The 72,089-nt window shown below is 47.5% G+C and overlaps 2 protein-coding genes across 8 annotated transcripts in view; both read right to left on the bottom strand.

Moving 5' to 3' along the window:
• Window positions 1-33,487: 33,487 nt before the first annotated feature.
• Window positions 33,488-53,368, bottom strand: LOC119441410 (uncharacterized). The gene is made up of 5 exons (XM_037706035.2): window positions 53,225-53,368; window positions 49,406-49,473; window positions 44,174-44,272; window positions 42,197-42,343; window positions 33,488-34,667 (listed from the first exon to the last, which is right to left on the bottom strand). Exons 1-5 carry the CDS (start codon window positions 53,286-53,288, stop codon window positions 34,422-34,424), a joined length of 624 nt encoding a protein of 207 aa, XP_037561963.1. The 5' UTR covers window positions 53,289-53,368; the 3' UTR covers window positions 33,488-34,421.
• Window positions 53,369-70,656: 17,288 nt separating this feature from the next.
• LOC119441408 (elongation factor G, mitochondrial) overlaps window positions 70,657-72,089 on the bottom strand; it is a 139,031-nt gene continuing 137,598 nt past the window's right edge. For all 7 annotated transcript variants that reach the window (XM_037706033.2, XM_049661247.1, XM_049661244.1 and 4 more), the window contains exon 19: window positions 70,657-72,011. In XM_037706033.2, the coding sequence (XP_037561961.1) occupies window positions 71,817-72,011 (195 nt within the window). In that variant the 3' untranslated portion in view covers window positions 70,657-71,816. The remainder of the gene's footprint in view (window positions 72,012-72,089) is intronic.

The raw sequence follows: 72,089 nt of genomic DNA, 5'->3' as shown, positions 1-72,089 counted from the left end.
TAATAGTATGTCGCTCAGGAACATCACGATCTGTTTATGTGACACGCCGTGTCATACCGAACAATCACGTTTTCTTGAGCCAATTTATAAGATGCCGGGCAACAGTCGGTACTACAAGCCGACTGGAAGCTATGGCCGAATACCATGGCGCATATACGAGGCCTCACCACGGCGAAGCTAGGTGTCTGCGCAGGATAATATGCGCAGACTGTGCAGACTGTAATTCGCGCTTATGTGTTAAAGGCACAATAAGGACGTACTAAAAAATAGGCATTTTGCCAAGTTCCCGTCTCTAATTACGACACAGATACAAGATACCCCAAGAGTATCTCACAGAAGATTATCTAAGATGCATGTATCTTCAATACTTCCCAGCCCTGCCAGAGCACACGAAACACGACAGCCTCGTTAAGCAGATATATATGTTCAGTCATACGTATTTCTATGACACATACCCACTTATATAGTATAATATAATATATAAACGGAAAATGCTCACCACTGTAGGGAAACCTGGCTAGGTTAGAAACAAGATAACCAGAACTTGGCGAGCTAGTATACAATAATAAAAATGGAGGAAAACACCAGAACTGATACCAGAGAAACTAAGACTAAATATGGCAATGAAATACGTATTCATGCAGTAATTTAATGATTAAATCGCACAGAACTTAGACGAAAGTCGCGAATGACAGTGCAAACCTTCCCGTGGTTCAGCACCAAAGTCGATGCACCCAAGAATAGTTCTTTTTCGCAAATAAGAAAACCGTTGAGAAGCAATCAAATAATGCAAATGCAAATTAAACGAGAAGGGAAAAAATGTGGTTGATCCCTCTTATATAGGAATCGGTATAGAACACGAAAGTGAAACGTGTCTTCACAGAAGTAGTGTAATGTTTATTGCACATTGATATATAATGTCTATTGGTGTTTTGTGGCTAAAGCGCCCTTAGGCGTTGATGCACCCACGCTGACGCCTGGTGGCACGTCTCCTCCATCACGACTACCAACGTCGATGACCATGAGCAACCGTCGTGCATATGGAAGCTGCACTACGCTGCACACGCTAGCACAACGCGAAAGACGAAGCACGTAACTGACACACTAATACAACGCGCAAGACAAAGCACGTAACTGAATCGACACCGAGTCAAATCAGCGCGTACAGCGCGTCGTAATTGCAGCCTCCGCGATCAACTTCAGAAACATTTTCAGAGCTAATTGCAGAGGCCACGCTCCGCTGTGCTGAGTACGGTGAACGCCACCTAGTAGTGCTTCTGCGAGAACGCGTTGGTAGTGCTTCTTGATGCCAGCGTCCCTTCGAATGCTGGCATCGAGGCGTCGTAGTGTTGAGACCACCGAAGCGTTCACTGTCGGTGCGCGTTAGTGTCATAATGCAGTACTTCTCTTTTCTGCTCGTAGGCGGCGGCACCGCCCCCAGCAAGAGCGCGGGTACACGGAGGAGTGTTAGATATATAAAGCGCGTCTGTGTAGCTCTCTGCAAATGTGTTTGTGGCGCAATGGGTTAAACGCTCAGCGATCTATCGTCGCGGACCGAGAGGTCGTGGGTTCGATTTCCAAATTTTGCATGTTTGTGGAACTTTTTCTTCTGGTTTCTTTCTTTGTATTATGTTCGTGTATGTTCGTGTGACGTATTTCCGTGACGGAAATACGTCAGTGAAGTCTTGGTGGACCCCAGCATAAAACACTTTCGTGTTAAAAACGTCGCTGGCTTGCAGTGCCCCCAAGTATAGTTGTAGCACACGGAGGGGCAACATCTAAAGCCCCTACATAAAAAAGTAGCGTCACGCTTTGAAGAATGCCGCCGCCTCCTCGCACACCCTGTCCGAGGCCGACGCCGCGTTGGTATTGGCCTAATGGCATCACGTGGACCGCCGAGCTGCCGGACGCTGGCTGCGTTTGTTTACGATCACGCTCCGTCGCCATTTTCGCTTGATAAGCGTCTACCGACTGGCGAGGAGCGCACGTTGGTACCGCTGCTCTTCCTTGTTGTTTAAGTTTGAGAATGCGTTAAACTAAGTTTTGTGGCAAGTGCGACGTCGCTTCAAGGCATTTTCCATAACCATGGCTTGCTGCGCCTTTGGATGCCAAAATACTTCTAGCAAAGGCAAGCGACTCTTCTCGATACCGTCCGGTAAGCGCGACGGGTTAAGAAGACGTGGATTCATCGAATTGGCAGGAAGAACTTCAGACCAACACCCTCCACACGACTATGCGAGGCAAGTTGCGAGTACGTGTACTTTGGTGTATTTGGACGTGTATTCGGCGCGCTTAATCGTTTTGTACGCCTACAGGCTTGCATGCGCGGGCACGCGAGCCTTCGCGCGTGCTTAGAAGATTGGCAAGCACGCATGTTGACGGCTTTGTATCTTGTAATGCCATATCGAACCTTCGGTGCAGCGCTTGTTTGTGCCCTCTGCCAGCCTTTTTGCGTCATAGCTGATACGCGTCGCGAATTCACATGGTATGGACGGTGCGGATTATTTAGGTTACCGAGGGCTTGCTGGAGGCCAAGATGTTGACATTCGATCACAAACTTATTATTTACACCAATTCGCAAGAAGATCTTGCGACACGCGCTTGACAAATGTTACGTACCTAATTGTAGCGCACGCGATACATTCGGAGTCGTCATGGTGCGGCGTTGGCGCTCGTTTAGCTATTTAAAAGAAGTTTTCAAAGCAGGAATAAACGAAAACCTGCCGTCACTAAATTTATATAACCCTCCTTACAGAAATTCTATGCTGTACACGAAGTTACTCGAAGCTAGAAAGGAAACGCAAACGCTCAAACGCACCGCCTTGCAAAGCGCGCATTCACTCTGCGAAAGGTCGTCTGCTACGCTCGAGCGGTGTAGGCGGCGCCACGGTCGAGGAGAAAGCGCGAAAGAGAGGAGAATCGAGGAGGAGGGAAGGTGGAGGAGGAGAGTGTCGCAACTTTTTTATATAGGGGCTTTAGCAACATCGCACCGGCACTCGCCTTCGTTAGGTTTCTGCTTCAACGTACGAAGGGTGAAGAGTTCTGCTAGGCTTGGCTTCATGTTGGACGGCAAGTTACTGCGACCGTTGCGCGCCGTCTCCAAATGCTTTCAGTGCTTTTTTGGGGGTTCGTCTTTCAGGCGGCCGATCATCAGCGCCACGATGGCGTTCAAGGTCATCTGGGAGAAGCCGCCCCCTGACCGGCGCAACTGGTCCACACGCCAGCGGATTTCGTGATCCGTGTAGTCGACAGCTGCCGCTTCACCATTTGCACTATTTTGGAGATCTGGCGCTTCGCCTCGCTCTTCTAGAGGACCCTCCGAGGCTGGACCATATAAACACGACGTCCGAACATGTACCAGCAACCTGCTTCTTACGGCCGGGAAGTTCATGAAGCTTTTGCATCGGCGGCTGCTTTGCCGACCTGCTGAACTGCGTATCGACTGGGAACCCTGCACGGGGTACTGGACGTGGCCTTGCGCCAATGGGGAGCACGTGCTGCTTCACCTGGGGCTTGGGACGCGGGGGTGGAGACCTCTGACGCAGTGGTGGCCGTGGCGGCTCCGAGATGACTTAGGCGCGCGCCCCATTCGTGCCAGTAGGCCTCTGCTCGTCCATGGCGAGGCGGTTGTTCGCCACCTCCGCCACATTCCGCGGTGGTGCTTGCGGTGTTCCCTTGCGAAGCTTCTCGATCGTGACGCAAAGCTGCTGCGCCTCGAGGGCATGGCTGCCTTGGATAGTTCTCAGCCTCTCCTTGAGCTCCGCAATTTCCGCGTCACACTTAATCAGCTTCGACTGTAACTCAGTGAACCGGGCAGGGTCCCATCTAAGCGTCTGGGCTTGGGCATCGCAAGTTTTCTGCACCGCCTGCAGGGTTCGCGACTTACATCGAGGAAGTGAGGGCACCTGGGTCCAGCCATTCTTCATTCGGAGCTTTTCTTGCACTTTGTCGTCGCCATCCACGGTGGTCCCGTAATACCAGCTGCTCGGCGGGCTGGCACGCGCGGACCGAGATTCGTCGTCCCGAGCCACCGCGTACTGGTGTCCACTGGCATTTGTAGAAGCCAAGCATTACCCGGTACTTGCTCCCACGTGGACCACGGATGAGCAGTCGCATTCATCGTCTTGATCGTCGGGGTGCTGGTAGTAGATGAACGAGTATAAGTGCTCGTGAAACACTCGAAATCCTGGGTACGGGTCCAGGAAGGTAGTTAGCGTGTCGTATGCTTCGGCGATTTGCTGGGCCTTCGAAGGGCTCAGCGCTTTCAGCATGTCATCCTCCTGGGACGGGCCGTTCTCCTGCAGGAATTGTCGCAACTGCTTCACGATGTCCACCACAGTTGACTCGGTGAGAGCCTTCGGCTTTCGCTTTTCACGTACGATGAATTGTTCCTCTCCAATGAAACTGGTTTGATTTTCGAAAACCTCGGATGCGCTTGCTTCGTATTGCTTCCTTTCAGAAGGCTTGCTACTGTCCGATGATGACGTTGTTCTTGGTGTCGTAAAAAGCTCACCTTTCACATAGGGCTTGGAAGTAGCTGCTTCTCTCGCGTTTCTGGCAACATCGCACCGGCACTCGTCTTCGTTAGGTTTTTGCTTCAACGTCTGAAGGGCGAAGAGTTCTGGCGGGCTTGGCTTCATGTTGGATGGCAAGTTACTGGAAGCCCTGCTTGCCGAGCCGAACGACATCTTGGACTTCAACTTCTTCCTCCTGTGACGTTTTGGAGCAGTGGTAGTTGACATATCTTGAAGCTCGCCAGACACTCATGGCAAAGCTCTGGGAGCGCTGGTTCTGGCAGTCAGATTCCGATGAGACGCGGAACGATTTTACCGCGAGGAGAACGCGCAGCTCGCGCCAGGGCCGCGCATTGAAGAACCAGCCAGCGAGTCGCGTGTCCAGCCCGATGCTTGGACTGATTAGTGCTAAGCCGAAGCTGTCTTCTGGTCGTTGTTGTTGTTGCTGCCTCAAAACAAGGCTCGTACCCACGAGGGGGAATCTTGCCGAGAATGCTTTGTCGTGCTGCTGTCAAGTAGAGCGCATTTCTTGTCCGGCAAACGCCGCAAGGTTCTTTTATCCCTTTCGAAGCCTATAGATAAATTAACCGTTTTTGTTTGCTGTTCTTTGTCGTGTTTCTCGTTGAGCGGCTCCGGGCCCATGGATATTACCTGGAGTTGAATTCCTGGCTGTACCAAAAATATTTCACGATTGCACTGTCAGGGGTAAGGTTGGCATAAACGACAAAGCGCTAGTGGGGAGCATGCCGCAAAGATGAAAGAGGAAAATGAAGATAGTACATCTCTTGCCGCCCTCATAATGATATACAAAATGTACATGCGTCCAATATTGGAATTCGGCTGTGTATTATTCTCAGGAAGCCCTGCTTATAAAACTAAGCCTCTGGTCCTTTTGGAGCGTGAAGCCCTGCGCCTGTGCCTGGGACTCCCTAGGTTTGTAGCAAACAATGTTCTTTATCAGGAAGCATTGCCCTGCAGATTCCGCATCTTAACGATACAAACATTTCTAAAATTTTACAGTTTTCCAATTAGACGATCCGAGTATGTATTTATAAACGATCCAAACTCCTTCTTTCTAGCTCATTGGCCACGTTTTCACACCCCACAGATTATTTTTGTACAAAAACAATTAGACAGTTTAAATGTAAAAATTCGAGACGTTATTCCATCGTATGACTCAAATCAGAATTTAAAGATTGAATTCGATGAAATTTTCCCACAGAACCCTAAGTTTCATTCAGTCAGGTTATTAAATAATTTATTACAAGATTACCTTGCACACGTACACACAATTAACATAATTGCCACTGACGCTTCTGTGAACGACGATAAGGCGGGTGTGGGCATTTTCTCGATGTCACTTGGCTGGTCTTTCTCCTTGAGACTGCCAGATTTTACTCACGTATTTGAAGATGAGCTCTTAGCAATGATTCTTGCACTGCGTAAACTCCCTTTACATTAATCCAGCGCGGTAATTATAACAGATTCCCTTTCTGTATGCTCTGCGCTTACAGCTTCAACAAATTCGCCGGCTCTAAAGACGTTTCTAACATTAGTTCCCCCCCAGCTGAATCTTGTAAAATTATTATGGGTACCAGGACACTGCGGATTACATTTAAATGAAATGGCCGATTCATTAGCGCGAGCATCCCTGAATGGACCAATAATATCGGTCCTTCCAGTGGTGGCACAAATAACCGCGATCAGATATCGGAATTTTCCAATTCGTAGAGATATAATTGAAACAATAACATCATGGACTGAATTTCAACACCTAAAATTTCCGTGGAAAATACATTGGTGTCCATCAAGACAATCGGAAGTAATAATCACAAAATTACGCTGCCGTGTCCCACCATTAAACCTATATTTACACAGGGCTGGTCCGGCGATATCGCCGCTGTGTCCATTCTGTCTAGAAATAGAAACCATAGAACACTACTTTTTAATATGTCACCGGTATAAATTACAAAGAAAAAGACTTCTTGAAATTCCGCTCGCTAAATTAGGGGTAAATTTAACATCAGAAATAGTACTCTCTTTCGGTGCCTCGGTATTCGGCTTTAGCCACAGGGACGTGTTTGATGCCGTTTGTAATTTCATTCAATCAACTAAACGAATAAAATTTTAAATACATACTTTCACAACTAGAGATATAGCATGACATTTATATTATAAAAAGTGTAGTATAGGAAAATTATTCTGTCTGTTCTGATTACTAAATTGCACTGTAACAGTAGTTTCAAAAACCGTACCTAAAAGTTCAGGTGCCCAATTCTTGGCCAATCCCCCGGAGTGGGTACGAGCCATGTGCTGAGGATATCATCATCATCATCATCATCTTGCCGCCCGATTAATTCCTGGCCTATCACTCTCAGTGGGTATGAGCCATGATAGAGGTTCATCATCATCATCATCTGTGCGCGAGAAACAGAGAGAAAAGTGCAGAAACAAGGAGAAGAGTTTAGTGCAGCCTTCTGCAGTTCTTCCGACTCAGCCAGCACCTCTGGTTCACCCTTGCTGCAGTGCGAGTCGCACTTGCACGCATTTTCTACAAAGAGTCATTGCATCATGACTGTCTATCGAAGTGAGCCTTTTGAATGACTTGCATAATGCTGACGACCTTGCACTACAACGAGGCGGCGCTGGTTTTGGGCCGCCGTTGGGACACCGGTCGCCAGCAGCCTTACCACCTTCTTGCGTGTTTTGTGTTCTTTCTGTTCCTTCACTGAAATTCAACATGCAGACCTACGCTACTGCCATGCCGACATGTAAACAGTGCGTCTACGTGGACAGTTCTGGCCATAAAATACATGATATGCGCAACATAATTCAATACAGTGTCCAGTGTACCGACTACCCCTGAACTCGGCCACTTCCTCGACGTGCCGACTGTTTGCCCGTATTTCATACCAATTGTTAACATTTCAGTGCAGTAGCTTTAATATATACCAAGTCACTGTATTTAAATGAATGTGTACTACCATAGTCCCTCAATTTGTGATTTATTATTAGGCAAGATCCGAATTCTGGCATTCTACGATTGAAGTGGCACGTTCGCCTGACGATGCCGTTCAGGTGTTGTGTGCCGGGGGGCCGTTCCGGTTACAAAGGCACTACCGAAAAGGTATCGCTATTTTGCATGCCGAGTGTTCATGAGCACTTCGAGAATATTGGAAGCGAGCCATACCACGGCAAGGGACGATTCCAGCTTCGAGTCCAAGCATGTGCGTGTGTGCGCGAAGCACTTTGATCCATCATCCATCTCCGTACGGACGATTTCACGATAAACGGTGACGCCGTATCGTTGCCGAGGGACAAGCTCTGCCTCAGGCCTACTACCACTCCTCGTGTGTGTTTGTGTGTGTGTTTCATTTATATATTGCAAATAATATCGGCGCCTATTAGTACCTCCATGAGAACATAAGCACATATAAAAACTTTGTTCTGGTTTAAACAATAAAATATTTGTAACCATGATGGTAACCAGTAAGCATGATTGCACTGTCTGTGTGTTGATATATATAGACGGCAAATTATTCGCATAACCACTTAGTGAGTTCTTGCCTATGGATTTCGCATGCTGATAGCAACAGCTATTGACAATTCTAACATTTGCTTAAGGTTGCTACCTCAGCCCTGCGCGGCTTACAAAAGGGCCATGCCACAGAAGTAATTTTGTTTCCTGAAGCAAAGTAGGCTTCCAGCCGTGATAAATGGGACATTAGAAACTTAGTGCAACAGGGAAAAAAAAGATGTCAGTTTTCTGTGTCAATACAACCTTCAGATCGTGTTTGAGCTCTACACTACAGCACTGCTGAGTGAAAGCGAAAATTAAATGTTATTTCTCAAAAAAATTTTCGCGAGTTAGAACGGCTACATTTGGCTTCAGAGAAAGCTCACGATTCAAATACTATTAAGCGTCGCAATTCGCCAAGGAGGTATGGTATTGAGTGCATGACGGACCGTCAATCCTCGTTACTCTGCTTGTGCGATTAATAAGCGCAGGGCTGAGTCAGTCGGGCATAATAATCCGTTTAGGTTTTCGTAGGGTATATTGACAACGAAAATCGCGTTTGAAAACTTTGTCGCACATTTAGAATAATACGCACGAAAAATAGCAAAGCTTGCAATGCATGAAAATGACAATACTTCCCTTCAAACAAGCGTTTCATTCACGGCTGCGATCTGCCGACGTGCCTGTTCCGAACTAATTCTGACGTCATAGAACATTTTATGTTACGTGCGATTAGAATCTGTCACCATCGCCTGAACGGCTCGAGTGCAATTGGAATTCAGTAACAGCACACGACCTTGAGCTCAAGTTGTCGTTTACTGGCAATGCCACGCCGCTAATGTCTTATTCTTTGTACAGCGCATAAAAGTCGCTTAAAAGTATTTAGTCGAAGCCGTTTGGGCCAACTAACGACAGATTGCTCAGTAAGAAGAATTCTATGCGCGTCGTCTGCTGACGCACGGAGCCACCAGCTGACTTTGAGATTGTTTACTTTTTGTACGCGCCTTGATTTCGGTTAGAAAACACTCTCAGATGTTCAAGTTTGGATACTGTAACTGCTGCGACAAAATAGAATAAATAAAATCGGAGGGAAGCTGGGCTTTCGGCCGCAACGCGACCAGAGCAGAAAAAATACCGCCGCCGCCCGCGGCGGCTGCTCGGCTAGGTGGCCTTTCTTTTACTATGGCTCCCCTAGCAGCAGGCGCTGGCTCTATATCAAACTGAGGCGGGAGTTTCGTGACCAGAAAAAGCTATTAAGGGACTATGGTACTACGTAAGCACATGGCTCGTTATGCGTTTTTTTTTTTTTGCACTCGCAATCTAAAGCATTCGCCTTAATGAGTTGCGTCAGAGCCCCGTAAGCAATTATTGTCATGTCTTTTGGTGCCTAGAGATAATGGGCAACGCAGTGCTTAAAGTAGGGCAACTCCGGCGAATTTTTTACCATGTCAAGGTAATGGAATATTTAGGTTCCCGAGGCCCTCCGGTCACCCGTGTGATAGTAGAATTGTTCTTCAAGTTCGAAAATAATTTGAAATAAGCGCAGAAGCGAAACCGAAACCTGACCAAGAAGCCGAGCGAACTTCTGCGTGTGACGTCATGAGTGTTCCCCCCGGCGGGGAAGGCGCGCAAGGAATGCCGGTCTCGCCCGCGGGGCGAACGAAACCGGCGAAGAGCAGACGCTTAGGTAACTCGTTAGGTTTTTTTTTTTTTTTCTCAATGTTCGCATGTTTATTGAGTGTGTGTCCTTGAACTTTCTACATTTTTGGATTCGTGAGGTCAAGAGGAATACGCCGATACCCGACTTTTATGGGTGGGTGGACTTTTGTGCCTTTTACTGCCGTTTTTCTATGAACCCCGACGTGACTGTGTGTTGACCCTAACCGCGTTAGGGTTAGGCATCGCTCGCCCGCCTCTTCTTTTCAACGGACTTCGTGATGATGGACTGTGAGGTGGAGGGGGAGATCTTAACTCCTGAGGACTTTACTAAAGACTCCGGGTGGCAGCTCGTTGCCGCCAGACGTTCTTCAGCGAGAAGGAGAAAAGCGGCCGCCAACCAGATTGGCGGCCGCTTCGGTCGAAGTTCAGCCTAATGGTCGAAGTTCAGCCTAACGCCGGTTCCAACGCTTGGTGCCGCCCCTACCAACCACGCGGGCATTAAAAGCAAGATTATTCGAGGGGGCAGGATGCCTCCGCTGCTCAAGGAGGAGGCAAAGATCATCGTGCGGCCTAGGGGAGGTCTGTGTATCAGCAAGGTGGGACCTACTGCGGTTGCCGACGCCATATGGCAGGCTGCCGGACTCGATTCGGCGACACGGGACACCGACACGATGTGTCCCAACTTTCAACAAAATAAAATGGTGATCAGCACACCCAACAGGAACAACGCTGCACGCTATGTCGGTATCTCGGGCATCTCCGTCGCCGATCGACGCTTTGAGGTGAGCGCTTACGAGGCCGCCCCCGACTCCACGTGCAAGGGCGTCATCCGCGGCGTCTCCCTCAGCGACGGGCCTGCGGTGATCGACAAAAATCTCGACAATCCAAGAAACCCCACGGCGCTCGGCGCCAAAAGAATCAAGAACACCGGCATATGCACCGTGGTGGTCCTGTTCGACGGTTACAAGGTGCCCAATTTTGTCTCGTACGGCGGCATTATCGTCAAGTGCACTTTATTTCGCAAGCAAATGGACGTGTGTTACATCTGCGGAAGAATCGGGCACCACTTCGACGTCTGCCCTTCGCCCAACGAAGCCATCTGCAGGGGATGTGGAGAAGCAAACACCGATGCTCAGCATAGGTGCGATCCCAAATGCAAGCTCTGCGGAGGCGACCACCTTACGGCCGCCCAGGAGTGTAAGCGACGATTTCAGATGGCGTATCTCGTCAGGCGCAGACGGGGGGAACGCTCCCGCGCCCTCAACGACGCGAATCAAGCCCGGCAAGCATCGCCTCAACGCCGATCTGGCCGCAGCCGCTCCCGGTCCAGGGAGAGATCCAGGTCTCGTGGACGCACCAAGAGCCGCACCGTCTCCAGGACCAGGTCCAGGTCGGGATCCCGGGTCCGATCCAGATCTAGGTCCAGATCCGGTTCCAGGGGCCGCCAAGGTTCCAGAACCCAGCCATCAACCGGACCTCAGTCCGCCTCCACACGCTGCGGGAGGCAACCGACCCTCGTTTGAGCCGATCTGGTCCGTCCCAAGCCCGGCGCCAATACCGGGGCCGCTCCGGCACCTCGTAACCACCCACCCCCAGAGCAAGCTAGGGACGCGGAAGTCATTCGCTTACGCAAAGAGAACGACGACCTCAATAACACGATCAATAGGCTAGTTAACGAAATGGCGGAGATCAAGAAATTTGTTTCGAATGCGTCGGGTAACGATGCGGCAGTCAGGGCCTCCGAGACTCCAATACCAGCTCCGGTAGACGGTACTGCAACGTCCTCCAAACACAGGGCAGTCGTAAATCAAACAAGCGAATCGGGAGTGTTGTCCGCGGAAGTCAGCGAGATTAAGCAAACTCTCATTGCGCTGGCAGACAGCCTCAAACAGGTCGCCCCTAGCATTACTTTCCTCGCCGACAGCGTTCGCCAAATTCAGATTGCGCTCGGGGACCCCAAAAGGAGCCTCGGAGCTCTCGCAGATCGCATCGACACCATTGAAGCACGAATGGCATCACCCGCCACCGTCGTTCAACCGATACTGAGGGAAGCTAGACTTAAGTATCCCACCAGCGCTCCGACAGAAGGTCCCATTCTTTGCGCAGCCCTAACTGCCCCGTTAGGTGGTAGTCCGTCCGGTCAGCCCAATAATGAATATATCCAAAGAGAGTTTTCGAATTTGGCAATGGAACTGCAGGGGGTATTCTAACAAGAAAGCCCCGCTGCAGCAGTTTTTCAGGTCTTTGGCGATAAAACCTCAGGTCATTGCTCTTCAGGAAACATTAGTCTCCGCTGCATCGCCCCAGGGCTACAGGGTCGTGTCGGGTCGGCCTGGGGGGCGAGGCATTTGTACCTTGATCGATAAAAGGCTCACTCATCTCACCCACGACCTCAAGCTGGGGAGCGGTAGAATCGAATATGTCATGGTTGAGATCCTGCTCGACGCGCCGCAGCGGAATCAGCGCAGAAACAGTGTCTTCGTCCTCAATATCTATAGCAACCCCAGGGACTCGCGCCAACAGTTCAAGACCATCCTCAAGAAAGCGACCGACCTGGCCGGCCCACGACCCTTGGTCGTCGTCGGCGACTTCAACGCCCCGTACGGCCTCCGGAGTTACGTCTACGACACTACCAAGGGGCGCAACCTGTGGCAAGACGCCAACGAGATGGACCTCACTCTGGTCACGGACAAAGCTTTTCCCACGCGCATCGGCAACTCCGTCACCCGGGACACGACACCCGACCTCGCCTTCGTCAAGAACGTCGAGGACGTGGGCTGGGAGAACACCGCCATGGAGTTTGGCAGCGACCACTACATTCTCGAGACCCACTTCAAGGTGGCTCGGAGTAGGGTCAGGGAATTCACGTTCGTCGATTGGGACCATTTTCGCAAGATTCGGGAAGAACCCGAGACAGCCAGGGCACCCACCAGCCTCGAAGAATGTTGCGAATGCATCCACGACGACGCTTCCGCGGCCACCAAGAAAGTGGAAACTGATCTCGACGTCGAGCGAATGGACAGCAGAGTCGCCCATCTCATCGAGGCCAAAAACGCCCTGCTCCGTCGATGGAAGGGTCAAAGGCTCAATCGCAGACTCCAAAAGAAGATCTCGGAGCTCAACAAGGTCATCGATGACCACTGCAAAGCACTATGCCAGCAGCAGTGGGACGAGCTCTGCGAATCCATTGACGGACAGTTGCGCAATGGCAAGTCCTGGGGTATGCTGAAGCACCTTCTCGACGAAAGCGGCTCCGAGTCAAATCAGAAGCATACGTTGGCCCGGGCCCTTCACGAAGCCACCATGTCTCCCACGGTCGATGTACTCGCCCGGGCAGAAGTATACCTACCCGTCCGGCGCGACGGGGATCCGGCGACCCAACTCCCGGACTACCGAGGCCCTCCTCGCCCCGAGCTGGACGAAGTCTTCTCCGTTGCCGAGGTCAGGCAGGCCATCTTCGCGCTCAACCGCAAGTCTGCGCCGGGTCCGGACGGAGTCACCAACAGAATGTTGAGAAACCTCGCCGACCCGTCGATCGTGTTTCTCACCGAAAAGATCAACAAGTTCTAGAATAGCGGCGTGGTTCCTGCAGAATGGAAGTCGGCCTGCACGGTGCTCATTCCCAAGCCCGGCAAGGCCCCGAACATCGAGAACCTCAGGCCGATTTCTCTAACCTCCTGCGTTGGCAAGGTCATGGAGCGCGTCGTCCTCAACAGGCTCAACGGGTACCTCGAAGACAGCGACGTTTACACGTACAACATGATCGGCTTCCACGCCGGACTCTCGACGCAGGATGCAATGAAACTAATCAAGCATCAGATCGTGGACGGCCGTTCCAGGGACGTCAAGGCTCTTCTCGTTCTGGACCTCGAGAAGGCTTTCGACAACGTGATCCACGCCTTTATCGTCAAGACCACTTCGGACCTAGGTCTCGGTTCCAGATTCCACAGCTACGTCAGCTCTTTTCTAACGGACAAAAAGGCCAAGCTTCGCATTGGAGACTTCCGCTCCGAAGATGTGCCCCTCGGAGGACGGGACACTCCTCAGAGCGCCGTAATCTACCCCACACTATTTAACATCTGTATGATTAGTCTTTCCGAGATGTCCTCATGCGTTGAGGACGTCAAGCACACCATCTACGCCGACGACATTACCATCTGGTGCGCCGGGGGATGCGAGGGCATAGTCGAAGAAGCCATGCAGGAGCCGATCGACGTGATCGAGGAGTATCTCCGCCCCACCGGACTTCGGTGCTCCCCCGCCAAGTCGGAGCTTCTGCTTTACAGAAAAGAGAAGGGAGGAAGACCCAAAGATTGGAAGCCAGTCTCCGAAAGCAGCATCAGTCTTCACACTTGTGACGGAGGGGAGATACCCAGGGTCGACGTCATTCGGGTCCTGGGCATGTTTCTCGAATTCAACGGCGGGAACGGAACGGCTCTCCGCAAGATCATCGCAAAGACGGACAACGCTTTCCGCCTCGTACGCAGAATCGCAAACAGACACAGAGGCATGAAAGGAAGCCAATCTCCTCAGCCTTATCAACGCCTTCGTATTATGCCACTTCACGTACACGATTTCTATGCACAACAAGCTCAGAGCGGAGCGAGACAAGCTCAATGCTCTCATCCGCAAAGTAGTCAAAAGGGCTCTCGGGCTACCCATTAGGACTCATACTGAAGATCTCCTCAAGCTGGGGCTACACAACACCACCGAGGAGATTGCCTAAGCCCAAGAACATGCGGAACTCGCTCGCCTGACCACCACAGCGGCAGGTAAACGCATCCTCGAAGAGCTGGGTTACCCTCCTGTGGTATCATCGAGGGTCAGTACCCCGATCACTAGGTGCATACGAGACAAGTTCGAAGTGCCCCCGTGCCTCGAACCGTCCATCCCGTCCACAACGAGGGCAGACGCAAGGCGAGAGCAGTAGCAATTCTCAAACAGATCAGTCAACAAGGCATCAGAGCACGCTTCGTAGACGCCGCGGAGTACAGCGATGGAAAGACCTTTGCCGTCGTCGTGGTCGACTCCAGCGGCGAGCTTTCCAATAGCGCTTCAATTCGCACTTCAGACCCCGAAGTCGCCGATCTAGCCGCCCTCGCCCTGCTAGATGGTCGTGGGTGTGAGAGCTATAGCGATTCCAAAACGGCAGTTAGGGCTTTTCAGAAGGGTCGCATCGCCGAGCAAGCTGCTCGTCTTCTTAGCGTCTCTAATCCGGATGCTCTCACGCATCATTCGATTCACTGGTTTCCCGCTCACGCAGGGTTGGTCGAGGAGTGCTCCTCTGAACCTCAATGAGTCTGCTCACGAGGCTGCGCGCGACCTCACCGACCGCGCTTCCTCTGTAAGGAGAGCCGACAACCCTCCCCCTACGGCCACAGGGATGCTCCCGCTACTCACAATGAGGTAACAAAATTCTTCTACATCTCCAGAAGGGTCTTTCCAACCCCTCACCCCGAATTGAATAGGGCGCAAGCTGTTTCGCTTAGACTTTTACAGACCGGCACATATCCGTGTCTGGCCGTTCTGCACGAAGTTTACCTTGACGTATATCGCGACGACGCCTGCCCGTCCTGCGGGCGGACCTCCACTTTAGCACACATGCTCTGGGAGTGCGGGTCGAGATACCCCAAGTTCAGCAAGGATGAGTGGGACTCGCTTCTGCGTTGCCCCGCTCTAGACAAGCAAATACTGGTTGTCCGGCGTGCCCGCGAGCGGCCCGCCGGTGGGCTAGACCTGTCGGTCCCGACGTGGGACTAGCCGGGTGCGCGACGAGTTCGCGTCCTCGCCGGACCCCAAATAAATGTTCTTTCACTCACTCACTCAGATAACTCGTGACCGCGCCGAACTTTGGGGCAGGGACTCCGGAAGTATATCTGATGAGAGGGGGCGACGTCTGGCGGCTCATGTCATATCGGGTGGTTCACCTCTGTCTGTTTCTCTCTCCACACACACACACACACACACAAACACACAGACAAATATATATATATATATATATATATATATATATATATATATATATATCAACGACCACTGACGAAGCGCAGCTATGAGCAATGAAGGGTGCACTCTAATCGAATCTTCGGAGATTTATTAGTGATAAAGCACATATTGGACATACAATGAATGACAATTTTAAACAAACAGGTTAGCAAGACTTCCAAAGATAGAATACATGTTACCAACTACTGATAAATATATAATATACGTATATAAACCGTATTAAACACGATGCACACATTTAAAAACCCGCACTTTTCCTTCTTCGGGCCACACACAAGATTTTTTTTTTTTTGTATACTGGATGGTGCGTCATCATGTCAAACTAGACGCCGCCGTTCAGTTGTCCTATTAACCAACTACTTACAGTTACTCTTCATAACTTCTGGTATCGCTTCGGAAAAAATTCTCACATGACTGTGATCATTTGCTGTCTTTGCGAGCACAGATATATAGCTTAAATCTTGCTCGCCCTTATGTTTATGGCACCGTACGGCCACGGTGAAGATTGCCAACCTCCGGAGCAAGACATTTCACCAACCTAACAGGGGTAAGCCGCAAGTTTCGGTAGTCTCGCCACTCTTCAACGTGGCCCTCCTCAAACATCCCCGCCTCCTAGACACCGTTGCTTGGATATGCAACGTTCTATATGCAGATGATATCACACTGTGGACGAGAGGCGCGCGCACGGGCGAACTGGAGGACCGTCTTCAGGAGGCAGTCAACATCATCGAACGGTACCTCAACACCTGCGGCCTCCATTGTGCGCCGGATAAATCCGAGCTGTTAGTACTCGGGGCGCGCACCCGGGGCGGGCCCCCAAGCCACGATGCACTGGACCCACAAGTCCTCCAACAGGGAGCCCCGACACCGAAGGTCGACTCGCTTCGAATCCTCGGGCTCCATATACACAAAGATGGGTCAGCGGCTCCGCCATTCCGCAGGCTACAGAACACCGCGGCACAGCTTACTCGTCTCATAGGACGGGTGGCCAATCAACGCAATAGCCTCAAAGAGCACGACACCTTGCGAATGGTACAAGCCCTCCTTTACAGCCGCATTACACACGGAACTCCTTACCTCAACCTGAAGACAGCGGAGAAACAAAAGCTAAACCTTCTAATACGAAGGCCACGAAGGTCGCCCTAGGACTGCCGACAACCGCCTCCACAGACCGCTCGTTTCGCATCGGAGTTCGTACCTCCTGGGAAGAGCTCGCGAATGCACATCTCATCAACCAGATCGAAAAACTCAAGCTCCCAACCACAGGCCGAGCAGTCCTCAGACGCACAGGATACGCAACCAACCTAGAACGCGATGGCGAGCGTAAGGGTAAGGTCATGTGGAAGCTCCGAGACTGTCTACAAGTTCACGAGATCCCTCGGAACATGCATCCTGAACACCACCGAGGCAGGCGGCTCGCCAGGGTAAACCACATCAGACACAAGCACCGTAACGACCCGCAGGCGCGCTTCGTGGACGCAGCAAGGTATCCGGGCCGAAACGCCTTCGCCATCAGTGTCACAGACTACAGGACTGGTATTGGCGACAATTCTCTCCAAACGCGCGGACAAAGCTGAGAAGGCCGCTGTAGCCATCCGTACAAGCGAGAATGCCATAGTGGTTTTCAGCGACTCTCAAACAGCGGCACGCAACTACATGAAGGGCAGGATCTCAATCAAAGCTATCAACATACTGAAACGTGGCGACACTCTTCCCCTTTACATCTGCATCATGTGGTTCCGGGACATGAGGAACTCGAGGGTAATGAAGCGGCACACACCGCACCCCACGTAAGCGTCAACCGGGCACAACCGGGTGAGATTCTAGACATGTCCCATCCACCCACATCAGCGGAGGTAACAGAAACAATATCACTAACTTACCAAGCACAACTGCAGCACTGTCGACTTGGACGCAGGGTCCGCATCCAAAACTAACAAGAAACGAAGGTACCGACTACAGGCGACTCCACAGCAATACCTTCACCCACGGCACCTTATTGCATAGTGTCGAACCGACGCTATACAGCTACACCTACCCACATTGCAACGTGTCAGACATCCTGTCACACGTCCTACTGCAATGCAAGAACACCCGAGCAAGCATCAGAGCGACACAACCAGTAGCAGCACACGCAATCCCAAACCTCCTCACTGAAACATGGGAAACTGTGATCACCAAGCCGGACCTAGTCGACCAGCGCAAGCTCGTCGCTCGGGCCCAGCGGGCGGTCCAGGCCAGAGGGCTCCTGGAACAAGGGACCCTATACAACCGCGACTCACAAGTCACTGTTTCAAATAAAGGTTTACTCGTGCATTCATAACCTTATATGGTATATTCATTCTTTCTACAGTTAAGCAATTTTTGTATATAATTTTTTACCGTTCAATGCCTTGCCTGTACAAATCATTGCATGACCAATTGCAAGCGGCCGGGCATCTACAGCGTTCGGCTACCCCGCTTGTGATAAGTACTTCCACAAAGCCTTGTTTTCAGTATGAAGTGTGAAGAACGTGTAATTATTGAGCATACTAAGAGACGCCTCCACAATACCAAAGAAGCTACGGGGAGACCAAAGCTGAAACCCGGGCGGCCGGGAGAATATGCCGCGGTCCGCGATCAACTTCCTGGATGCCACGTTCGCCGCCGACGAGAATAATATTGTTATAAGCCACCTTCTTTAATTAATCCAGAAGACGACGATCGCCGGGAAGTTGCGCGTGTTCAGCCATCTTGAACATCTCTGTAAATAGTCTGTTTATATACCGTGCTTCTCTTTTTATCTATTTGACGCCCCGTCACACATTGGTGCACGGAGTTGCGGGGTATTGTCGCCAGGCGACGGAGCTCCGAAGCGGTCGGCGCGGCGGTGCGACCACCATGGCACACCAACCGGAATCTGCTTCTGCGCAGAGGACAACAATTGTGTTAGTCCCCCTTTGAGACCCTGGAGCGTTCAACAAGACCGATGGCATCGACGTTGAGGAGTGGCTGACGCAATACGAACGGGTGGGCGATCACAATCACTGGGACCTGACAGTCATGCTGGTCAATGTGGTATTTTATCTTAGTGGAACGGCGAATTTGTGGTATGACAATCATGAGACTGAGCTTGGAAGTTGGGATACATTTAAACAAAAGCTCGGTGACTTGTTCGGTAAGGCCTCCAGGCCTTACCAGTGGTTTCACTCGTCCAAGCCATCGAGCGAAACGAACTCGCGAATCTCGGGGGTTCATGTTGCTTGCTCCGTGGTCAGTCCTACGTCCGCTTCTGGGGCCCCGACATCGTTCCTTCAATATCCAAGGTTCGCTCCACGATCTCGAAACCCTGCCGATTGGCGATCTGAAGACGATCGGCCTATCTGCTTTAACTGCCGCCGCGTCGGGCACGTTGCTCGCTACTGTAACAACCGCTGCTCGTTCTCGCACCGTACTCCATCCCTTGGCCATGCTCGCCGCCTTGATCGCAGCCCTTTTGAGCCACTATCTGCGGCGCACCTGTACAATACTGACGCTGCCACGACATGGTCCAGCCGCTCGCCGTCACCTAGAGTTCACCAGTCACGTTCGCAACCGTTCCGAGCCGAGCACCCGTGGCTCCTTTACTCCGGTAAACTAGACGATGCCGCGCCTGGAGGCGTGTTTCTATTTGCGCCCAAGCCCAGTGCTCGACCGCTGGCGCCGCCATGCGCCGCTCGCGTACCATGTTTCTTAGGGTGCCTCGATAACGGCGGCGCTGGCATCGAGGCACCCTAATGTTTCTAGCCGCCACCGTTGGAACGGAGAACTCGCTGGGCTGGTGGTGACTAGGCACAACTGTGGCTGCTGTTAAGGGATCGATGGTATTCCTAAATAAACGCATCACTGTTTTGATGATCCAAATATAATCTCACTATCAGGGAGAGAGCAGTCTACCTGATTGGAGCAGTATTTTCTTTATTTGGGGTGTTGCTACGCTGCGCTCCGCAACACCACAACGGCCGCCGCATCGCGCCGGCGCCCGGCACCACGGCTTCTGCCGCGGCACCGGGGTTCAGCCGACCGGGCCGCGAAACAGAGAGGAAAAAAAGAAAAGCGTGATACGAAGAAAAAAATTACACCATCTTCCCGTAGGGGAACCCTGAGTAGTATACGAAGCAGCCATGGGGGCGACTCAAGGTAGTTTTATCAGCTGTATAAACTTGGACATGCAGCAGCAGCAACGCGCAGAACTGTTGTCGACGCCGTCGGCGTTTTGCCCGCGTTCGCACCGAACGCGCGCGGCGTTGGTGACTTGCCGGTGCCTCTGGGGCGCCTACCGTCGCGCCTCTAACCTAAGCTGCTTCGCATTATCGCGCGCGGAGCCGCAGGTGTTGCCAATCGTTACGCAATCCGGAGGAGAGCAGCGTCGGAGTAGGAGGAATGCCGAGAGGAGAGGAGATGAGACAAGGAGAGGAGGGGGAGGAGGACGCGCAGTAGGGGTGTGGGCGCACGGCGGATGGAGGGAGGGAGGGAGTGACATATCCCCGAGCATAAGATGATTCGCATCTAAAAAATAGTCCCTAGATTAAGCGAGATTCGAACCCGCGTACGCTTGGTCTCAAAGCAAGAGTCGTAACCAATAGGCGATAGAGCCACGCTTCCAACGCATGCATTCATGCGAACCATATAATTGCGTTCGAACGCCCTCGGCGAAAGAAACCATCTAGAAACATGGTACGCGCGAGCGGCGCATGGCGGCGCCAGCGGTCGAGCACTGGGCTTGGGCGCAAATAGAAACACGCCGCCCGCGTAACGCTGCATCCACGACTCCACCCCAAAACCCTCTAGTTACTCTGCCGCCTCGACGATGTATGTTGAAGGTTGACGTTGATGGCGTGACGACCTCGGCACTTGTCGACACAGGGGCTCATATTTCTGTCATGAGCTCTGGTCTTCGCCATCGCCAAAAGAAAAGGCGGCTCCATCCCAATATGTTTTCTTGACAGGCTAAACGCCGCCATCTAGGAGCGGTACCGGATCGTGAAAGTAACGAGCACCGACGGGGAGCGCTTCGGTAGTCACAGCGCAGCGGAGGCTCCAACGCGGTATAGCCTGGTGTTGGCACTTCGCGCACATGGTTTGTCCTTCGCGTCGGATTAGCCTGTGGCGCCTCGTCCCCTATGGAGTGCAGCTTCAACATGCAACAGCCTCACCGGTGGTGGGAGGGGAGAACAGGGGCGGGGCGGTCGGAACAGCTGTGAGTGTGGGGGCACGCCTCCAATGGTTAAGAACTTGTGGGGGCATGCCTCCACTTGTTAAGAACATGTGGGGGCAAGCCTCCCACTGGTTAAGAACTTGTGCAGGCGACTGCCCCCGATAGGTCGGCAGTGTGGGAGAACACTAACCATAACTTTTTCCAGGCCCCGCACTCACTCACGTTCACACTCACCTCCACTCACACTCACAGCGCTCACTCACACTCACTTCCACTCACATTCACTGGCGCTCACTCACACTCGCACTCACCTCCACTCACACTCACAGACACTCACTCGCACGCATCTCCACTCACACTCACAGGCACTCACTCGCACTCGCACTCACCTGCACTCACACTCACTGGCACTCACTCGCACTCTCCTGCACTCACACTCACTGGCATTCACCTGCACTCACAATCACTGGTACTCACCTGCACTCACACTCACTGGCACTCACTCGCACTCGCACTCGCACTCACCTGCACTCACACTCACTGGCACTCACTCGCACTCACCTGCACTCACACTCACTGGTACTCACTCGCACTCGCACTCACTTACACTCACATTCACTCGCACTCACCTCCACTCACACTCACTCGCACTCACCCCTTTGAAATGAGTGCGAGTGTGAGTGAGTGCACTCATGCGTCACTGTGCCGATCTATACCGCTCACAATTCGTGTATATTCATAACGAAGCTTGCAATTTAGCACCTGTTGCATCGGGAGTGCGCCAAGGCAGTGTTTTGGACCCAGGTTTATTTTTAATATACACAAAAGATTTGCCTTCCAGATTACATGGTAACATCCGTCTATTCGCTGACTATTGTATTTCCTACCGCGAAATTAATCACAGTGATAATTACCATATACAAAATTCTGCCTTTTCTTGGTGTCAGGAGTGGCAGATGACTCTAAATGCCGAAAAATCTGTAACGCTAGCAGTAAGAAAGAAACAGATGTCTGAGTTTACTTACATTACTAATGACACACCTGTCACTTGTGCATTTCAGCGTAAATATTTAGGTGTCACTTTAACATACGCTCTCCGATGGGAAAGTCATGTTAACAAAATAACCTCAAGTGGAAATCAATGTACATGCTGAGCACTAAACCGACTCTTCTTTCTGGGAAGACACCTTCGTCTTGCGCCCCCAGATAAAATCTGCTGGCCTACAAAATGCTTGTTCGAGCAGTGCTGGAGCACGCCAATATTGTTTGGTTTCCGTACACAAAATAACTCATTGCAAGAATGGAAGGGGTGCAGAGGAAGGCAATAAGGTTATGTTTTAATAAAATACAAATTAACGGATTCATTGACTAAATTATTAAAGAGAGCTGGTTTATTAACACTGCAAAGTAGAGCAAAACTAGCACGACTAAAGTTTTCGTTTCAATTTATTCATGGTGACATAAACATTGACGTCAGCCCCAAACTCTCTCTGTCCATTTCTCTGTCATTGACATTAGACGTGTGCATGCTTGCCGCCCATGATCGCTAAGCTCCCCTTCGGTCGGATTGAGCCAAGAGAGCGGGAAATAGAGGGAGAGATTGACTGTCCGTATACTTAGACTGTCCGTATTGACTGGGAAGTCTTAGGAGTGAGGATCAACGGCGAATATCTCAGCAACCTTCGGTTTGCAGATGACATTGTCCTATTCAGCAACAATGGAGACGAATTACAACAAATGATTGAGGACCTTAATCGAGAAAGTGTAAGAATTGGGTTGAAGATGAATATGCAGAAGACAAAGATAATGTTCAATAGCCTGGCAAGGGAACGAGAATTCAGGATCGCCAGTCAGCCTCTAGAGTCTGTAAAGGAGTACGTTTATCTAGGTCAATTACTCACAGGGGACCCTGATCACGAGAAAGAAATTTACAGAAGAATAAAATTGGGTTGGAGTGCATACGGCAGGCATTACCAATTCCTGACTGGGAGCTTACCACTGTCGTTGAAAAGAAAAGTGTACAATCATTGCATTCTACCGGTGCTAACATATGGGGCAGAAACTTGGAGGTTAACAAAGAAGCTCGAGAACAAGTTAAGGACCGCACAAAGAGCAATGGAACGAAAAATCTTAGGACTAACGTTAAGAGACAGGAAGAGAGCGGTGTGGATCAGAGAACAAACGGGGATAGCCGATATTCTAGTTGACATTAAGCGGAAGAAATGGAGCTGGGCAGGCCATGTAATGCGTAGGATGGATAACCGGTGGACCATTAGGGTTACAGAATGGATACCAAGAGAAGGGAAGCGCAGTCGAGGTCGGCAGAAAACCAGATGGGATGATGAAGTTAGGAAATTTGCAGGCGCAAGTTGGAATACGCTAGCGCAAGACAGGGGTAATTGGAGATCGCAGGGAGAGGCCTTCGTACTGCAGTGGACATAATATATAGGCTGATGATGATGATGATACTTAGTCAACTACTTAATGCCGAAACAAACACAAAAGGGAGAACAAAGCGGTATCTATCATTGCATCTTCGCTTTTTCTCCATGTATGCGAGCGTGCGTGGCAGTTACTCTGTGCTAACTTGGCTAGTCCCTCTTCCGCTCTGCCTGTTTATATGAGGAGCCTGTACGTGTACGTTTAAGAGGGAAGCAGGAAGAAAATGAGGAGCCATTCCACCCTCTGAAGGCGGATGACCAGCGAAGCTGCAGCAATTAAATCACACGGTAATACACGTCTTCACTCAGTGGAAGTCATGGCAAAATTTGCCGGTCATGATTTGGATATGTCTGCCGTCAGCGCTCCAGCCCATACACATTCCCTGGTGTATTAAAGAAAATGTCGCAGTTTCGCCCGAAAGGCGAAGCTTCAATTGCGATAGCAAATTAGTAGAGAGCTATACGAAGCAAGGATAGTAGTTTAATGGGCCGTAGAAACTTGTAAACATTCGCCTACTACCTACCTAAATAGGCAAGCACGGTGTCACGCGCGACCAGGTAAACATGAACGCATCTCGCTCGATGACCGCGGAAACTCGCTGTCAGAACGCTGGAGTAAGGAGGCGCAGCTATAGCCGCGAGCGAATTGACCTTCGTGCCGTCTTTCGCTTCAAAGCGAACTAAGCGTCGAAAACACGGCGCATACGAAGTTACCGGCTCTAGTTGAACATAGTTCACGTGGCTAATCGCTGTGAAGAGGAGGCGCGCGCGCCCTTTTTCCACGTCACAGATCGCTTTCGTGATACGACACTCACGCGGCCGCCGCCGGAGCAAGACGACCCCCCCCCCCCCCCCCCCCCCCCCCCCCCCAATGCCTGACGCCACGCTGCTCTTACACCGTGGCCTCACGCGCGACAGAAGGAGGGCGCTTCCGCCCCGCCTTTTCCCTCGCGCGCGCGAGATTGAGCAGCAAGTGTCGCCTGACCCTCGCAAGCTTGCACTGGCACACGCAGCGTACCGCCGACACGCTGCGACGATTTTAGCGTGTTTGGACTTTATACGGAACCTCACAACGACGTCCACAACCACGGCAGAAGTTCGCTTGGAGTGTCCATATAATTGCTATCGTAATATAATATATCCGCTCATCTCACTATACATTGTCGCACTCATGCCTGATCCTTGGATTATTACGACCTCAGTGAGTGGTTGCTATCTTGGCGTGCACAATCTGCTAGTGCGATAAGTCATCACCGCGAGTGAGCTTGTGCACACAACGTGCCTCCACTTTTCCGCAAGCAAGGTGAACCGATATCACCTCTGCTTATCGTTCAAGCATTCACCACGTTCACACTCACTTCCACTCACTCATGTTCACACTCACCTCTACACACCCAGAAGCACTCACCCCGTTCACACTCACAGCACTCAGTGACGTTCACACTCAGCTCCACTCACAAAGCACTCACCACGTTCACACTCACTTCCACTCACACTGGAAGCACATTGGCTGTCACCTCCACTCACACTCACTGGAACTCACCTCCACTCACTCACACTCACCCCCACTCACTAACACTCGCCGGCACTCACTCGCACTCACACTCACTAGCACTCACTGGCACTCACGCGCACTCGCACTCACTTCCACTCGCACTCACCTCCACTCACACTCACTGACACTCACTCGCACTCACCTCCACTCTCACTCACAGGCACTCGCTCGCACTCGCACTCACTGGCACTCACCTGCACTCACACTCACTGGCACTCACTCGCACTCACCTCCACTCACACTCACTGACACTCACTCGCACTCGCACTCACTTGCACTCGCACTCACTGGCACTCACTCGCACTCACCTCCAATCACACTCACAGGCACTCGCACTCACACTCACTGGCACTCACTCTCACTCACTTCCACTCACACTCACTGGCACTCACGCGCACTCGCACTCACCTCCACTCACGCTCACTTGCACTCACACTCACTTGCACTCACCTCCACTCACACTCACAGGCACTCGCTCGCACTCAACTCCACTCACACTCACAGGCACTCGCTCGCACTCGCACTCACCTACACTCACACTCACTGGCACTCACTCTCACTCGCACTCCCACTCCCTGGCACTCACCTCCACTCACACTCACAGGCACTCACCTGCACTCACACTCACTGGCACTCACTCGCACTCGCACTCACCTGCACTCACACTCACTGGCACTCACTCGCACTCACACTCAGCGGCACTCACTCGCACTCACGCCTTTGAAATGAGTGCGAGTGAGTGTGAGTGAGTGCACTCATGAGTGAGTGCGCCGACCTATGCTGCCCCCCCCCCCCCCCCCCCCCGGTTCCGGAGCCCCTGCCTTCGCGTGACATTGTAAGGTGGACCACCTCTCCGAGTCTGTCAAACAGTGACAGCTGATTCTGACGAATACAGTAGCCACGAATCGCCGTTCGCATTCGACCCAGCGCCCATGCGCAACATATCGCGCTGCTACATGAAGACCAAGCTTAGCCCTAACCACTGATTTTACACGGGCTGCTTGCTATTTTAGGTGTTTTACCCCTTTTCAGGGAAGCGCTTCGCGTGCTCACTTTAAGTTGTGGAGCACGACTTACTACAAAATGTACTGGCTACAAAATTGTAAACCGACCCCTTCGCTACGTACTCGGGAAAGAGGCTTCCGTGCCGGCTGCGAGTAGCACAATGGGGGGCATTTTTCAACAATTAGACGATGTCCATACAATGCCCGGCTCTGAACTGGCTTGGCGTCTACGGGCGACGGCGTTACATGCGCGTTGCGGGGGACGGGACGCATCGGCGTCCACGAGCGATGGCGTTCCTAGCGCGTTCCTCACGCTTCTATACGACGTTCCCAGACAAGAGTATTTGACCAACAGGGATATTGTGGAAGAGTCCACTTAGTGGACTGTCCACTTCGCCTGTCGCGATTGACTCCAGCTGCACAAGCGAGAAGGATCCAGCCAGTCTCCTTCTCGCTCGTGCACCTGGAGCCAATCGCGGCAACCGAAACGGACAGTCCACTTGGTGGACTCTTACAAAATACCCCCCCCCCCCCCAAATAAAAGACCCTATCAGCGGCTCTGTCAACAGACTCACGCGGAGTAGCCGGAGGGGCGAGGCAAAGAGCGCGCAGCAGCCGAGGCGGAGAGACGCAAAGCAGCAACGCTGACGGTCTAGCCTCGCTAGCCTCCCAGCATGGCTCAACTCTAGTCGGGCGCAGCTTCCAGCAGGCTTGTTGCGCTAGCCTCGCAGCCAGGCCCAACTCTACTCAGAGGGGAACGCGGCATAAAAGAAAGTCGACTGGCGCAAAAGAAGAGACAGATGGGGCTCAGCCGGCCGGGAGCGAGGAAGGGCCGTGCGCTCAGAAAGACGACGCTCGAGCCAATGCTCATTATCAGTTTTTTTTTTTCTACACGCGGACACGATCCTCGGGAAGCTAGCCCTTAACAGCTTCGCTGTAAAAGTACGAGTCCAATGCATAAAGTATAGAAAAGTAGTCGGAAAAATAAAGGGCACTAGAAAACTAGACGGTTGAGACGTCAGAATGTTCGAAGCAGAGCTGAAAAATTGCCTGGGATATATCCAGCGAAAATCTTCCGCAACAGGTGAAAAGAACGACAATGCGCACGTTGACATATCACGCGGTCTTCCTTCTATATACGTGCGCGCCGTTACAGTGTTGCCAGGTCGGACGAGGCGGCGTAGCCCAAAGCTAGAGAAATTGTAGCCCAAATGTAGCCAAACAAAAAAGAGCAAAAATTTCGTAGCCAAATATGGCCATTTTTAATTGCAGTTTTATCTGTGTAAAAATTTTCACATTGACTACGGCAATCCTTTTTTCTTTTTGCTTAACCCATCGCAACAAAATGTCTGTGCCGCCGTGGCGGTCGACCCTTGACCTCAACAACAGCGACATTATGTTTGCACACCGAACACTCTTTGGTTGGCTCCAGAAGCTCTCAAGTTCCAGCGAATCGCTGCATATGGCGAAATCGCAGTGATATTATTTTACGGCGATAGTACTAAGTGGTTATTTTTAGTTATTTGCAGTAATATGAACAACGAACTCTGCGTTTAGCTGTGGTGAACGCAAAATAATGTTCAACTTCATCGACCTCTCAAGTGACCTCTGCCTAAAGCGTAGAACAAGTTCAGCTGTCCAGCGGTCTGCGACGGCGACGCGCCCACGGCTTTTTTTTTTTTTTTAACCAAAACCGGTCTTTCGCGCTATGACATCTCGCGTTATTTGTCTCATCGTCCTATCTTGTTTTCTAGTTGCTTTTAACGCGACAGCGTTAAAGGTCCCGTGTCGCAGAAAATCCGGCGCCGGCGTCCGTGGCGGAGAAAATCATTCCTAACCACCCCGACCGCGCAGGCCCTCCGCGTGGCGCAAGGTGTTAGCGAACAAAAATTGAATTTCTCACAGTGAAATCCGTCAGAAAATTGGTGAAGTACGAATTAACCACAACCTACGGACATGGTGGCATCGGATTGTAATTTGAATGTATGAGAAAACCTAATTCTGTTACGAGGAAACACAACCGCAAACCCCTTTTCCAGCATTTCTACCATACCAACATCGGCGCGCTCGGGTAGGGTACTTGCGAAAATCATATCCAGATGGCGCTCGCATCTTTAGCAGGTCAAACTGGGACTTAGTTGTGCTTAGCCTGCCTAATGCGTTTTGAACACGCGCGCGCGTCGGGGCAATGCCAAACAATTAATAAAATATTAAAAAAGCGTCACAGGGCCTTCACATTTTAATATAAGACGACTTATATTGCCCCTGGAAAAACGTCTTCCCAGCAATGCATTTCAATTTAAAGTGAAGCCGACTTTAAGGGAATCGGTGTAAGCTTGGCCTTTGTAAGCTGGCTTTCCCACGGGCTGTTGCAGTAAAGCCTACTCAAAGAAAAATGCGATCCGAACGGGGATCGGATCGGGGATAACGCTATCGCGTTCCACTCTTAAAGGCGGAGCTTAAGCGTCCTCCAATTTTTTTTTCAATTAGCTGGGCCCGGGTTAGCTGGTACATGCTCTATATAGTGTCCATTTACATCAACCTGGCCGCCATCTTAGGTCTCTAGCACGGCAAGAACATGCATTTAAAAAATGTCGCCGTTTCGCCCGAAAGGCGAAGCATCGATTGCGATAGCAAATTAGTAGAGAGCTATTCGGAGTAGGGATAGTAGTTTTATCGGCTGCATAAACTTGGACACATTGGCTTACTAACTGAATTAACAATAGTGGTGTCAGCGCGCACAAGCAAACATGAATAAATCACACTGAATGACCGCAGCCAACGACTGTCAAAACGCTGGCAGCAAGCGCAGGTTCGCGCGGTCTATCGCTTCAACGGAAACTGAGCGGCAAATGCACAGCGCATACAAAGGTCAGAGCCGTGTGGTGATAAGAGACGGTGCGGACGACCGGCATCCCCGGGCAAAGCGCAAAGGAGAAGCTGCCCCCTCCCCCCCTCTTCCCGCGTTGTTGCTTTCGCGTGGGAGATTGAGTGGCAAGATACGCCTTTGGTGCCGGAGCACAGCGCAGCCCCGCCTCCCTCCCTCCCTCCCATACCCCCACGGTCTTTCGCGCGACGGTCACGTTTGCTTTCCGCCGAGCGTTCGCTCTCCGTGATAGTGCGCGGAGGTGGAGGGGCTTCGCCCTCCGTGATGGCGCGCGTCCCCCGCGCGCTTTCGTTCGACGATTTTATCGCCCTTGAAATCTATACGGAACCTCACGGCGACGGCAGAAATTCGGTAGAAGTGTCCATATAATTGCTATCACAATAAAACGTGACAGACAACAGATGCTACTGACTGTCTGAATCGGCATAAGCAAAGCTTTAGATGATTACTGCGCAAAACGGCACAACAGTATAAGAAGCGCGCAGTCGTTTTCGGCGACGAGCACGTCCCGAACGTAGCTCGCTCGAAATGGTAAAAGCCGCGACGGCGCACAAAGAGCAAAGGTAAATCACAAATTGATAACAGTGGTAATCCTGTGAAAACTGGTCAGTGTGAAAAAGCAAACTATGTTGATGTGCTAATAATAATTGCTGGGGGTCTACGTGCCAAAACTACGCTACGATTGGGAGACATAACGCAGTGGGGAACTCTGGATTAATTTTGACCATCTGAGGTTCTTTAACGTGCACCTAAATTAAAGTACACGGGTTTTCCTGCATTTCATCTCGATGGAAATGCGGCCGCCGTGGCCAGGAATCAAGCCCGCATCTTCGAGCCAGCAGCGTGACACCTCACCTGCTAAGCTAACACGGTGGGTGATGTTCAAATGACGTGGTGCACTGATGTCACTGTGGCAAACATGTTTCGATATTAGCACAATGAGTACCTGCATACTTGGCTCACTTCCCCAAGGTTCGATTCCACTCTCCGAGGAGGATCCGATCTTAAGTCCAACCTATCGAAATAAATCTCAAATGTAAGCACGAACACAAATTCATCTCGCAGGAAAAGGAAAATGGCAGTAAAGCTTAGCGTGAGAAACGTGGAGCAGCTCGAAAGCAGCTCGATATTTCACCCAGAAGCCATGGCCGTGAACACACTGGAGCGTGTTTTCTACCCGTGCTTTCCTTCTTTCACGTATGGGTGCCACGATTGCCCGACCCTATTTTGTTGCTCTCCCTTTCTGAGCATAGCCATGTTAGTACATCCTGTGGAGGTCTATGGCGTCCTCCCCTTCTGATTCGTGGGGGGTGCTGTCTTTTTGTCGCGTGCCGCGCTGGCGAGCAAGAACCCATTCGGGATGGGTCGTTGTCCTCCTTGCTTGACTCCTCCTGGAATGTTTGGGGGAGTTTGACAGTACGGTCCAGGCTCTGCTCGGTTCGTGAGCCCTCGAGCAAAAGCGTCCGCACTCTCGTTTCCCTCCAGGCCTGTGTGTTCCAGACACCAGATCAACCTGTATCCGTTTGTCAATCTCCCGCCTAGGAAATTTTTTACTTTTATCGGAAGGCGGCTGTTCAAAAAGAAATGGCACGCATCCTGCGAGTAGGAGATGATAATCGTGTGTGGTTCCCCCCTCCGCTTTTGCTCTTTGATAGTTTCAGGTTATTGCTGTTATGGTATTCGTGAAGTATATACATACTATGCATGACGCGCCGTCGTGTTAACAGCCGTGAGCAATGCGTTTTCTGGGTGCCTGTTTCAGAGAACGGTGAAATTAGTAGCAAACATTTTCATACAAAATGCGCGCCTAACTCTTCCTTTTACGCATTAATAAGGTGGCCACATTTGACTAGAACAATTCACCAGAGCGATAAGAACCATGATGAAAGCTTCGCTGTGCATTGTCATAACACGGATTGATAATGTCGACACCAAATATCAAGATTTTTTCTTCCATGTAGATGCGATGTCTCTCACAGCTAAGTACTAAGAGAATGTTAAAAGTTCAGCGGAGCATCATACATAACTTCGCGTGTTGAACTTGCAGACATTATTTTTACGCAAAATTTATGGACATACACGGCGGATATATCCATTGTAAAACCAGTAAACTCCTTGAACGCTACATAGCTTGCGATATCCAAGCCACAAATTTTCACGACTCACGCGGTTTTGAAGAAACTGCGGTTCAGGCATGACAGCAGAAAAAAGCCGAAACATCCTTCAACAAGTACGGCCGGAGCGAGCGGTATCCTGGCTGTGACGTCACTCGCGAGAGGGCGCCACTCCAACTTCTCGCCACTAATAGCTCCGTGTCGCCGCTGCAGCAAAACAAAAGCCCCGCTGTCTCCGCACCCAGCACCGCAAAGATGGGGCAGCCAAAGAATAGTGTCACTCCCGAAGAAGAGAAAGTGCAGCGCGAAAGCCGCCGCGCCGCTACTCGAGAGTGAGTGAGACGACTTCGGTCCGACCCCGAGTATCGCGCCGCCGAAACATAGGCGATTCGCAGAAGATCGAGAGTTATGAGCCCGCGAAACCAAGCAAAAACGTTTGAGCATCCAGAAGCGTCCAGATAGATACTTTAATGACCGAGTGTTCGTTGCTTCTTGGTCTGTCAATTCTTCCGGGGTGATCTTGCGCAAAATGTGTCAGAGTCTCAAAGCATAACCTCGCAAAAACTTGGCCGAACCGAGATAAAGCTAGGTGGGGTCGCTAGCTTCGCTGTTTGCCCAGTCTTTGCACCACTAGTGTGAAGCTGCCCCTAATTTTTATTGCAATAGCAATAATTATATGGACACTCAAAGAGGATTTCTGCCGTCGGCGCCGCCGTCGCCGTGAGGTTCCGTATGACATCAACGGTGATGAAATTGTCGCCGCGCGTAGGACGCTGTATGTGTGAGTGAAAGGGCACGAGGGACTAGCGTGTTTACGGGGAGCGAACGCACGGCGGAGAACAAACGCGCGTTCTGTGCCGTGCTCCCTGAAGGGCTGCAAAATTAAGCGTCTCTTTCCTCCTTTACAATCACCATATATATATATAGAGTCAACGCGACTTCTTCCGTCGCGCGAAAGGCCGTGGGGGGACGGGACGTTTAGCTGCGGCACCAAATGCGTATTTATACAAAAACGTTGCGACGCGAGAAGGTGGTAGAGACTTCCGACACTGCTCGACGAGTTTCCCGTTCTGATCTCGTCGAAAACCTCCGAGCCGCCCCAGAGGCCCTGGCAAAAGTCACCAACGCCACACGCGTTCGATGCGAACGCGGGCAAAACGCCGACGGCGTCCACAACAGTTCTGCGCGTTGCTGGTGCTGCTGCATGTCCAAGTTTATACAGCTGATAAAACTACTACCCTTACTCCGTATAGCTCTCTACTAAGTTGCTATCGCAATTGATGCTTCGCCTTTCGGGTGAAACTGCGACATTTTTTTAGCAATAAAAATAAGCAAGGGTATAACATGTTGCCCAATGGTGGCCGGTTTCCTAGAGTCAGCTTCGCCATAATTCATCCATGTTATGCGGTAAAGCACACAAACGCTGCGAAGCCTTTTTTTTTTTTAATGCGAAGCATTTCTTGGCGAACATTTGCTACTTTGACAGTATCTCTCTATCTATCCATCTATCTAGCCGCCTACGTCTTTGTGCTCTCATGGTCGTTTCGTTAACTTGGTATGTACCAAAATTGGCTTAGTATGACAAGAGTATATGACGAACATGATATGTCATGACATGAATATCATGACATGTGTGTCATGTAAGTCATGAAACAGCCGTCTAGATCTTGGTGCTCTCAAGGTCATTTGGTTAACTTGGTAGGTACCAAAATTGGCATAGTATGACAGGAGTGTATGACGAACATAATTGATAGGTCATGACCTAAATGTCATGACATGCATGTCATGTAGGTCATAACAATGACCCAGCGAAAAAGATTAACACTCAAAAACCACTGAAATGGGTTCGGACGTGGGTACTAAGAAAAGGAAACACTAAAGCATACTGGTAGAAGTCATAGTCATCAGCATGACTCAGCAAAAATGACAATGAGTCAGCGAAAAGAGATTAACGATCAAAAACCACTGAAATGGGTTGGGATGTAGGTAATAAGTGAAGGAAACACTAAATGATGATGGTAGAAATCATATTCATGAGCATGGCTCAGTAAAAATGACTGACTCAGCGAAAAAAGATTAACACTTAAAACCATTGGAATGGGTTCGGACGTGGGCACCAAGTGAAGGAAAAGGCTAAAGGTTGATGGTCGAAGTCATAGTCTGATTACTGCATGACTATCCTGCATGACTAGGGCTTTCGCCTTAAGGTCTCTTAGGTGTAGCTAAAGTGACTCCTGAGGACTCATGACATAAATGTCATGACATGCATGTCATGTAGGTCATGAAAGAGCCGCCTACGCCTTGGTGCCCTTATGGTCGTTTCGTTAACTTGGTAGGCTCCCCGCACACTGCTTCGCATAACATCGATTCCCACAGGGTGTGGGATCTGCCACCTTTTTCCGTATCCGATTGAACCGCGCAGTCAATTTTTGGACCAATTTTCTTGGGAAAAAAGGTGCACGTTAGAATCGGCTAAATACTGTAGTCACACATTGTGAGCTAAGGTTATTGCTTGAATGTCTTTCTAGAGCAGGCTGGAAATAGGCATTTTCAACGTGAGATGAAGTGTGCTGAATGCACTTATTGTCCTCTAAGCTCCACCGAGACAGACGCTGTCACTAAAGATTGTCGCTACTGGGTTTACTAGGGGTCCGGCATGTGTGTGGTGATTGGTCAAGTTCAAATTATCCCGCAAAGGCCAATTTTAGGATCGAAATAACTACAGTTTGGGCCGACAGAAATGCATTGGCACTAGCCGGGACTTCTGGTCCGGATTAAATTAACCAAAAAATTGCATTAACCGGAGGCAAATTAAGGGATGTCTACTGCAGAATCAACCTGTACCAGTTTCATTTGAAAGCCGACCAAGTTGTGGGGCTATTAAACATGGTTGCAGGGTGCTAAGATGGGCGCCTAAAAACCATGTTTAGTAAACCCCACCAACATGCCCAAGAAGTTCTATTGAGTTGTGGGGAGCAGTAGTGTTCTCAAACCCAGTCAAATCAAGCTTTCAGTACAGCAAACACCAGGCAGCATGGACTCTGGCCGGGACTTTCAGTGGGGATCGAACCAACGGAAAGATCAAATGAACCAGAGTTGAATTAATAAAATTCTACTGTGTTTTATTCTGCAGTTCCTGGTCCATCAAATGTCTATATAATGATACATAAGTAATTATGTAACATACCTCCCTGGGAAAACTTCGGTAAAAAATTATAAAAATAATAATTAGCAAAATTAAGCGTTTTTCATTCAATCACAAGAAGCAGCACTTATTTCTTTGTTGCCATCCCATTCATTGTGACCTTACTATGTGAGGGTTAATGAATAATAAGCAATAAGTAACACCTGACTGTTTCTCAATTATTTGTTCACATATCACTTGACTAATGCAAGTCACCGACAATTTTGTAACAATTACTTCGTTGCTTCCCCCTTCCATAATACTCTTCAAGGCACTCTATACCATAAATGATTTCAATGTGTGATGGCAAATGTTAAACACAAGCAACAGTTACAAGATCCCTTGTGTCACTGCATCGAAGCGTCTATGCATCTCCCCACTGTCCAGTGGCTTCTGAGAGACCTTCAGCTTCTCTGCACAGTGCCGGCACATTTTGAGTGCCTGGGTGCAAACAGGCAACACCCTCTGCTGGTACTGTGATGGTCTTGTTGCTAATTTCAGCTGCTTGCCGTGCCACCTCCTCAATGGTCCGCAGCTTGGCTTGTAGTTGTTCCCGCAATACATCTTGTCGGGCCAGCTCATCCTTAAGGGCCTGCTGTCGTGCAGTCTCCTGAATGTACACACATGGAGTTCATAGCAGTATTTGTTGAAAAAGAAATGCAACTGTACTTAAGACAACGAAAGCCTCAAAAGAACATTTTTTCACGAACTAAAGCAACAAAAAACTAAGCAAGTCAGTAAGAATTCTTAGTTTCAAAAAAATACAGTGGAATCTCGTGGATACGATCTTTACGGGAACCGGAAAATAAAATGTATCATCCAAAATCATATTATCCGAACATAATCGTATATAAGAAAAATAAATGGTGTATTAGAAAAAAAAAGTTTTATACGAGGTCTGTTAGAAAAGTATCCGACCTTTGGCCGAAGAAAAAAAACTGGAATAACTGGAGTGTTGCAAACCTAATCACCCTCAAAGTAGTCTCCTTGGGACTACACACACTTCTCCCAGCGGTGCTGCCACTGTTGGAAGCATTCCGAGAAGGCCTCTTTCAGAATGGAGTTTAGCTCAGCTGTCGTTGCAGCCATAATGTCCTCTTGTCTGAAATCGCGCTCCTTTCAATGGCCTCTTGATTTTGGGAAACAGCCAGAAGTCACAGGGGCCATATCAGGAGAGTACGGAGCCTGTTGAACTACAGGAGTCTGGTTTTTCGCCAAAAAAGTCTGAATCAAGTGCGAGGAATGTGCAAGAGCATTGTCGTGATGGATGCACCAATTTCCTGTTGACCACAACTCCGGTCTGTTGCGCCGCAGGACATCACGTAGGCGACAGAGGACATCCCTGTAGTACTCTTTGGTGATTGTTTGACCCTGTGCTGCGTACTCGTGATGTACCACACCGCGGAAGTCAAAGAAAGCAGTCAGCATCGCTTTGACGTTGCTGCGCACTTGGCAGGCCTTCTTTGGTCTTGGAGACGTGGAATGCTTCCATTGTGATGACTGGGGATTAGGTTTCCGGGTCGTACCCGTACACCCAAGACTCGTCACCAGTGATTATGGTGTTCGTGAAGTCAGGGTCACTGTTCGTGGAATCCAGCATGTCCTGTGAGACTTCAACACGAAGTTGCTTTTGCTCCACCGTGAGCAGCTTCGGCACGAATGTCACCGTAACTCTCTTCATGGGCAAATCTTGTCATAATGGAATGTGCAGAAAAAGTGCTGATGCCCACCTCTTCCCCAATTTCTCGGATAGTCACACGACGGTCCCGCATCACCACAGCGTTCACTTCGGCAATGACCTGGTCATTCCGGCATGTTGATGGTCGACCGGAGATTGGCTCGCTCTCCACCGATGTGCGGCCGTCTTTACACCGGTTGTACCACTCCTTAATCTGTGTGCTGCTCATAGCATCGTCACCGAAAGCCTTCTGAATCTTCCGAATGGTTTCCACTTTGCTGTCACCCAGTTTCTGGCAAAATTTGATGCAGTAGCGCTGCTCCAGTCGCTCCATCGATTTCCTTGCAATAAAAAAACCGTCGAGAGCACTGCGCACTACCTCACTCAAACGTTGCGTCCCAGTGACTGACGCTATCGGCAGGCGGGAAAAAATTCGCACATGCGCACGAAGGTTCAAGGTCGGCTGTTGCAAGCGCACTTGTTTCATATCCATCAGGTGTTCGCAAAAAAAAAAAGTATGGTCGGATACTTTTCTAACAGACCTTGTATTCCAAAAAACGTATAATGCAGAATCGTATCTACGAGATTCCACTGTATCGTCACAAAAGAACTTGATAGGATTATTGCTGGCGTGAATGAATTTGGGGAAAAGGATGGGGGTTACAATTCACACAGAAAATGCATAAACAAAACAGTATTCAGTTTCTAGATATTGCCATGACTTTCACGGACAATCACACGTCCTGGCATTACTCACACAGATAATTTAACCTTTGCTCAATTTTTTTTAAGCATTTAAAAGTTAGAAAAAATAGAGTAGCTGCGTCCTTCCTCAAGTCCTCCTTGAGTAAGTCATGTGCACAGAATGAACAACGGCAGAACAGAATGAATCAGCAAGGTCATGAGTTTAGTTAGAAGCATGTTTCTCAACACTGCTATGGCAACGATGACTGTGGGAAAAGGGTACTACATCACATCTTCTAGTTCATGCAAAGGTAGCAGCAAGCAAACAGGGTAAGGAGAACATGGTGTCACAGGTATACCTTACATTCACCCTCTGTCACACAGGCTTAAAAAATTAAGCAGTCAATCTGAGGTCAACATGTTTACAGTTGGCAGTAAGTTGGATGCAGAACATTTGAAGTGAATAAGAAAACTTTACAGGTGCTATGAAGGCATACAAACAGGTTTACAGTGTGCCATATCAGAGTAGTGTATAAAATTCCCTTTAGTTGCAATAAACGAGAAGAGTAATGGGATGCGAGAGACTCGATTTCTTGTTTATCGCAACCATCATCATCATCAGCCTATATTTTATGTCCACTGCAGGACGAAGGCCTTTCCCTGCGATCTCCAATTACCCCTGTCTTGCGCTAGCGTATTCCAACTTGCGCCTGCAAATTTCCTAACTTCATCATCCCATCTGCTTTTCTGCCGACCTCGACTGCGTTTCCCTTCTCTTGGTATCCATTCTGTAACCCTAATGGTCCACCGGTTATCCATCCTACGCCTTACATGGCCTGCCCAGCTCCATTTCTTCCGCTTAATGTCAATTAGAATATCAGCTATCCCCGTTTGTTCTCTGATCCACACCGCTCTCTTCCTGTCTCTTAACGCATCGCTATGCTTTCTGTGGCATCATTGTCACTATGTATCGCAGCCATACATAGTGACAATGATGCCACAGAAAGCATAGCAAGACGTTAATTGGTATGTTTAAATTAAATGCAAAAACAATAAAGTGAAGGGAAATAAAAGTGGGCGAAAAGAAAACTTCCCAAAGGTAAGGGCCATACGCACATCCTTCGCATTACACATGCAGTGCTTTTATCAATTAAGCTACCGCGATATTATCCAGGGCCGGTATTTTGTAGGGATGCCTTTCCGGTAATAATGCCTTTTCGCGCTTATCTCGCTTTGTCAGTGGTTAGTGCGACGGTCCGCTCGTGTTATCAACGAGATCAGCCGCCCGTGAGTGGTGGATGATAAGACTAGTACAGTATAGAATAAGTCATAAATCATCACTACAAAATCGCGGCCATGTGCTCGTTTTCTTCGGTGTTTGTGTACAACATTAGATCCGGGCAGACAGGTTGTAGACTGAAAAAGCTTCGGTGCAATACATCCATGTTATGCGGTAACGCAAACGAACGCCACCGATGGCAGTCTTGGTCTCGTATCCGATTCCACTGCGCAAGCAATTTTCTGACCATTTATTTAAAGGCGCGTGTTAATGTCGGGCAACTACAGTCGACTTCCATTAATTCAAACCCGACGGAACCAACAAAATTGATCGAACGACGTTCGAGACATTGCTTATGATGATAGTTTCTGCGTGCAGGCGAAAGACGGACACATCGGCTAGCCATATACAGCTTCGCAGTAAAAAAGAGGCAGGGCCCGAGACGTATGCGTCACGTGATACTCTGGCTTCAGCATATGGGAGAACGCCAGGAAGGAATCTCGCTTGCGGAGGCAAGACGGGGCAAGGGGAGAGAGTGTCTCTTGGCAGTGCACTCGCCTCCTGAAATCATGGGTTAGCGGCACTGAAATATTTCTGTCTCAACAATTAATGAATCAATTTGAAAAATTATGGTGGTAAAACGCTCCCTAGAGGGCACATAACAACTTCCAGCGTATAACGAAAATTTCCTATGTGTCCTGGTGAGTGGCCCTTTAACAGAGTAGAAGTCTAACACGCACCCGATCTTTTATCGAGAAAATTGGGCAAGGGTCTAAAATGTGTAGCACACTAACGGCCGGTTTTCCAAGTACAGTGACGCTGCACGGTTTTTAAAGTCAGCTTTGTTGCAATGGGCCTGTGTTGTGCGGTAAAGCATACGAACACAGCTCAGGTGCTTTTGGTCTCACGGCCGATGGCACCGCGCAAGCAATTTTCGACCCAATCTTCTTGAACAAAAAAAAAGAAAGAAAAGAAAGGTGTGCTTTAGAATCGGGTTAATAGCGTAATAAGACATTATGAGCTAGGGTTATTGCTTGAAAATCCTCCTACGGCAGACAGAACATAGGCGTTTTTGATGAAAGATGATGGGTGTTCAACGCATTCACTGTCCCTTAAGCTCTGCCGAGACAAACGCTGTCACTAAAGGTGTCGCTAATGGGGCCGCATAGGGGTCAGGTGCGTGCGTGCTGATTGGTCAAGTTTGAATTATCCAGCAAAGACCAATTTTAAGATCGAATTAACCAATCTTCAGGCCCATATAAATACATGGGCGTCGGCCGGGACCATCAGTTGGGATCGAATTAAATGAAAAATCGAAATAACCGGAGTCAATTAACGCAATTTTACTGCACCGTATTGAGAAATTGTGCACAACGGTTATTGCTTGAAAATCCTCTTGGCTTTGTTCACATTGGGAAAGCGAAAAGAGAGTGAAAACGCCAAAGCAGACGGAAATTCTTTTCGGAACATGTCGAAGATGGTCACATTTGTTTTGCCACAGCCACCACTGTTTTTGCCAAATCTACCTACTGTGCATACACTTGTCAGCGTGGTGGCGCCTGTCACCATGCCATTTTAAGCAATGCATTCATTCATTGATCCACTGGTCATCAAAAAGAGTGGTTGCATACCTATGATTGTGTGCAACTTCACCTGCACTAATTTTAACGATGTATATAAAAGACAAATAAATAGTTTTAGTCAACTTGGCTTGTTGCACATACAACATTCCTAACAGGAAAGTGCCAGGTGTGCAGTGGTACACAGAGAAAACACACATGCCATAATTGATGGCAATTATTGTTGTGTGGCAATATTATGCACTAAAGGGAGCAAAACTTTCAAGCGTGGCAATGACTGAAAGCCAGGTGTGCAGACACGTACACTACAAGGAACCAAAGGGCAACACAAATGCTGACTGTCAACTGAAAGAATGCACAGCCATGGAAAGAAAAGCAAAACACAAAAGTTAATCTCCTTTTTCCACTGCTGTGCATCCAAACGGTATGCGTATACATGAAGTTCTATGGGAGGGTAAACGGGAGTCAGAAAAGGCCGCGTTACAGCATACTACTATAAATGGTTACGTTAAAAGTGGTCTAAGCTGTATACAGTATAGACCACTTATAACGTAACCGTTTATAGTGCAGAACTGGCTACAACGCGGCTTTTTACGACTCCCCTTTACCCTCCCATAGAACTCCATGTATACGCATACAGCTTACAGTGCAGCCGCGTGAGACGAAATACCGGTTATAATGCGGTTTCCACGGGAAAATCTCGCCGACAAGTGCGGCAGCGAGCATGCTTCTCAACAAGGTGCGTGCTGCCGGCTGGCGTATGCATTATTCAATGCAATCAAACTCTGGTTAATTTGGACTTATGTGGCCACACATTGGTTAATTCGGCCTACTTTCGGAGCTCGGTGAGCGAGGAGCGCCGCAAATGTGCTACGTAAAACAGAAAGAACGGCACTAGCGTCCAACCGAAACGAAGCGGCGGAGTCCGCATCGCCACAGCCATAGTTGAAATCGTACGTGAATGACAGCAATTCCGGAACGCTTCGAGCCTATTTGTGTCTTTAAAGCCTGTATTCTTGCGTTTACCGCTGCACATAACACCACGTTGGCCACGGGCTTTCGTAACTGCGTAGTTGTCATCCACGATTGCATCGATAGCGGCCGCGGTTTTCTCCGCAGCGGTTGCAGTGAACAGTAGTTTCGTTTTTACTCGGTATGCGCGTCGGCCGCGTGCCTAAAAAACTGCGTAGTCGCCATCGATGATCGCATAGATAGCGACCGCGGTTTCGACTGGAGTTATTGCAGCGAATGGTAGTTAATTCGTCCAGACTTGGTGCGTGCGTCGGGCGCGTGCCTTCAGCACCGCAAAGTCGCCGTTCATAATTGCGCCGATAGCGGTCACGGTTTTTTCCGCAGCGGTTGCGGCAAACAGTTGTTTCGTTTTGACTCGGTTCAACGCTGTCAAACTTGAAAAGCACCAGCTACATCGGGATTATGTTTTCGCCAGCTCACTGGCGAAAACGTAATAACGATGTGCGCGCGATAGTACAAAGCACGTCTACATGCTTGGTCTACGTGTTTTGCATACGTGCAGGGCTTGAAAATCGTTGTTTTGGTTATAGTTCGGTACCGCTTATAGTGCAGATATTCGCGACTCCGGAGACTTATGTTATAAGCGGTCTACACTGTATATACACAGTAAAACCTCGCTAATTCGACCGTCGTTATTTCGTAAATTCAGCAGATAATAGATTATTGGACTCGTTTTTTGGTCCCGGCAGGCCGTATGCATTATTTAATGGCCATCAACCTCTCATTAATTCGGACGTATTTGTCCACACACTGGTTAATTCAGACAACCTTTGGAGCGCAACAAGTACGGGGCGCCGCGAAAGCAGAGCGGTTTCGTTTTGACTCAGTGCAGACGTCGGTCATGTGCCTTCAGAGTTGCGTGGTTGCCATTCCCAATCGCGTCGATAACAACCGCAATTTCATCTGTGGCAGCTGCAGCAAGCAGTAGTTTCATTTTGACTATGTGCGCACGTTGGACGCTTGTCTTCAGAACTGCATAGTCACCATGCATACATGATCACAGCAATAGCAACCGCAGTTTCGTCCACAGCAGTTTCGGCAAGCAGTAGTTTCATTTTGACTCATGCAATGTAAGAAACACAGCAAAAGCTGTCGAGGATGAAGAAAGATTCTATCGCGGCCCGCACCCTGGCATCAAACATGTGGCTACATTGTGATGGATCAACTATCAGTTGCCGGCCAGCTCATTGGGAAAAAAATAATCGGGATGCACGCGCGGTTGAAAAGCATGTCAACTCGGATGAAGATGCGGGTCTTGCGCCACAGCCAAATAGGCCTCACTGCGAAGGAAGTTGCGAGGCCTACGCTGCTGCGAGCGCTAATCAGTCACGAGATGAAGAGAATTGCCGCTTCTGCATAGATTTTATGCGAAATAGAATCAAGGGTTGCAAATTTATTTAGTAAATGAAGGCAGATTGGCGTAGCAAGCAATTATTTATTGTTTTCTTGATACTCTCGATAATTCCACATTTGGTTAATTTGGCTGTTTGTTTTTTGGTCCCGTGAAATACGAATTAACAAGGTTTTAATGTATGTATGTATGTAGCATCTTTTAAAAATTGCGTTTAAATTATGGGGTTTAGCATCCCTAGACTGCACAGTGCGTTATGAGGGATGCCGTAGTGAAGGCCTCCGGATTATTCCCACCACCTGGGGTCCTTCGATGTGCACCTAAGGCACGGTACACGAGCATTTTTGTATTCCGCCCTCATTAGAATACGGCCGAGATCGAACCCACGACCTCGTGCACAGCAGTGTCACGCAATAGCCACCGAGCCATCGCAGTGAATTTATGTCATTCATTCCTCCCTGTGCAGTAAATCAATTGCTAGACAGCACCTTGTTTGTGCAAGCAGTCTGGACAATGTGTGGTGGCACTGCCTTACCTGAGCAATGCGCCTGTGCAGTGACCTGAGCTGTGCCCTAAGGAAGGACACACTCGTTTTCCTCTCGTCGGGCAACTGCCGATGCGCATCATCCTCGGGGAGCAGCACGTGCGATGGCACGTGTGTGATGTTGCGCTTCATGAACTCCTGCACAAGCAATTCAGGAAACACTTGTGTGATGTCAATGTAAGAGCTCCAGACATGGCCACAGCAAAGGGTGATAGCGGGAAATTTCAGTTTAGTATTAGTGCATTACCGCAATAGTTGCCACCACGGGCATATCCCGCGGAGGGTACACAGCAGGAGCTTGTCACTAGATGACACACAAATGCAGTTCGCTCGGCGTTTGCACACCCTGTCAGACTTTTTACACCAACAGTGCTGCTCACAGATTTTTCCCAAACAGAATGCACATTAGCAAAAGAAAGCTTCACATGAAAGTGATTCTGTAGGAGATGAAAAAAAAATTTATTGCTTTTGGAATTGCAGTATCATTAAGCAAGCAGCCACAAGGTGAAGTGTGTAGGCACTCGCTCGTGAAAAAATTCACCGATGTGTATGCATGCTGCTCATTTCAGCTCACGTGTGCACTTGCTACTGCCATGCCCTCCCACTCCCTTTCTTTTCCCTTTTGCTCACACAGAGAATGGTAAAGATCCAAATATATTTGTTCATTTCAAGGACTAATTTATTTCCAGCTTGTCACGAACGCTTGCTAAGTCAGTTCCCTCTTACCATGGCTATCTTCAAAATGACTACGACTGATGTAAGTCAAGAAAGAAGAATTCAAATTTCACTAGCATCAGTTATTCAACTACCTCTTCCATATGCATAACAGGTGCTGCCCAATGTTGCCCAACTTGAGATAGCATCAAGCAAGTAGTACTCGCATTACTGACACCAGAATGACGCATGTGTGTCCCATTTTAAAGTAGATAGCATTTAACCCTTTCTGCGTGAATGATTTTTGCAAAAAATCTATGTTTTGCAGGAAATAGCACACATCGAGAAAAACAAGCAGCAAAACCATTCTTAAAAATGTAGGTCAGCAACGCTAATAGCATAATTTGTTGACTTTGCACCAAATACAGCGGAACCTCGTTGATACGATTCTGCGTAATACGTTTTTCGGGATGATACATTTTTTTCCCCCCGATAATATGATTTAGTTTATTATTACATTGGATGATACGATTTTCAGATGATACACTTCATTTTCCAGTTCCCGTGAAGATCGTATCAAGATTCCACTGTATAAATATGGCTCTCCCTTATACGTATTTCACAAATGTCCAAATGTCACATCACACTGAGGTTAGGCCCCTGGTGTGCATCTTTGGAGCCTGCTAACTAAGGCACATCACCTGCATTGGGTGGCCCAAAAATGGTCTTCAAATAACCTGTGGTCATATTTTGCACCACTATGATTGTGAACTGAGAAGTCTGAAGAACAACATGCTGCTTAGTTGTTGATTTGTTTGTAGTTCACGAGAAAAACCTTCCGATTTATTGCCAAAGCACGCCAGTGAGAAAGTTTTCTTTGTTTTCCCTATTCTTTGTCGTTCAGATGTACGTCATAATATTTTCGCTTGATTGAAAAAATTGTGGACCAGAAAGAGCTTAAAATTAAGTGAAGTGACGACTGCCATTAACAACGTGGAGAGCTTTGGTTCCAAGAAACTACCATAAACTTTCAACCCTAATCACTACTAGTGCTGTAAAATGAGAGAATGGTGTTGTACGACTGAAGGAGTCAATACAGAAATAGAAAGTGTCGCATACCTTGCCTGACTGAAAGCCTACATGAAAGCAGCTGAATGTCCCAATCCCCTCAAAAGATCAAAGCTGAAAAGAATACTATCACCAATGCTACATGCGCTACTTTCTTCATGACTTTAGATTTTATCAGTACCTTTTCTTTCAAATGCTTGCTACCTTATACAAGTGACTACATCACCTCATTCACATGGTACCCACCTCCAACTTGTCAGCATTCTTGTTAAATGCGGTGACCATTTCTGGAAAGATGGACTCCACACTTGCTTCCAGCTCATCGGGGGCAATGTGGCCGGAGGCCTGGAGAGCAAGAGAAACAATTTTGTGCATTAACCTGTGTGGGGAGCACACGCTGCCACCTTCTCCCGCGGGCGCTCGCCGTCGCTTGCGCACGGAGCCGGGCGGACACGGGAGAAATGCACTTTGCCCTCTCCCGGTTCTCGCTCACCTCTCGCGACGCGCGTGCCCGCGCGGGAAGAGGGAAAGTATCCGGCGGGCCAGGAGGACATTCCCCTCGCGAAAAGGTAAAAAGGTATAAAAGAGCGCGACCGAGAGACCCCCGGGGCTCTCTGACCTCGCTACACCTACCTCCCCATACGAATTTACCCGCTGCAACCCGTGAGTGACCTCGTTTGCGTGACTACTACACGCAATGAGGCAAGCCTATTTTATTACTTATTATACAGAGCAGACTTCCCTCTGCAAGTGTGTTTTATTGCCCACAGCAATAAACGTTGTTGAGTTGACTCGCTTGTTGCATTATTCGCCCAAACCCTACGTAGCTGCGATTATACGCGCTACGGGTTGGGGAAGGCCCCCACACCTGATGCTACGCTACAGTAGAGCACTGCACGGGCCTGATTTTTCGGCCCGAGCCTGGCCCGGGCCCGCTTTACGAGGCCCGAGCCCAGCCCGGGCCCGTAATACTAAGCCCGAGCCTGGCCCGGGCCCAGCCTGGGCCCGTGGTTCTAAGCCCGGGCCCGACCCGGGCTCGTGTTACTGAGCCCGGGCCTGGCCCGGGCCCCGGCGTTCATTACTAAGCTTAGCTAGGGCCCGCGTGTGTATGACCAGGCCCGGCCTGTAAGAAAAAAATTCTTTTTTTTTACTTACAGATTGTACCATATCTGTCAGCCTACCTTCTCGAGGTTTAATCAGCTGCAGTATATAAGCAATAAAAGGCCGAAATTTTTGTTTCTCCCATGGGAACATCAGTAATCCGGCCCATTGCCTGTGCTACTATTTTTTCTGGTGGTGAGCATGCACTTACCTTGATTTGTACGATATGGTTCTATGATGTCATTTAGCATGCAAATATACAGGGTGTTTCATTTTAGCAGAACCAAATTTTTAAAGATTGCCTGTGGCAGATAGCGCAGTTATAATCCTTGATGTAAACTACTCGATGAGGCGGCCATTACTTCCACGAGAAATCAAAGCGCCTAATTGAAGAATTAAGATAATTACGATAATTAACGCTTTAATTATTGATTTTATGGCACATCTTTCAATCTACGAATTATAGCCGCCGAGTTCGCAAGGCGATACGTATCCACTTGGAACGAATTCTCAGGACTAAACCAGTTTCGAGATAATAATTTTCAAAGTGTCCGACGAAATCAATCAAATCAATTTATTGTCCAGTTTACATGCTGGACGGTCATTTTGGACTAAAAGCTACATATGTAGCTTGACGTGATCCAAAAGACCAGGCAAGGCAATAGTACAGCAAACAGTGTGCACACATGCACAATATTCACATATTTCCAGCTATCGCTGGAATTCCTCATAGACGAAATAGCTATGAACGGAAAGACAAAGAATATTTGCGTCACGGCGAGTTAACCGAATTGGAAAAAGTTTTAACAGAATGCATTTTAAACAACACTACAATAACAATACTAGCTATACAAAACAACGCAACACCAGCTATACAACATAGCATGAGACTGAATTTTACAAGATCAACATTTGCTCAGAAAACGAAACAGGATTTACATCATCTACTCAGAACCATACAATAAGGCTGAATAATAATCACATCTGATACATTACAAGCGACCAAAGTGTCAGCTGAGTTCTCTCACTGAAATTACCGCCATTTTTGTATCTGTTCAAAGTGAATGGTAGGTAATGTATTAACGACTGATGCTTATAGAGAGTTCTGAAGTATGGAATTGACCATATCTGAGGATTTCTTGTGTTCGCATTAATGCGACGACTCTCTAAGGAGGCTAATTGTTTTATGTAGTTCCAAGCTAATTCTGACATGGATGGCGTAATGGTTGGTCAAAATGCCTAATTGAATATCTAACATAATTACGCAAATTACCTTTTTAATTAATTATTTTACGGCACATCTTTCAACCTATGAATTCTAGCCACCGAGTTCGCAAGGCGTATCCACTTGGAACGAATTCTCAGGACTGCACCAGTTTCGAGATATTAATTTTCAAAGTGTCCAACGAAATGCATGGGCGTTCCAGTTAACTTTTTGAGGAAAACGCTGTTGTATGTATTGAAGCATAAAAGTAACTGGCCTTAGCGCTAAAATAATGCCATAGTATCGACACTGGTAATAGTGCGATCGCAAAAGCGGTAACATGGAAATGGTTTGAGGAGTGGTTCTTTGTACAATTTATTTTTCCTTATGCAGAAACAATGTTCGTTTTTGCAGAAAAGAAAAAAAAATTAGCGCTGCTTGCACTGGCAGCACAATGCTAAAGAGACAGCGGAGATGATGGGCACCTAGCTAGTCTTGGCTTTTTGGCCAGGCTAAGCACTACCAAGTCATCCCCAGCATTTTCGGGAATTTATTGATTATTGATCGATTATCGACTAGCTATTGATTGGCTATCAATTGCCTATCGATAGGCAATTAGTCCCCACCATTCTTAGCTAAATTATCCAGGCTCAGCTTCACTAGTTCACAGGGGTATGTGCCATTGCGCTTGGACCCTTTCTGCACTGCTGCCAGGATCGGCCCAAATTTTTGGATTCAGCAGACACATTAGGCCCAGCTGAAACAGCTCCGCTGTTAAAAATGACAACTTCATCTGTTTTACTATTTTCTTTGATAAGATATAGTCATCTGATAAGATATACAGTCAAGAGAGTGGTGTGGATCTGAGAACAAACGGGGATAACCGATATTCTAGTTGACATTAAGCGGAAAAAATGGAGCTGGGCAGGCCATGTAATGCGTAGTATGGACAACTGATGGACCATTAGAGCTACAGCATGGATACCAAGAGAAGGGAAGTGCAGTCCAGGACAGCAGAAAACTAGGTGGGGTGATGAAGTTAGGAAATTCGCAGGCGCAAATTGGAATCAGCTAGCGCAAGACAGGGTTAATTGGAGATCGCAGGAAGAGGCCTTCGTCCTGCAGTGGACATAAATATAGGCTGATGATGATGATGACAGTCATTTTGCACGTGTCACTTCAGCTTGGCACAGAATGCATTGAACAATGCAATGCATAACGGTCGCGTGTGCTCGAAGGCCTACTTAGGCCCTTCAATGAGCGGGCCCCAGTGTGGCCCTGGCCCGTGGCTTCAAGCCCGAGCCCGGCCCGGGCCCGTGGCTTCAAGCCCGAGCCCGGCCCGGGCCCGCGGCCTCAAGCCCGAGCCCGGCCCGGGTCCGCGGCTTGGGCTTGAAACAGTAGCTGCACCGCAATTTAATATGAAAGAAAATGCAGTTTGGCCAATTTATTTTATTTTAAGCCCGGGCCCGGCCCGAGCCCGCCGGCAAATGCTTCGGATGGCTTGGCCCAGCCCGCGGGCCAGGCCGGGCCCGGGCTTTGGGGCCGGCCCGGGCCCGTGCAGTGCTCTACGCTACAGCACAAAACTTGCAGCTGCAGCACTCAGAAATCAGCAGGCACACTGCTTTTTACACTGGCACAACAGTACACATAACATCACCTTTTAACTGTGGGTCTGAAGGTCCCACCCAATGGCAATAAGAAACATGTACCTACATTGGCATGTCCTGCTGTGGAGGCAGGCTAACGAGACAGACAACATTCGCCTGAGCGACACATTTTAACGCAACAGCGTCAAAGGCCCCGTGTCACAGAAAATCCGGTGTTGGCACCGTTGTTTCTGAGCTAAAATTTCTGAATATATTTAGGTAAATGTATATGCCATGACTTGCTATATGACATGCAGTATATGCGGGTTATACTGCCACACCATATTCTGTCACTATAAGTGCTCATACCTCGTCTTACAGTCCTTGACAAAGTTATTCCTCGGAATTTCCACAAACAAATGTCATGAAAGAAAACACCTGACAGCACATGCCTTTTATGTTAAATCTTCTCAGGCTGAAATATTAAAAGTTTGAAACAATAACAGAAACCTGAAAATGATGTAATTTTTTTTGTCACAGCTGTGCACTACCTCCTGGATCGGCCCACGCAGGAGGCTGGGTTTCTCCTAGAAAGCTTGCCTTCATGCATAGCATTCGCCGCCAGCGTTTCTCGGTAAACATTACGGTTACATAAGCTGCAGTTGCCGGGAAGCGTGAGCAGTCAGGGATCTTTGAATACTGTCGCATTGCACTCTTAAAGGCAAAGCTTAAGCATTCTCCAAGTTTTTTTCTAAAAGAACAAAATTATTATTTAGACCTGCATGGAAGTTCACAGAGGCAAACATATTGGGCTGTTATTTTGCAACATGTGGTTACACATTTCACTGCATTCTGAGGAAAACGCAGCTCAGCTCATGTCACTGTAGGTCTGGTCCCTGTGTGTCGTTGCACATACAGTGCATGGTCTTGGGCCTGATCACAGTACCAAGACCTGGAACTGATTGACAGGCGAGACACATTTCTTTAATGGTTGGGTGCCACTACTGTTCTACCAGTATAGTACCATGCCTCCAAAGACATTTTATGTCCACTTAATCATTAGTAAGCAACAGTAAGCAATAAAACAGTAGCTGCACCGCAATTTAATATGAAAGAAAATGCAGTTTGGCCAATTTATTTTATTTTCCTACAGAACAACTTGCAAATGAACTCTTCATTTGTTTCAAACTTCAAGCAATTTGTGGTGATTATTGTGCTTTGCACTGTCATCTACTTGCCTCCTGGTTAGCTCAGATAGTGAGCGGACTGACTTAGGAAGGCAGCAGTGCCAGCTTCAGTCCCCAGAACAGGACATGTTTTCATTGAAATGAGAAGTTTACTTTTCACGTACACCAAAAGGAGTCTTTTTGTAGCATTCTGCTGCAGCCAGGTGAATTGTGACTTTCTCTTGTGCACGAAGTGCTGTCTTGTGCTACATTTCACTCGACTTCATAAGATTCGAATTTCCGATGACTTTTGATAACTACAGGAAGGAAAATTTATGCTCGCTAAATGTAGACAGCATGTGTCAACTGCACTTAGAAAAAATCAAGAGATTATTAAAGACCATAAGAGACAATCTCTCACCTTTTCCTCTAGTGCGGTCTTGAGGGCATCTAGGCACTTCTCGGTGTAGTCAAACCAGACATTATACACTAGGAAAAAAAAGGAAAGAAAAAGAGCTACACCTTCTGCTGATGCCAAGCGCATAAAACCACATGCTGAATTGGCCACTTAAGTCAGATACCACACCAGGTTGTTGGACAATATGATCAAGTGGGCAATACCCAAAATTACGATACATGCTGTAAATGCTCAAGATGAGAAATGCTGCATGTCTACTGGCAACAGATCTACTGGACGCTAGCCTTATCGGAAGACTTTTGTCTCACAGCGTAGCTGCCCAACATCGACTACACTTCAGCACCACTAAAATTGATGAAGAATAAAAAATAAGCACAGCACAAACTGAACTCCTGACTGCAGTATGATCGGACAGGTCAGGCATGCAAATATGATGAAGCATTAATTCACACAGTCGTTCACTATAAACTACCAGCAAGAGCAGGAGCTCTACAGCTCTTGCCTTTTAAGTAAGAAATTGACCTGTGTTGGGCCCCTCATTGAACGCCATGGTAGCAGGTATAGCCTTGCTGCCCCCCCTGCTCACTATTTCAAAACATTTTCCAGACACACAACTGAAATATAAAAACAAACTTTTAATAAGTAACAAAGAACTTGCAAAGAACAGCCCATGCAAACAGCACTCTCTTCGAGCAAGGGCTGCAGGCTGCTTTTAAATTGAACATAGGAAGTGTGCGCGCATATGTTTGTGCAATTTATCATGCAATGCAGTATGTCAAGATATCTGCCATAGCAACGAGGCAAGAATGTGGCCAAAAACCCTGCAACCCTTAGTTTGACCACTTAAGAAAACGGCTATCTGAGAACCACAGAATCACTCTGGCCTCTTTTTATTTATCTGGCCCTGTTTTTTTCTGCTCACTATAGGTGCCAGCACAAAATCAGCAGACCACACTGCCATATGGTATAGTACAAAGTCACACTGTTGCATGCGTAAGGCATTCCTCAAGATTGGAATCACTTATGCTTGTCAAATAATACAGGCATTTCATTCCATTTGCTGAAAACTTTGGAGAAGGGGGCGATGTAGTACAACACCATATGGCAGTGGCAATAGAAAGTTTTAGAATAGGGGCCCCAAAGAAATAGCGTCGACACCACTGCGTTTGGGTTTTGTGTCGGGCACGCTATTTCACCAATTTAGCGGGAGCCCCAATAGCGGCCTCAAAAGCATTGCGTCAACAAACATGGCGGCGCCTATCGAAGCCACGGCTCTCACCGAACATCAAACTAGGCTCAATTCGTGGTAACGCATGAAATTCGTGAGCTAGGAAAAGTGACTGCGTTTATCGCTTTCTCTCAACTAACGTGTGTAATGAAGATTGATCCATTAGATGCCGCTGATTCCGAATTTGATTGTCAATATCATGGCTCGTAGGCCTAACATGGATTAGCTTGGCTCATGAAGGCACGTAAAGTTGGTTACTCCAAATTAAGCGCAACAAATCACTTGCTGTTATTAGAATAACCTCTAAAATGTTATTAAAAGCAAAAGCGCGAAAGTCAAAATTACTCTTCTTATAAAATGGTATAGTTTATCTTAATATTTGTAACAGTTTCTCTTTGACACCGTAGTGGCGCTGCAAGTGCAAGACGCTATTTGCAAATGCAAAGCCCTATTCTAAAACTCTTCACTCCTGCATGCCCCAACGCTAGCACCCGCAAAGCTCTTTGGGGCCCCAAACTCTTGGGGCCCCTATTCTAAATCGCTCTAATGAATACAACACAACAGACATTGCGACACAAGCACTTGCAACTGATAATGTTGCAGCGAACCTTTTCCATACTATACGTTCATCCTTTTTTCTGTACTTCATTTGCCGTATTGGTAACTCTGCTGCTTTGCAATTTTGTGTGCTATATTCTAAACATCGTACGTTCACCCCCACTTTTCTATAATGTATTCATCACTCTGAGCATATTATAAATTTTCATGCATGTGTATGCATGAAACTAAGATATACTCAAAGTGGTAACGATGAACTTAGCGTCAGAAGTTGGTGGCTGTGCACGCTGGTGCCTCGCAGCTGGCATGCTTTTTGCATATTTGTAACAATGTCTCATTATTAATTATAGTTTGGTGTTGCACCTAGTGCACCAAAGGAGTTGGGAAGGATCACAGCTGCAATCTGAACTGGTCCACAGGTTCGGGGCTCGCCAAGGCCTCCATGTGCCAGCGGGTGTACCTCCCCTTCCAATTCAATCCGGCCTCGGCGGCCCAAACCCACAGGGTACCCTGGTTCCAGCTGTAATCCCCCTTGTGTGCCCTGGAGAACCTGTGCCGCCCGCCTTATAATCATCTCGGGTGCCTTCCTGTGGCCGCCATTTGCTGGTTACACATGCCCTCCTGGAGCACTACCCGTAAAAAATCCAATCCTTGTCCAGTGACAGGGACGGACAAAGGGGAGCGCAGTGCCATGGTATAACTTTGTAATAACATTGCTCAAGGTAAGTTGCTTTTTCGTGCACTTTCATATCGCCATTTACCTTATCACTCCTACATTCAAATAAAACCACAGGTAATTTCCTCTATGCTTTCCTTCGCATCATCTGAACGCATGAATTACCACACAGTAGACAATACAAAGAAGTAGAATAAATGGCCAAGACAACCGCTGCACTCAATTGCAACTATGTTCTATTTTAAAAAAGCAGTGTTAATGTACATACACACCACTATGTGACAATAAGCACCATGCAACAGTGAATGACACTATTTAACAAAAGAACAGGAACAAAACATTCTTGTTTGAAAGCAACCGTTACAATGTTTTTTACTGGCATTCCAAAAATGACAATTCGCACTCATTTAGCATGACAGATGGTTGGCTAATACACGTCTCTTCATTTTGCGATATGAAATGTCCCGATTTTTCTGATTCGCTGATTTATGGTTCGGAAGAATTGTAGTTTCCCTCAAAAGCAGCAAGCAACCCCATTGCTCGTTTATTTGAAAATGAATGTCGCTCTGTAGCGATCTTTTGTGTTCTGACAACCGTGTTCATACAGCGACATACTAACATGGCTGTCAAATATGACTGTTTTGTTGCTGTTATCTTATTAAATTGTGCCATTCACTGTTGCACGGTGGTGCGTACATTTATGTTTGCACTGCTTTCCTTAAATAACACATAGCTGCGAGTGCAGCGGTTGTCCGTTCATTCTGCTTCTTTGTGTCGTGTTTCTGTGCACTGCTTCACTTGTTAAGGTGAATTGTCCCCAGCTCGCTGAACTGTCGACATTGCTTTCCTTGGCATCATGTGGTTGTGTCTTAACAAAAAATCGAGCCTTTATTTTCCTTCTTCCCATTGATGCACGTGTATATGCAGGCGTGGTGGAAAGGTGATACAGCTTCAACGTTGGCTGCCGGCGTCGCCAGAACGCTAATTTTGCCCGAAAAATATGAACTAGAAGAGACAGGCGGACGACGACTTTGCCGGTTTTACGAACAAAAAAAAGGGGGGGGGGGGGGAGGGGGGGGAGTTATCACACAGATTTGCAGCCCGCTGGACGGGAACTAAGTATGAGATTAAACTTTGATAATCTCGGTAGGCAATCACTGCAAAAGCAACGACTTTATCGCATCGTGAGCAATCGCTCCACGCCTTCACATCGTAAGCTCCGACCCAGTACGATCACACACCTTTCGCGACACCACTGTCAAAGTAAACTAGGCAGTAAACTTCCGCTGGAAGTAGTACGACAGCGCCCGCCAACAAACTGCATCGGCTGCAGCGTTTTAAGCAAATGTCACCGCCTTACCACAGTCAACAATACTCTTCGGCGAGACGCCAAAATGCTGGACAGCGTAGCCGTCATCCGTCATGGTTCCGGTCGAAGGGAGCGCTAGTGTTCGTCCGAGCAGTACAACCGCTATTCAGATTTGATGGGCAACCAGCTAGAGCCTAGAGCCTATGCTAGAGTGACCCTAGCCTATGCTAGAGCCGTAAACCGAGCGGGCTGCTGCAAAAGACGCGCGCTGTACATTTATGGCTGGTTATGGCTTCAGCATGAATCTTGGCTTGGATCAGCAAGTGGTTTCGCACAATATTACAAGTTTTGAGTTTCGGTTTTGTGTGGTGCCGTGTTGCAATATCACGTAATATCCTAAGAGATACGGATTCATAGCTACTTCTGCGCTAAATTAGAGGACAAAAACATAAGAGATAATCAAGAAGCGAGTCTGATGAGCCTGTATCGAGTGGCGCTAAAATGACACATCTACATGATCATGAATTTCGAGGCATGTGCCTCGCGGATTAAAATATTAAGGTAAATGCGTATCAGCCATTTCAGCATTACGGGCATAAGTTATATGTTTACTGTGACTAGATCTACGACGTTTAGGGAGATTATGGTGCTCCAATGCCCGCGGACATAGGCGCCGACTTTACGGGGAGGGGATGCTGAAGCCTGCCCCCTCCCCCCCTTTCTCGGCAAAGTGTCATTACCGGAGTTCTGTTACCTAAAGCATTTGAAGTTTATTTTGAGTTGCCTCAACACTTTCACTTAAAATTTTATTGAGGCTGAAAGTTTACTGCATCAGTGTTGGCGCGGACGTGTACGGCTTTTCATTCATACTTTAGCTTTATTTCCGCAATCCGGACCATAGGAGGACAAGCGCATTCGAAGCACCAGCGGCGCTACCTCATCCGCATTTTTCCTCACTTTAACTTTTTTCGACTGTGAAACACCATAGGCGCCGACTACGGGGGAGTCCGGGGCTCGAGCCCCCTCCCCGCCCCTAAAATGTAATTACCGGAGTTCTGTTACCCACATAATTTGAGGATTCTTTTGCGTTGCTTCTACCTTTTCACTTTTGTTGTGGCTCACAGCTTACAGCATCATTGCTGGTGCGGACGTGCATGGCTTTTAATTTCTACTGTTGCTTAACTTCAGCAAATACTGACAATAGGAAGACAAGCGCATTAGAAGCACCAGCGGCGGCTACCTCATCCGTGTTTCCTCACTTTAACATTTTTTTTTTAAATTTCCCCTGAGAACACCGCGCACAGACACAATATATTTAAATATATACAAAGGACAAAGTTTATTATAATCTTAAGGAGAAGGAGGTAGCCAACTAAATGGATAGCCTATGCCTAGAGAATGAATATGTTGATGTATATTCACCTCACTTCAAATTACTTTTCGTGCTTTTCTGACACTGAAAAAAACCTGCAGACTTCAGTGACCCCTTCGGCAGTCTTCTATCAACGGTGTGTGAAAAGCACATGAGCGATATGTGTCTCAATATTGATTGATTCTCTTTCCAGTAGGCAATGCTAACGACTGGCGACAATTAAAAAAAAAAGCTCTTCTAATTATGTACAACATTTACGCATTAGGGATGGAAACATCGCCTCTTGCATGCAGAGGCCATAAATACGGGTGTTTCAGCAAACACTTTCAAAAATGTTTAAAAGGTTGCCTGTGACAGATAGCACAATTCTAGTTCATGAGCTGGTCTGCTCGAAGAGGCGGACCTTACTTACACAAAAAATTAAAATGCATAATCGACTAATTAAAAAAAATCACGAATTAGGTTTTTAACATATTAACTTATGGCCCGTGTTGCAATTTACAAATTCTAGCCGTGGAATTCGCAAGGTGGATGCACTAGGAACTAATTCTCAGGATGGCACCAGTTTCGAGAAATTAATTCCCGAACATTGCGGAGAAATGCATTGGCGTTCCAGTTACTTTTGCACTTACCCGCCGTGCTTGCTTAGTGGCTATGGTGTTTGACTGCTAAGCATGAGGTCACGGGATCAAATCACGGCCACGGCGGCTGCATTTCGATGGGGGCTAAATTCTAGAAAACCCATATGCTTAGATTTAGGTGCACGTTAAAGAACCCCAGGTGGTCCAAGTTATTCCAGAGTCCTCCACTACGGCGTGCCTCATAATCAGATCATGGTTGTGTCTGTCACATAAAACCCCATAATTTATATATCTATTCATACTTTTGTACTTCGGTGCATAAAACGACGTTTTGTTAAGAAAGTGATTGGCACGCCAATGCAATGCGTAAAGTTATAGAATTAATATCTCGACACTGGTGTCAGCCTGAGAATTAGTTCCACCCGCCGTGGTTGCTCAGTGGTTATGGTGTTGGGCTGCTGAGCACGAGGTCGCGGGATCGAATCCAGGCCACGGTGGCCGCATTTCGATGGGGGCGAAATGCGAAAACACCCATGTACTTAGATTTAGGTGCACATTAAAGAAGCCCACGGGGTTCAAATTTCCGGAGTCACCCACTACGGCGTGCCTCATAATCAGATCGTGGTTTTGGCACTGAAAAAAACCATAATTGAATTGAGAATTAGTTCCAAGTGGATCCGAACTCCACGGCTAGAATTTGTAAATTGCAACATGGGTCATAAGGTAATTAGCTAAAACTTAATTCGTTAAGTTTGTTAATTACGTCGATTATGCATTAAAAATTTTTTGTGCTAGTAATGTCCACCTCTTCGAGTAGACGAGCCCATGAACTAGGATTGTGCTATCTCTCACAGGCAACCTTTAAAAAAATTTTAAAGTGTTCGCTGAAACACCTTGTATATAGAATTCACTCAGTAACCGAAATGATGCCAAGCGGGATTCACTTGAAATAAAAATAAATAGAAGTTTAGAAGTCATGCGCAGCAGCGCTCATACTCAGACTCAAAGTACTAAAGAAAAAAAAAAAAAAAAAGAGCGCACTTTGGCTGGGAAGGTGAAGCAGTATTAGTGATAGCGAAGTAGAAGACAATTACACGAAGGAAGATTCTTACCATGCAAATCCGTGTAAGGATCGCACCCGTGTAAGGGCCGCACCCCCAACTTGACAGCCAGTATTAATTATGGGGTTTTACGTGCCAAAACCACGATCTGATTATGAGGCACAACAGCCAGTATTAAAAAAAACAAAAAAATACATCCTACCGAGAAGCGATCGCGTTCCGTGTGCTGATTCTGATCGAGCTTAACAGCGATTTGTCGCGCGCAGCATACTTTCGTGCGTCGCTACTGGATGTCGAGAGGAGGTGATCGCGGAGGTTTACGGCGGATTTCATACTCGTAGTTGGAAAAATGAGGTCAAATGGCCCAGTCCCATGAAAGGCCCGTCAAAATCGCAACAGAAACGTGTGGCCCTTACACGTTAGTTATAGTGGCCATATAAATTGTAGTAAACATTCACCTAAAATTAAAATAGCAAGCATGCACAGACCATATAAAACTGTAAATACCTCACTGGATGACCTCGAGCACTCGCTTTCACAACGCAAGCATTATGAAGAACGCCGGCAGCGGAGGCGAACGGTTCGTACAGCCGCGCGATTCACCACAACTCCGAAAATTGTATTCATCATCATTATCTATGACTTAGAGCTTGACTCCAACCAAATAAGAAAATTTACTAGCCCAACGTTTTGGAACCAATTCGGCTCCTTCTTCAGGGGGTATTCTTCGGAGGTGGCGGTGTGCCGCTTTTAAAAGGTCCGTCGTAACAAAGGAGAGGAAGGGGGAGAGAGCGTAAGGTGCGGAGACACTTGGCAGGGCACCTGTTCTAGACAGACAAAATAGGTGGTGGGGGTACCCCATCTTTTTTCATCAATTGATTAGTTTGCGAAGACCATTGCGTCCGCAGAGGAAAAGAAACACCGCGAAACACAGAAGAAAAAACTCTCTTCTTTAATCAAGCAAACCAAAAAACCAGGAGTGTTGGACAGGCACACAGTAACGAATTTATCATCGAGAAAACTCACAACAGAACAGACTTCAGTCCTGGCAAAAGGTCATAAATTCAACATCACCACAGATAACCTCCCCCTGTCCAAGATTGTCGCCGCCCTCGAGAGCGGCATCCAGCAGCTGGACCCTAAAGTGCGGGAACCGCTCAGAATAAAAGCAATAGGCATAATAAGGTGCAATAACAACCGCCGAAGAGAAAGAAACTTGTCGTCTGACGAAATAAGAGCACTGTGATTACTGAGGGAAGATGGAGACATTGTAATTCTACCAGCGGACAAGGGCAACTCAACCGTCGTGTTAAACATGCAGGACTACGAGGAAAAGGTGTCCACCCTCCTTAACAGCCAAGACTACGAAAAATTAAAAAAGGACCCCACCACAAGGACCCAATCAGTACTGAATAAGATGCTGGTCGAAATTTTCCGAAACCACCCAAATTCTCGAAATCTTTATCTAAAATTAATGTGCAGGAACGGGTCCGCACCAGCCTTTTACGGCTTGCCAAAACTCCATAAACCCGGAATCCCCTTACGGCCAATCGTAGACTTTTCATGCTCCCCACTTCGATCACTATCCACATACTTGCACCAGATTATATCACCACTGACTGGAAGGGCAGCATCCCACGTGCACAACCCCGAAAACTTCATCAAGCTCATATCAAATGTACGCCTCGAAGATGATGAATGCCTGGTCTCTTTTGATGTGATCTCTTTGTTCACCAGAGTACCCATTCAGTTAGCTATATCCACAACAAGGGATGCCCTGGAACGCGACGACACACTCGACGAGGGAACCCCCTTGAGTGTAGACGAGATCTGCCGCCTTCTCGAGCTATGCCTATCAAATACCTACTTCACCTTCCGAGGCAGCTACTACAAGCAGGTGAAAGGAACTTCCATGGGGGCCTCAATTTCCGTCACCATGGCTAACCTAACTATGGAAAATATCGAAGACAGAGCTCTGAGTACTTTTTCCCCGAAGCCAAAAGTTTTCCTCAGGTACATGGATGATTGCTTCTGTATCGTGAAGGAGTCGCAAGTCGAAAACCTGCAGAGCCATTTAAATTCCATAGACCCGGATATACAGTTCACGTCGGAGCGCGAACAAAACGGATCGTTACCATTCCTAGATGTACAAGTTACACGAACCAACGGCAATCTAAAATTCTTAGTCTACCTAAAACCAACCCACACAGGCCGCTACCTACACTTCTCATCCAACCATCCGGCAAACCACAAGGCATCGGTCATAAAGTCTTTATTGAAAAGAGTCGAAACTCATTGCACGTTGGAATCAGATCAAAAGAAAGAAAGGAGAACGGTTCTCAACGAACTCAAAAGGAACGGCTATACAACGGAATTCATTCGAAAAACAACCCGACAACAAAAAAGAAAAAACAAACTACAAGACCTCCAATCGTTGACTCCCCCTCGACCACAGAAACTAGTGTCCATCCCATATGTCAAAGGTACCAGCGAAGCTCTCAGCCGAATATTGAAAAAAGAAGGCCTCAAAGTCGCGCATAAACCGATGAACACTTTGAATATGCTCATTCCTAAACCAAAAGACCGTCCACCAAAAGAAAAAGCTCAAGGCGTCGTCTATAAAATCAGCTGTGCCGACTGTCCGACGTCGTACATAGGGGAAACCAAAAATCTAAAAGAAAGAATCAGACAACATGAAAACGACGTCAGAACATTCAACCGAATACGCAGCGCCGTCGCCGAACATTCCGAAGACGCCGACCACAAGATTTCTTTCCAAGAAACCCAAATCCTTCAAACAGAGACAAACTGGCGAAAAAGGCTACTACTCGCGTCTTGGCACATTCAGAACACGGCGGGTAATATAAACTGCGTGAAGGACATTCTTCCTTCTTTGTATGTTCATGGCCTTGCAGACGCGACGAAGGGAAGAAAGGACCCCCCGCTCTAGGTCAGCAACACCAAAACAACTCGTCCCCCCCCCCCCCCCCCTGTCCCTCGTCAACGTATTCCCGCGACTAAAGGGCGCCCAGCATCGGTCAACCCAGCCGACCAGCTACGCCGAAGACCCCCCCTCCCCACCCCCACCACCTATTTTGTCTGTCTAGAACAGGTGCCCTGCCAAGTGTCTCCGCACCTTACGCTCTCTCCCCCTTCCTCTCCTTTGTTACGACGGACCTTTTAAACGCGGCACACCGCCACCTCCGAAGAATACCCCCTGAAGAAGGAGCCGAGTTGGTTCCGAAACGTCGGGCTAGTAAATTTCCTTATTTGGTTGGAGTCAATCTCTAAGTCTTAATCAATTTTCCCAACCAGACAGGTAATTCTGTCGAAATGTTTAGCATCTTCATTATCTGCCTATTTTTATGTCCACTACAGACGTCCTTTCTCAGTGATCTGCAATGACCTCTGTCTCTTAACTCTGCAATACTAGGGGCGCGGAAAGACAGCCCGGCACGGAAGACGGTGCGCATGAACTTAGCAGCCATCCCTGCTCGCCCTTTATCATTGCACCCATCAATGATTACCAACAATTAGATATGGCACGTGGGCCACATAAGCGTCAGCTGCGTGCAGTCATTCACTGATACAGCAGGGCTAGAGGAGAAGACGCGTGCTCTCCTTCCCATTTGCGTTTGATTACGTGACCTACAACTAACCCGAATATTGAGCGCCTGGGAAGATAATACTCATCAAGCCGCAATCCTTTTCGGCTCATTGTTACGTGCTTTTTCCCGCACCAACAGTGTATGGGTCGCTCACTTATATGGCTTTTGTACTTAATACGGAACATCACGGCGATGGCAACAGAGAAAATTTGCCTGGAGTGTCGATATAGTTGGTTTCGCCATAAAGCGAGAAACAGAAAATTGTTAGCAAAGGGTATATATATATATATATATATATATATATATATACATGGGTAGGTTTCGGAAAGCTGGTCGGGCACCAGCCCCCCCCCCCGGAAATATGAAAGCTTTCCGGCTGTGCCCGCGTCATTGAGCATGCACAAGTACGGCACACATCTTCCCACCAGATACACCTCTGCTTTATGCGCTGTCTAGAAACAGGTTGCCCAGTGTGCAAAATGGCAGCTGCACCAACCACCAGGTACTTGTTGTAGGAGTGCCCAAAGTATGCAGCCCTTAGAGTTACTATATATGGCTCCCGCTATATATATGTGGGGAGCATGTACAGTAAATCTAGCAGCCCTCCGACGAAAGCGCCGGAGGCATGCTAATGGCCAGCTTCAAGGAATGGCAGCCACAGAACACCCATACAAACTTTGGCAGCGGAGGCCGACAGTGTCCTGCAAGTTCGCCTTTGCCGCGGGAACGGGCATTTTCCTCGTGGTGTAAACATGTCGGGAAGCACTGCTCGCTGGCTGGCCCTGTCCTCATCTCATTCGTGCATCACGCTCATATCCAGGGCAACCAGCAATGCACCACATCCATGGCAAGTAGTCTGTGACGACGCCTTGCACAAAGAGCCGCTCGTAAAATGAAATTGATCTCTCCCAACTCCCGGTTCTCGTCGTGGAAATTGTCTGTTGTTTAGCTTCACGAAAGATATTCCTTAGTTTGTGATGCTATCTGTAATGTGACCTGATAAAACCATTTTGTGAACTAGGAGAGAAATATTCCTAGATTACAATTAACACTTGCGCCCGTATCACAGCTAGTTTTTGGTTGGAATCTTAGAGTTATAAATCTATGCCTAAAACAAGCAAAAACTCAACCAATCATAAGCGTCGATCACGGGTCAGCGGTGCTGTTGCCCCCCCCCCCCCCCCCCGCCCTTCCCGAACTTGTCCAGGAGGGGGGGGCGACATGGCTGAACACGACATAAAATGGCTTCCTTTAAGCCATTTTGGACCATATACAATTTGGTTACAATAAATGGAGTGAACCATCACTGAATGAGCAGCACCTATGGCTAGAAGAGGAAAGAAGGCTGCATATAGCACCTCCAGAGCGCATGTTGCACGAATTCAGCCAATCATTGCGATGCCTCGCCTGCCATTTTTTTTTTTTTCGCTTTTTTTTTTTTTGCTTTTAGTGCTTGCGAACAGTCACTGCTCCTGAACAGCATGGAACATTTTTTCCCCCTGTGGCGGTTTGGACGAATGAAGTGCTTGGGTTCTTATTATTATTTGTATGTGGATTGTGATGTCGGAAGGAGCGTCAATGTCAATTAGCCAAATTTGGACACTGGCACTTATGATGCAGTTTGCCGGTGATGCTAAGAATGGAGTCATGTGCAACGAATGCAAGTTTACGAAGTATACAATCTTGTTGAATTGCTGAACATGCCAGTCAAGGGCATGTCTCCAGGATATCGCAAAATGCTGGAGACATTATGGAAAGAGCTCTCTGCCAGAGTAAACAACATGTGCATTGTTTTTTGGTAACAAAGCCGCTCTTCAGTGCAGGGTCGTAGCCAGGGGGGGGGGGGGGGGGGCTGATGGGGCTTCAGCCCCTCCCCCCCCCTAAATTTTTTCGTGCTGACATGCACCGCCGACCAAAACTACCACCGACGCCGGGAATCATTCTGGATTTTGTCTACAATCTCTTTTTCACGCTCGAAAAGACATTTCGGCACTAACATTGTGAACTCGGGCAGGATTTCGTGGCAACGCCCTTGCAGCTGGAGTCACGTAATGCAAGGAGCCCCATCCGAGCACAAACTTTCAAGGGCTTTTCGATAGCGAGCGGGCGCGTTACGGCAGCTCGCAGTGGCCGCGGAATCTACGGAGCGCATCATGGATTTCAATTACGAAACGTTATGGGCATAAAAATCTCAAACTTTTGACACGAAAGGTGCACTGACATTTCCAAAGGCGTGCTTTAAAAGATTTTCAATTCTGGAACTTTATGTGGTTAATGCTCTTATAAACTTGAGCCAACATGCGCGCACTGGAGCCCTCGTGTCCAAGCCATTCCAGAAATGGAAGCACGCGCTCGCAATCTTCCACACACATGAAAATACTAAATATCACCGTGACTGTTAGCTAGCAGCTGATAATTTTCTCCAAACATTTTCAGGAAGCGTGCCCAATGTGATCGATCAGCTGGACCAGGGCAGGCAAAGTAAAATATGAGAAAACAGAAGAAAGTAAATGGCCTATTATTGAGCAATTTTTTTTTTTTTTTGCAGGCGACAAGGTCTGGCTCTCCGTGGCCCTATAGATTTAAGCATAGCCCCCGCTGAAAATACAGGTATTTTCAGAGCACTTCTTCGCATGCAAGCTGATTGTGGAGATACATATCTGAAGAACCATTTGGAAAGTTGCCCCAGTAATGTCTCGTATTTAAGCCCAGATGCACAAAACCAAATTATAGAAATTTGTGGTGAAATTATCAAAGAAAGCCTAGATGCAAAAGCAGGCTGCTTCTCCGTACTTCCTGACGAAACGACGGACATCGCTGGAATCGAACAGCCTAATGTTTGTGCAAGGTACCTAAACAAGTATGCCAACGACATCGAGGGAGTGTTTTAGGTTTTAGCACCGGAATAGATGCCCATCTCTCATCGCGACTGCATGTTCTATGTAAATGTGTACAAACTGCTGCAGATTCTAGTCACCCTTCCAGTGACCACTGCCAGCACAGAGAGAATATTTTTTAACAAGAGTTTACTAAAAAACTACCTGCGCTCTGCAATGTCTGCAGAACGTATGGTTAGGCTGGCGCTTCTATACACCCACAGAGACGTCGGCATCAACGTGACCGAAGTTACTGAACGCTTCGCTAAACTTCTCCGCCGAGAGAAGTTTGTCCTTTAGATAGTGAAGCAGCAAAAATCAATGCAAGTAAAAAGCTCTGTTCCTTCAGGTCCATAAGCTCTTAATTAAGAAAATGTATGTCTGTTCATTAGCTTTTAAAACCGCAGAAATTTTCGCCGTTTATTCTAGCAGTTAGCATCATGATCAAAATTATCATGCAAATACGAAAATTACAAGGACATCAGTAACCAATTTTGACCGACCTTGCTCATTGAAAGCCCAGCCCACGCGGCGTTTGCCTAAAACACACTCGGATATCAGGTAGTTCAACTTGCCGCATCATCTGTGGCTTTCGTTTCTCCTTTTCTTTCCTTTTTAGCTACCTGCTTTTATTTCTTTGTTGAAATGAAGCAATACCCTCCTTTGATTGTAGGTGCAGAATAATTGTTGGCGTTGTGCAGGCAGTTAAATTACACATTTTCGTACTGATTTTTGCATTATTCCTCTATTATTCTACCCATATGGCGCTGTCGCGACCGTTGCATCGCCCGAGTACATATCACGATTTCTGCTATCCTAGTTTTGTTCTTGCCTGGATCATCTGTCTTTCTGTGCGCAATGTTTACTATCTGTGACTGCGCAACATGTTTGTCTTGTTTGACCCATTATATACAGTGACGTTTGTTTAAATACGTAGATTTATTGGAGACTTATACGTATTTTTAAACATCTTGTAGCGAGGTTTTGTGTATACAAACAGCAAACTTTGTTTCCAGCGACTCTTTTTTGCCCTTTAGCGAGTTGTATCTTCGCATTTGTATATTCCATTCTATCTTCGCATTTCTAATGTATATATTGCAGAACTTCTACTTTTTATTTGTACTCGCTGTTGCGAGATAATCTCGGTGTAATTACAATAAACGACTGGTTACAGCTGCTTCTGCGCAATCTATTGCAACGAGGGACAGCATCACTGAGGTTTTTTCCTGGCCGTTGCATATGTGCAAAAATGTAAACAAGGTTCTTGAATGACAAAGATTCATCAAAATATTTCTTCTCAACTTATTCATTTCATGGCCTTTACGTTTTTCAAATCAGCTGCATGCACTGCTTTGCTGGTTTCGAACTGATATAGTTCTAAAGGTTGTGTGATATTTTCTTTACTTATTAAATAGACAAAAAAAAACATGCGGAAGCATTGACATCAGTTATTTCTGCCACAATTTTTGGGGCATACGAATATATTCTTTTACAAACAAATACATATTTTACTTGACAGTGCGTAGCGTTTAATAATTCGTTTGCAGCATCTAATATACAATGGCATTGGCAATCCTGTTATTATTCATGCATTTGATCCCTCGACAAATTCTATAAGGAGGAGGCTGCGCTGCAACCTGAGCCCCCCTGAACAAAATTTCTGGCTACGCCACTGCTTCAGTGCCTCATTCTGTTCGTCGTCGGTATTTTGGGGTGAAAGTCCAATTATACTAGTCACAAACGTTTTATACAGAGCAAACAAAATGCGTATTGTTTTTTGGGAAGAAAGTGCTCTTCAGTGCCTCATTTTGTTCGTCATCGGTATTTTGGGGTGAAAGTCCACTTATACTAGTCGCAAATGTTTTATACAGAGAGTGAGTGAGTGAGTGAGTGAACTTTATTGGGTCCACAATAGAGGCGAGTAAACTCGACGTCACCTGGCTAGGCCCACTCGGGGACCATCAGGTCAAACCTGATGGCCCTCTCGCGGGCCCTCTGGACTGCCAGGATTTGAGAGGTCTGATCCTGGGCCTTAATAAGCATCATCATTTCCTCTTGGGTGAAAGGGGGACCGGCAAATGCGCAGCCCCACAGGACATGCTCGAAGTCCGCATAACCACCACACAGGGGGCAGTCCGGGCTTGGGAACCGTTCGGGGTACATTGTGTGCAGTGCTGCAGGGCTTGGGTAAGTGCTGGTTTGTAGAAGTCTGAGAGTCACTGCCTGGGCCCTGCACAGTGAGGAGTGCGGCAGAGGCAGGAGTCTTCTTGATAAGTAATTGCGCTTGCATATCTCGTTGTATGAGCAGAGAGGCTCGGGTCGCCCTAGAGAGGACGCATTACCCGGCGCACGGTCAGTCAAACCTCGTGCAGCCGAGTGTGCCTCCTCGTTGGGGTTGAGCGAGGCACCTTCAATGTTTCCAAGGTGCGCAGGGAACCAGGCCAATGAGTGATCTTTGAGGTCTTTGGCGTTTTTATACAGAGAAAATATTTTTTTGCAACCAATGTGATCGTTACATTTGGGTTCGACTGTATAGTATGCACTGTAGAGGAATGCCCAAGACAAATGCACCACTAGGTCTGCCTAGGTCCTCCCAAGTTATACTACAGAGACATGTGCCCAGATGTAACATTTGTGGCCAACTATCGTTGGACATCTCACAACATATGGCATCTTCTTGGGTTGTCTATGTGTGAGATGCACATACTAAAAAAAATAAAAAATTAAAAATAATACATAAAAAAATATACTGGCAGAATGCAGCTGTCGTCGCTGGCAATGCTGGCCTGTGCAATGCTGGCTGGTAGTGTTAGTAATAATGAAAAAATCCATATGCTTACTATTATAAAAAGCATCTTAAAAGCACCTGCCCTTGTTTTTTAGGCATATTTTACGACAATACATGGTGTCTTACCTTAAACTTGGCAGTAATTCCTGCTAGCCATTTTTACCTAGCCGTTCACAGTTACATTCTGATGTGGTAGTATTTGAAAGTACAGTCGACTAAGGATATTTTGAATTATAGCCGAATTGAACATCAGGAAAAATTCCCTTAAAAATCCCATGCAAAATAAAAAGAACATTTATCTAATCAAACTTCCACTTCCGCACATTCCATGCATTCAACCGCAAAAGGTATGCTTACCACTGCACGGGGTCTTTGTTGCGGCACTGTTGGCTGACTCAAGAACTGCATCAGTGCACTCTAAAAAACTGCACCATTCGGGGCTTATCTTGTCCCCAAGCAATAATCATGTTTCGCATGCATTTCCCTTTAACACTCTGCACTGACGCTTTCTTGCGAAAACTGTTATGTAACGCAGATACACACATGTAGCTTGTGACCTGAAAGTAGAAAGTGTGCAGCATTTAAAAAAGGCATGCAAGATAGATGGCGATTATTGCTATGGGGGACAAGATGAGCCCGCTTCTCCAACAACGTATGGCCATAGGCTCTTTACACTTGGCGTCGCTGGCATGTCGCAGTCATCTCAAGTGCCCTAAACAGATGCGGTGGAAGTGGGATGAATGGAGGTGGGAGGAGGCTGCCGTGAGCCAAGCCTGATTTGTTGATAAGAACATAAGCCTCCGTTCATGACCCCACAGACGCTCACTTTCTTCACTTTATCCAGCGAAAATATTTAGTAACGCCCATTCTCCAGAAATTCCATTTGCATTTTCAGCTTTTGGTCATCTTTGTCATTTTAATGTGGTGCTGTGCCTGACTGTAGTACATATTCATGCTGACGCCAAGGACGTGAGAAAGAGTGAAAAGTTGAACTCTGTGAAGACAAACATCATGTAGGCTGAGTGGAACAAGTCATTGGGTACATGGTCGTATTGACTTCCACAGAGCATTCTGTAAAGGAACACTAAAGGCAGATGTTAACAGAAATAAATAAATTAGAGTTATGAAATAGGGAATAAACTGGTTTTATGGCAATTTTATGCTTGGTAAGCCAGAAAGGACGCAACAAACTAAAAGCAGGTGGTGACCACCAGATGTACCTTTTTATTCATGCACCAGCTTTCCACGCTGTCATAGATTTTGGTGACATATTCCCCAATAGAAATAATTAAATTTCATTAAATAAAAGCTAGGTTCTCAGTCCGGCAACTTTTGGTACCATTTTGCACATTAAAGAAGCACAAACATGCAAAAACCATGAAAATAATGATGTCAGCTTAACATTACCAGTAGCATGAGGTCATCATTAATTTTTTCGACTAGTAATAACCCAAGTACTTCTGCCAAAGGAAGGCAAGCAGAACTCTGAACAAATTTCTCTTAGGGGCTCTTCAAGTATGATTGTGGATGACGATTGATGTACAAGACCAGGCGATCATTTGTTTCTCCGGTTCTGAATAAAGTAACTTGGCTCGATGTTCCCTAGTGTCTCGATGCAATTCGCCAGCTTCTATGATAGGGCCCAATCTATAGAGGCGCACAGCGATATGGAAATGACATGCAATGAGGATCCTTGTTTGGACAGGTTGGTTTGTGTCAGTGTATGCATTTATGTACAGCCCCTTCATGCACATAACGAGACTACATGCTTTCACTACATGAAAGCGAGACTACATGAAAGACTACATGCTTTTACATATGTTACATTCAAGCTTTCCCTGTCTGTCATTCTAATCCACTCTAAGTACATTTTAAGTAAGTCTTGCAAGGCTTTTATTACACAGGTGGTCGCAGTGGGGGCATCACTAAGGCAGACACATTTATGAGAGGTCTATATTTATAATCTGTAATTGAATATAGATTAAGGATCTGCATTTGAAAACTATATATTTGATTACGATGTCTCCTCAGAGCAAGTCAAATTGTGTTACCCGTGAGCGGGTTTCCATGCTGATTTAAAGATACAATTCCTCATTTAGGAGACAAAAAATAGTGTTTGTTTCAGTCAATGCGGGACATGAGCTTTCTATTGGCACCTCAACCTCAAGGGACACACTCCACATTGTAGACAGTGCCATTAAAAAGAAAGCAGCATGCAACACAGCATGCAGTGGCAATTACATATGCTAAGAAATTTTATTCATAGCATGGCTGACACAATGGAACAGTCTGATTTCATCACATACCGACATGACCACTAAAGTATCACATATAGTAAGGCAGATGCAAAGTTTGATAGAAGGCCATGTCATATTTCGGTTATACCTTCAGTGAAGTCAACTCAGTATAACTATGAGCAAAACAAAATCTTAAACGTTCTACACAGACACTGCGAAAAAAACCTATGTTTATCATAAGAAATAGACATGTGGTGCGCGAAATGGGCACCACAAAAAAGACAGACACAATAGAGTGCTACTACCAACTGATTTTGGTAGTTCGTAGTAGTTGGTAGTAGTGCTCTGTTGTGTCTATCTTCATCTTCTTTGTGGTGTAAATTTTGCACACAACATTTCTACAGCAAAACCTTGTTAATACGTAGTTGGCAGGGAACGTGGATCAGATATGCACTAAGCCATGTACTAATAAATGGACAATGGCACGAGTGGCTATAGACTTATCGGTCAAAAAAACATGGTAATTCTACCTCAAACACACACAAACAAGTTTTATTTGCAAGCAGGCAGCAAAAAATCTGTGATTTTCACTTGACGTCGTGGCGACCTCGCAGCGACGACGCCATCCTCAAATTCAGCAAGGCTGCAAGCTGGTTTCTCTATATTGCCCAACGTCTCTGCAAAAGCCCTTGTAGCAGCACCAGCAATGCGCAGAACTGTTGTCGACGCCGTCAGCATTTTGACGGCGTTTGCACCGAATGCGTGCGGCATCCGTGACTGTTGCCGGTGCCTCTGGCGGTGACTCGGAGATTTTTGACCAGAGGAGAACTGGACACTCATCGAGCAGCGTCGGAAGTCTTTGCCAGCTTCTTGCCTCGCAATGTTTCTATATAAATTAGTTTCTGTTTGTAAATGTCTGCTACCTCGTGCTTAAAGGGACACTAAAGGCAAATACTAAGTCCAACGTGGACTGTTTAACTACCTTTCCAGAAACCTCGAAACGCTTGTCTCGTGCAAAGAAAAGACTTAGTTTACGAGAAAATTGGATCTGAAGGGTACAAATACCTTTATTGCAATTCAAATCACCCGCCATGCCAAACGAGGAGTGGTGACGTTGCATACGCCATTACCGCCCTTTGCTGCCGTTGGTGAGTGAAACAGTGCCCGCCAGATGGCGGTACGGTGCGCCGCTGCAGCTGATTTTTGTAAAGCGGCGTAGACCGTTCGGGCATTCCGCGACGTTGCATGGAAGTGGAATTCTCTGCTACTTGCAGTTAGTGCGAGGTTTTCGAGCCAGAAAAGCAAGCGCAACACTACACGATAACAGAAAAACTGAAACGTGAAAGTGCGGGCAGCGCAGAGTCTAGCGAACACGAAACCTTTTGACCGCCCGTGTCATCGTCAACGGTGTAATGTCAGTTAGTTCCTTTTTGTAAAAGTGTAATAGAACTGGTGAAGTAGTATTTTCTTCTTTCTTATAATACAGTACAATGATGTTTTTATAACGAGTGGTTCAGTACTAGTGACAGAATTTAAATGAGGAGTGCCTTCGTCATCGGGCGAGTACTTGAATGTCCAGGGGGGGTCTCTAATCGTGTCCTGCATTTACCTCAATTTCTCTATTACTAAGACTCTGCTCGCGATAATATTGACGCTTTAGAGATACTCGAGCACTAATACATCACTTTAGATTGACTTAGTATTTGCCTTTAGTGTCCCTTTAAGCAACTTTTTCACGCGCAACACATGCACGATACATCTACACCTTCATGGCGGTCAAAGTACTAGCCGCGTCAGATGCAGAAGAGCCATCATCCATGTCATTGTCCATGACGTAGAAGCACTAGAAGCTGGAAGCACGTCATGGCTACCATATTCTGACATCACTATCAGTGGTGACTGCAGTCCGGGAAATGTCCGTGCATCGCAATTTCGCTATCTATGGTCTGCGCACACAACATTTAGTCAATTCCACGCTTGTACACATAAAAAAATAAAGTAAACACCACGCACCAACCGTTTGGTATGCAGTTAGCGACTGCGGCTTAAGCGGTCAGTTAATATATGTATTAGAATCAATGGCAACAGGGCAGGGGATTCATCCCGACTTAATTAAACCGAAATCACTTATAAAGCAGGTACGTATTAACGAGGGTTTACTGTATTTCTGAAACTCACCACCTAGCCTAACACCATGTTGTTTTGGAGTTCATCATTACATACGCCACGGTCTTATGCAACATGAATGCTCATTGAAATCGATGTTTCACTCTATACAGAACATACAAATGCAAGTGACATTGCAAAGGTAACTAAGGATGTGCATGTCAACTAGACAGGAATTTGCATTCAGCGTTTTGTGGTTCTTAATGTTTAGGTGGTAGAGCTTTACTCGTCAAAAACAGAATCCTTCACAGATGTATACCAATCGAACAACGAATACATCAAAGACAGCGAAGCTGTATAAGCGAGTCGTCACACCCTTTATAAGTGATGGGAATCGGTTTACTGGCTTATGGCCTTGCTTGTAGGCCATCATGAAAAATTCCCAATCCATCTTTCTGATGCACTATACATGCCACATAAAAGTTTTTTCGAAACCTGGAAGAACGCCTGCAAAACAAGAAAATTTTCTAGAAGTGGCCTCCAAGATTATGGAGAAGTTCAGATCTTGCCTATTCATTGTATGATTTGCAGGCAAGAAGATTTAAAATGCACTGCCATCTCTGGCTGAAATGAAATAAATGTCAAGGTGGTCGCCAGTTCTTTGTTTTAGAAGCTAAGAGCACTTAAAAAATGATGGCTATTCACACCCAACCTTGGGACATTGCATGTTTTGTTGGCTAAACCGATTTGGCTTTGCTTGAAGCTGTGTACAGCTGCCTTGCCTTGCTGTGTGCATGCTTAGTCTGCATTTAGAGCCTTAAGCTCAAAATCAGTGCACACCCACTCAGTCAAAGTGCTTGAGGTTTATTAAACTGACTTGCAGTATGATACATCTAGCACTGGCCAAGTGAACAAAACCAAGTGACGGTGATGTGGTGGTCTCAGTAAAATTTCTTTAATACACGCACATATGTAAATTTGTTTCCAATTAGATGCCTAAAGTAAAACAATTCATTTTCGTGTTTATTTAACAGCACTGTCTTCCAGAAGGAAGCAATCACGCATACTTCATTCAGTCATATGTAAAAAATGGACAGGTTGGCAAGTGAACACCAAGTAATCGAACCAAACAGTTACTGAGTGGCGTTTACAGCTGAGATGAAAAGTGCACAGGGAGGAATATTAACAGTAACTTCGATTTTTTAATTCAGTTGAAGCAATTTCGACTAGACCACAGGTCACTAAACTTGATGCCGCAGAAACCATTATGATCTGTACATACAAAGCCCTAAGTATAACACACTGCCCGATGGCTCCAAAAGATGGACTGACTAACCTGAGAATGTCAGCATGCAATCTTATCCAACAGCTAACAATGCACGAGTCAAAAGTCAGCAGCGTGTGGTATCTGTCCAGCACAACGAAGGCTCCCCAAGAAGGTTTCCCGTGTTGTAAGCATGCATTCTATGAAGTCCACCGGGCCCAAAAGCCACACATTCCCTCAAAAGTGTTAATTTTTGATAACAGTTCTGCGCTGTGCGCACTGCCTAAAACACCATGGACAATTCCCCCATCAGACCTTAACTTGGTGCTGAAATCCTGACAGCAGCATGCCAAGGTGCAAAACTGTAAACAACATCGTAGACGTGCGCATTTGAACGGCTCTGATCACTTTCATCACAACTTCTCTGGCCTCTGTGCAAGCAACCAGAGCTGATTGCAGGCTGTACAGCAGGGCCCATGCAATTAGCAGAGGCTTCAAGGCTCCAAAGGTTGAGAACTGACAACCTCTGCAGTTCTTGATTGCCAGGGCATCAGTGCTGGACAGTCACACACACATTGACTCGCAAACTTTGGGTTGGGACAGGATGATGATGATGATCCATCAGAAGAGCTTGTCAGCCAGGCCACCTTTCTGATGAGCACACAGTACATCAATGTCCTTGCAAGGTGAGCACTAGACACTGTGTGATGAAAAGTTTGGTTTCTACATAACCTAATAAAGGAAACACGTTCAGCGCCTCTTTTTCCCGCCCCCGGCAGCAGCAGCTGCTGCAGCTTCCTGATCAGCTCGATACTCTTCAACCAGCTGCTGCTGTACCTCGGGCCTCGCTGGGGAGTAGCGCGAGTACTCCATGGTGAACTCGCCCTTGCCTTGCGTCATGGAACGTAGCTCTGTCGAGTAGCCAAACATGCTGTTCAGCGGCACCTGCAAAGGCAACAAGCCTGTGAGGACTTGTACAGCTATATCCTACAGCATGGATCAAAAATATGTGTTCCTCAATGA

Source organism: Dermacentor silvarum, chromosome 2 (genome assembly GCF_013339745.2).
Source record: "Dermacentor silvarum isolate Dsil-2018 chromosome 2, BIME_Dsil_1.4, whole genome shotgun sequence".
In the NCBI taxonomy this organism is placed as follows: Eukaryota; Metazoa; Arthropoda; class Arachnida; order Ixodida; family Ixodidae; genus Dermacentor; species Dermacentor silvarum.
The sequence above is the reverse complement of the archived record's forward strand: the minus strand, read 5'-3'. Positions and strand labels throughout refer to the sequence as shown.

Excerpts from the sequence above, each read along its gene's own strand:
- LOC119441410 (XM_037706035.2), bottom strand. The coding sequence starts at position 53,288 with ATGACGGATGACGGCTACGCTGTCCAGCATTTTGGCGTCTCGCCGAAG. Across the intron at positions 49,474-53,224 it reads GAAGAGTATTGTTGACTGTG|TGTATAATGTCTGGTTTGAC; the intron begins GTAAGGCGGTGA and ends TTTTTTTCCTAG. Across the intron at positions 42,344-44,173 it reads AGAATGCTGACAAGTTGGAG|GAGTTCATGAAGCGCAACAT; the intron begins GTGGGTACCATG and ends TTGCTTGTGCAG.